This window comes from Chelmon rostratus, chromosome 15 (assembly GCF_017976325.1).
Source record: "Chelmon rostratus isolate fCheRos1 chromosome 15, fCheRos1.pri, whole genome shotgun sequence".
In the NCBI taxonomy this organism is placed as follows: domain Eukaryota; kingdom Metazoa; phylum Chordata; class Actinopteri; order Chaetodontiformes; family Chaetodontidae; genus Chelmon; species Chelmon rostratus.
The window spans coordinates 8,730,246-8,797,693 of NC_055672.1; the positions used below are offsets into that span (position 1 = coordinate 8,730,246).

The 67,448-nt window shown below is 42.4% G+C and overlaps 2 protein-coding genes across 2 annotated transcripts; one reads left to right on the forward strand and one right to left on the reverse strand.

Annotated features, from left to right (window-relative positions):
* Positions 1–2,464: 2,464 nt before the first annotated feature.
* On the forward strand, positions 2,465–9,558 carry pdcd10b (programmed cell death 10b). The gene is made up of 8 exons (XM_041953743.1): positions 2,465–2,585; positions 4,028–4,254; positions 5,018–5,071; positions 6,757–6,874; positions 7,064–7,190; positions 7,958–8,036; positions 8,133–8,215; positions 8,715–9,558. Exons 2-8 carry the CDS (start codon positions 4,165–4,167, stop codon positions 8,794–8,796), a joined length of 633 nt encoding a protein of 210 aa, XP_041809677.1. The 5' UTR covers positions 2,465–2,585; positions 4,028–4,164; the 3' UTR covers positions 8,797–9,558.
* A 15,028-nt stretch (positions 9,559–24,586) lies between these two features.
* LOC121618519 lies at positions 24,587–38,095 on the reverse strand. The gene is made up of 5 exons (XM_041954021.1): positions 37,678–38,095; positions 26,074–26,701; positions 25,200–25,530; positions 24,888–25,066; positions 24,587–24,812 (listed from the first exon to the last, which is right to left on the reverse strand). Exons 1-5 carry the CDS (start codon positions 38,093–38,095, stop codon positions 24,587–24,589), a joined length of 1,782 nt encoding a protein of 593 aa, XP_041809955.1.
* Between the last annotated feature and the right edge of the window lie 29,353 nt (positions 38,096–67,448).

Below are 67,448 nucleotides of genomic sequence, written 5' to 3' on the forward strand. Positions count from 1 at the left end.
GCTTCTCCTCCAATGTCACGCAAATGTCATATAGCTACAGTTGCTGAGGCTCTGTACTCCAGCACATTCAGTCCCCCCATCTTACAAGCATGCAGCATGGCAATCATCCTCAACATACAGACAAAGCAATCAATGAGGGCCAAACAGTGTTCTGGATGGAAACAATCAGTCACCTGACCTCAGTCCTAATGAGCGTGTGTTTCTCTAGATAAAGACCAGAGTGAATGCAAAAAGCTCCCGAAACAAGCAAAACATGAGGATGACTGCAGCACAGGCCTGGCAGAGGAAGATACTGAGTGTCTGCTGATGTCTAAGGGTCATGGACTTCAGTCATCAATAGCCCAAGCTTATCACACTTGACTTTATTTAGGTTCATTTTAATTCACGTTGTTATTTTGGTCAGCCAATATGGGTGTGAACACCATCAAATTCTATCTGAAAGGTATAGAGCCAACACAACAAAAAGCATGTACTTACAGACAGCACTGGACATAATGTGTAAAAAAAAAAAAAACATACAATGCCTGCTGCAGCATTTCAGCCTTAATACGGAAGCCTAATTTGACCAAACATCCAGCTATTTATTGACGCTATGTAAATGTATGAGCTGATATGTCTATGTGTGTGGTTTTGTAGCTGGAGTGTTGCAGCTGTTGGTCACTGGCTACTGAATTAAATATAGTTATATATGATATAATATCTTTGCAATATACAGTATGTCTAGTATGTACTGTTGCTCCCTTTTAAGACCTGAGCGAAAACCAGGAAATGCTTGAACTCTCACATGGATAACTAACATCAACATTCACTGTATGTACAAAAGGAAGCTGATTGGCTAATGTGTGTGAACAGTGCAGGTGGTGAGATCAGGTGACTGGGAAGGAGCGAAAAACTCAATGGGGGCGACTAGTGGACAGGTGAGGTATGACAGTCTCTGAATTCAGAACATGCAGTGCTTTAAACTGAGGAATTTATATTTCCTGGGACTGTTTGGTTACTATTAAGCACAAAATAGAGCCTGATGTGAGGGTTAATAACAGGGGAAGTGGATGAACTGAGGTCGATGGAGCAGCACAGTGGCTTACTACTGTACAGTACAGGATGGATAACATTATCACCCATAAGTATGTTCATGTGAAAGGTGACAACACATTAGGTACAATAATTACAACAATTAGAAGAATAATTTCCCATATTTTGTAGGATGTCAGAGCATCAGAGTGAAAATATATATAATTTTATAATTTGTTTATACCTCAGTGCTTTGCTTTGCTTAGTGCCAGTTTATCACAGTGTTGTTGGAGCAGGGAAATAATCTTGGACACTCATGATGATATCAGCATGAACCTTATGACACACTGGTTTAGATTAAATGAATCCTTTATTTGTGTTCCTACTCCTTGAGAGCGCTTTTCCAGGTGAGCTCCAGTTTGTTGTCAGACATACTGCCTGAGGGCTTCATCCAGCTGGAGCCTGCGCTCCTCTGAGCCATCAGAGTGACACTAACCAGACAACTGAACTGACAGCAGGGAAGATTACCTCTACATTCCTCCGATAAAAGATAGAAAATTAGACTCTTGACCTCTGACATGCGTAAACTGTAATAGGAAGATGGACATGAGGCAATACGGGAAAAAGACAGAATATTACTCTTCATCATCTTTATGGAAAATTGGTGAAAATGTAAAATATATTTGGGTAAAAACTCCTCTTCCTTTGGCTTAACATGAGCTACATTTAATCAGGTAGCAATCATTTCCATAGTCTATTAATCTTTTGAGTTTTCTCAGCAGTTTTTGCCCAAAAGTCACCTCAGGTGAACTTAACATCATCTTTACTCAAACTGGCTGACACCCAAATAAACCAAACATATAAAAGGTTCTGAAAGCTGATTAGTGACTTTAAAGGGGTATATTTGAAGCACTTGCATGAAGTTGGGGGAATTGTGACAGTCTCTGATACAGGCCAACATACCAAAGCACTTGACTTTACAATTCCCAAAATGCTTCCCATAATAAGTTTATCTATCTTGAATGACTTTGGCTCACAGGCATCCACATTTACTTGCCTGTCAGACAACTCCAAATTATTGTGTGGCAATATCAGAGTTATCATAAAATTCTGAGTTTTCCAGTTCTGATTTTGAGTTGGATAATGATGTGAATGGTATTTACAAATCAGAAAACTGGTAATTATAATAACAGCCTTAGACCCTTCTTGCCTTCTGTAATGACATGTTTTTCTAACTCCAGCCACCATACTATCCAATCCAAGCTAAAATGATAAAATGATATATATATATATATATATATATATATATATATATATATATATATATATATATATATATATATATATATATATATATATATATATATATCACAGAAACACAACTATTTTATATCACGTAACAGTCGCTATATCCACCCGCCCTCTGATTGGAGGGACTGTGTTTACGTAGCAACGGTCCGGAAGATGTCGCTCAGGCCAGTCCTAAAAAACTTCCGCCTTAAGTTGTAAAGAAAACATAGCAGCTAAAAGGCAATCGACGGCGAAACCAACCCATTTAAGAAGTCAAACCAAAGGTAGATACAAGTACACATTTGACACGCATGTACCGACTTAGACATATGTCATTCAGCAGTTTGTTGACGTGTTTTAGCTCGTAAGCAAATACAAATATCCAATTTAGTGTAGCTAGCACATTAGCTACGATGTTAACTGCTAGCAGTTTGCTACCATCGATTTGGTCGGCCATAGGCCTCAATTGGCTATCTCTGCGGTTAGATCGCTATAAATGTGTCGCAATACCCAGTCAAGAACCCAGTTCTAGCGCTTGATTTTGATAATCTATTACCTTAGATAAAACAGTAAACCTCAGTTAAGTGTACATCAGCTGTTTCGTTAGCCATGTCCAGTTAGCTGACTAGCTCTTACCTGGGGCTGACTGCATCCAGTTCGCTAGTCAGTTTAGCCTTCAGTTAGCCAGCCATCGCGTCACTGTGGCTGACAAACAGTAAACTTCCTATACATCTTTTATTTTAGACCGGTTATGAATGTCAAATGTAATTGATCAAGCTAGCCGAATACCCAAATGTTTATCGTAACATTGATGATAGCCAAGACCTGAGCTGCACTGCCAAACACTACTCTGTCAGTACTGTATTATACCAAAACAGATAAGTAGGAACGGGGTCTTGCTTGTAATGACTGCTCATTGTTTCCTTGATATTTACATTATTAGACATTTAATGTAAGTTGCTGTTTGGTCATATTGGCCTTGCTGTCACAAGCCAGGTAACGTATAACAGTGCCACTCCCCTCCTCCAAGGTAGACAAGCCAACAAGTCATGTCTTCCTGCTCCTTCTTGAAATACCTCTTAGAATATATGGTAGCTTAGATATACAGCGTCGGGATATTGTTATCACTGAATGTGTTGGCTGTTGGATAAGTAACAAGGATATGCCAAAGATGTTTTTGCGGTAATACAGGTTTGGTATCATGATTTGTCCATCAGCTAGAGTTGACAAGTTTACATTTTTACTGTTAAATGTTCTCTTCAGTACATGCAGATATATTTTTTTCCCAATACCAATTCCAGTGCCTAACCTCAAGGTATCTGCCACTACCAAGTACCAAACGGATTTCACATCTCACTGCGAGTAGCTCATTGGAATCACTTTTATTTCAGGCAACATGAGGTCAGGTCCTCTACTCAGCAGCCACCCATGACTGAATGAATGTTACTGATTTGTATAATGTCATTGCAGAAGAAGCTGTATTAGATGTGGATCGCTCATATTGCAGTACCCGATCCACTTCATTAACTCAGGATCTGTGCCAGCACTGATAGGGGGGATTAGATCTCTGCATCCATACTAGTTACCAAATATAAGAAAACCGTATTAAGATATATCATGTTACCTAAATAATCAAAAGTCTTGCCATGTAGTTAAAAAATTTAATAGGCCAAGCCAAACTAAATGTTATCAATAACCTGTTGTCTTTGTTTCTTTTTTCCTCTAGGCTCTTGTCACTCTGGAGCTTGTGTTGTTTTCAGAGTGTGTGTGAGTGTGAGTGTGAGTGGGTGAGTGTATGTGTGAGTGTGTGTGAGCTGCAGTTTCCTCCTCACCTTTTCACCAAGAGCTGCTCCTCCCTGGAGGATGACAATGGAGGAGATGAAGAATGAAGCGGAGACAAACTCCATGGTATCCATGACACTGTACGCCGTGATGTACCCAGTTTTCAATGAGGTAAAACTTCACCTTTATTAAACTATTTGTCTACTATATGAGTGTTTGTCAGAGTGGTTGAACTATTAAATCATCTTCTTTAATGACAAAAAGATGTTATGTTCTGCCCATTGAGTCTGCTATGTTATGTATTGAAAAAAGGGGAAACAAGGCCACTTCATAGCATATATTATGCACCATTGAGGAGTGCACAAGGCCAGTTAATCTTTAATTTAGGTTGCCAGTCACCTGATGCTCACAGAGGATAAAACCAACAACATTAATATATTGTAAGATCGATTCCCGCTACAGTTTTAATGTAACCTAATGTATTTGACAGATTATCAATGCTGCTGGGGTGTATAAGGAGACAGATTTGTTATAACAGGGGCAAAATGTTATACTATGATTTATATCTGTATTAGACTGATAACAATGTATTTATGTGACAACTAAAAGTGCACCTAGAGTATAAGTCCTGAAACACACACTGTATAATGTTATAATGTTAAAATCAGACAAACAAAACAATTTCCATGCTAATTTTCAATGACAATGATAAGCACTATGATCTGGCATTCCTTTGAATTCCCGGCATGCCACTGACTTTATAAGGTACCTTAAACATACATCTGGTTTTGTTAAACTCGTGCCTGTTTTGACAGCGCTTTTAGGTTCAATTTAGCACACTTTTGAAACCCCTTCAAGTTTTAGGTTAGATATCACAGCAATAGCACCAACATGTCCAGATTGAGTTGGAATAATGTGTGTTTCTTTTCATTAGCTCGGGAGGATCAACCTATCAGCAGCTCAGACGCTCAGAGCAGCCTTCATAAAGGTAGGACAATGCACGCATAAGATGACCTGAAACATCTGTATAATGTTGAAGTTATCAGTGTTTGCAGTTTAGTTGTGCTGCTACATTGAAGGACAGTTTATTACATGCAGGGATTTATTTTCATACCTCTGGCCACTAGTTCTGTCTGTTGCTATAACATTCACCAAAGTAAGTGCTAAGATTTTGGAATGCTGCAAGGGTCCCTAAAATGGGTCCAGTGAATTAGGGCTGCAACTAACCATTATTTTAATTGTTAATTAATTTTGCAGATATTTTTCAGTTCAGTTGATTTAACTATGAAATGGTGCAGATAGCAAAAAAGACCAAGTATAATTTCCCAGAGCCCAATCTCATCAAATGTCTTGTTTTGTCGCACCAACGGTCCAAAACCCAATTTACTAAAATACATGAGAGACAAAAGCAGCAGTGAGGGATTACTAGTGGTGTTATGGATGCACTCACTTTCACTTTTACCTTGAAATAAAGGGGGATTAGATAATCTGGCAGTACTGCCGTCTTGTTTACATCCTGTAGGTTTGTCTGACCACCTTTTTGACCAATTGGACCCGTTTTTAGTAACAGTGTTGTCATATCCAATACAACTGACTACTGGAGCTAAAAAAAAATAAAAGCTGTCCCAAGTTGTAAAAGATGTAGTTTTTCTTGCTCCATGCTCTTAAATTTCCTCTAACTAATGAGAGCCTTGCTGTTGTTTCTTGTAGTGTTTCTTTTTTTAACAGCTCCTTTGCAATGCTTTGGTGGATTCGCCAGTAAAAAATGTGAAAAAATGTACAGATGCTGATTAAGTGTGGACATTGTCCTTTTTCTTACAGAGTACTAATGTTAAAGCAGAGTCGTATCACTGTATCTAATGGGATACATTATTTGGATAGTAAATGATCTGATCTTGCCTTTGCGTTTACACCTGGTATTTTTGATGCATTCTCGTTATCCTCTTTGAGGTCAGAATCATGTCCTCCAGAGCAAAACCTGCATGTGCACATTTGAAGGACAGCAAATCAGCAGCTGACTCCCTTAAAAAAAAAATCACAGTTGTGATGTTACCTTGTGCATTTCACCGCAACTCAAATGATATATATTCATGCTTTTACTTTATATTGTATTATATATATTTTTTATCATACCTTTGTTATACTGTTAGGTTCATTTTACATGGTGCTCATGATGCTTGAGTTTCTTTAGCTACATGATTGATATTCAGACGAATTAACTCGGCTGCTATTAAGATAACATCAAAGGTGCTGAAATTCAGGCTGGTGATGTGATTTGAGATTATGATGTGAGACCTGATTGTAGTCATCAGATGAGTCTTTTTTTAATGTCTTGATTCTCTTTTTTTTTTATCTATATACTGCTGTGATTGCACTGGCATGATAAAAGCACAGTGACCATAGAGTACCTCTGCTGCTGATGAGTCGCAGTGTTCACTGTGCGCACAGATGAAATATTAATGAAGGAGAAGCAGCTTTTTTGTTATCCAAACCAAAGGGAGATGTGATCGCCTTACAGCTGTTTTACTGTGACATTTGTGGGTCTTTTGTTCACTTGTCTCACTGATTGATATCTGCATTGCCCCCGCTGCTTGCTGGCTGGTGTAATTCAAGGCTGAATTGCTTACTTGTCTTCCTCACCTTGCTCGCCTAATTCGACTCCTCTTTTGTCAGGCGGAGAGGGAGAACCCTGGCCTGACTCAAGACATCATAATGAAGATCTTGGAGAAAAAGAACGTCCAAATCAACTTCACTGAATCCCTACTGCGCATGGCAGCTGATGATGTGGAAGGTGAGTATCTGAGAGAAAGAAGCATTGAGATATCGTGTTGGAAATGCTCTTTTGTCACTGTGAGATGCAGGTTTGTAGGTGACACAGCTGTTCACCCATGCTGTCTCCAGTCTCTTGGTATATACCACTGTTCTATTCTGCCCATTTCTATAAATCATCCAGTTTCTTGGAATCTGCCTTTTCCTCCAGAGTTCATGATTGACCGGCCTGAGCAGGAGTTCCAGGACCTAAATGAGAAGGCCAGAGCTCTGAAACACATTCTCAGCAAAATCCCTGATGAGATCAATGACAGAGTACGCTTCCTACAGACTATCAAGTGAGTGCTAGCACACACATACACACACCATACTGTTTTAAAACACAAGCGTGCACTGGGATTAGAAATAAATACAGCAATTTACACATCACCAACAAATGCCAGTAATTTACACATTACAGTCAATTGCTAACCTGTCCATAGGGTGCAGTGGTCAGGCCTTCCATAATTTTAACCTCTCTACTGTTGTACTGTAAAATGCATTCTGTGAAGTAATTCATAGCGAGGCTCTAAAATCAGAATTTAGCACTGTGTAATGTTTAGCTCTGACCTACACAGACTCAGGTGGTGCAAAACAATGAAAATATCTGTTGCCCAACGACAGGCCCGATGTTGTTCATAACTGCTACACCTCGACTCGCCCATGTGCTATCGAACTGTAATTTCTATTGACCACATGTGTTTGACCAATGTGGTGGAGCTCCGACTCCTCCATTGTTCTGTCTTTTTTTTGTTGTCTGTCTGCACTGGAAGTGGCGATGTGTCTTGTTGTATTTATTTTCTCCATATGTATCTTATATCTTTGCTAACTTGATTTGCTAATATTATGACCCTGATGATGGTCCTAGACTAAAACCTAAAGCATCACAGAAGGGATTACAGTTCATCTTGAGGAATGAATGTCTGTACCAAACTTTACGGCAATTATCCAACAGCTTTAGAGAAATTTTACTCAAATTGGTGAAGAAATAACATGGTGTTCTCTGTACGGTAGCTGTAACAGACACAACTCAATCCTCACTTGTGTTGTTGTTGGTTTCCTACAGAGACATAGCCAGCGCCATAAAAGAGCTCCTGGACACAGTCAACAATGTCATTAAGAAATATCAGTACCAGAATCGCAGAGTAAGTAACGGACACACAAACACACTCCTGTGTACGTTTCTCCCTTTGTCCTTGTTTTTTTAAAACTGTGTTTCTTTTTATTCTCTGTTTGCGAAGGCCCTGGAGCACCAGAAAAAGGAGTTTGTCAAATACTCCAAAAGTTTCAGCGACACCCTCAAAACATACTTCAAAGACGGAAAGTAAGTGTAACCATAACGTATGATAACCATATGATGCTTCAGCTTCTCTAATCATCTTCTCCTGCATATTTACATTGTATCATCCTCCACTGTACCAAAACCTGTGAGGTTTAAGGAGAGGAAAGCACTCTGTTGGAATGTCTTCGTTTAATGAAGATGCAAACGATTGTGTTTGAATTTCAGAAAAATCACTATTCACAATAGAAGATTTGAGAGGGACAGCAGCATTAGTTATTTCCATGTATCGTGTATGAAGTTTGAAAAAGTACGAGTATAGTACAAATGCTAGTTTCTTGTGGAAACCTCATCAGCTAACCCTTCAAGCTCCGTTCTGAAGATCCACTGCAGGGGGGGATTGGGATTTGGTCTGAATGTCTTTGCAGAACCAGCTCGCCCACGTTCAGCCTCTGTTTCCTCCCAACAGTTAAATATTTGTTTAAACAGCGTCTACGAGCTTCTCCAGCCTGTTTTCTCAAGTTGTCATTTTTTGTGTTCCTAGGGCGATAAATGTCTTCATCAGTGCAAACCGGCTCATCCACCAAACCAACCTCATACTGCAGACCTTCAAAACCGTGGCCTAGCCCTCAGAGACCACAGAGCCCCCCCCTCGGTCCCGTGGGGAGCAACTGCTAGAATGGTGGAAGCTTGAGGAACGCCTGACCCATATATGTAAATTAGAAAGAGTTGATTTTAGGGTTGGGGGTCGATTCCATTGAAGTCGATATTCTAGATTCCAGTTCAAGAGACTGAAAAGTGCCATTTGTTTTTTTCAATGAGGATTTTCCAGTCTTGAAATGGAACTGAATGGGCCCAAAGTCCTGGTTGATTGATTTTATTTGGACAGTTTTAATTTATAACCCCGGTCTTGTTGGGAGTAGGTGAGGCGAGGTGTTTATTAAAGACTAATTGCCATTTTTCTAATATATTCATGTTGATCATTTTACTTTTAGCTTTTCAATCATGGCTACACATCTCAGACCGCACTCAGTAGGGGTGTGTCTCAGTTGTCTATACTGGTTTTCTCTTCTCGGGTCCTATTTGTGTCATTTTGCCATGATCTGTACGCACAGGATCTAGCTGCGAGGAGGGGAAGCGGTGTAGGACATTTGAGAGGCAGACTCAGATTTCGTTTCTCTTTATTATCAGAAGACAGAAAGCCAAATGACTTCCAGCACAGTGTGCGCCTTACCAAGTCCTGTAACATTCCCTCCTCTCAGTGTAATGAAGTGGAGCCTGTCCCTGCTGTTGGGGGATGTAGAGAGACAATTGAAAGTTCTGTATTTAACTGATATCTGGTTGCAAATGTTCAATAAATAGTTTCCAAATGATTATGCTTTTTTAAATGTGTCCGAGTCCAGTATGTGTGGCTTGACTTGTTTATTTTCGGATTGGAGTATTTGTCGTTTGTCATCAGGCTTTCTCCTCGTAAAGGAAGTACTTCCTGGTTATGACAGTGACTGTCTAACAAAACATTAAAAGAAGTGCACTCTTAAATGAGTTGCCAGGATTTACAAGTTGTGACTAATGCTTAATTAAAAGTACCAATTTAGCGTTGCGCTTCTGTAACACTGTCGGACACGTTTTTAAAAAAAAAAAAAATCCTCCTTCTAATCACCGGGAAGAAAAAAAATTCTGTCTGTTGCTCTACTCTTTCATCTACCTGGATCAGGAAATACATTTGCAATTTGAGAAAAAAGGTTAAAAATCTTCAATTTTTGTGTTCAGAAGTTTATTATTTTGGAAATGACTTCAGAACAGTGCTACATGTTGTAAACCTTCTGGGTTTCCAGTTTTTAATCTCTTGGATGTAATACATGAAGATTAATACTTGAAAGGCACAAACTGGGGACAGAAGTGAATATGATGTTGAAATGAAATGTTTTACTTTATGGGCACAGTTTAACTGAGACTGGAACATCTTACGTGAGCCAGAATGCGAAGGAGAATGTTTGCTGTACCTGGAGAATTTCTCTGCTACGTGCACAAATAGAAACAAATTTGATCCTCCTCCTGCTTGTCCAGCTGAGAAGCTGCTATTGAAAATAACCAGAAAAAAATAACCTTGTAAAATATCTCTCAGCAGTTCACCAAAGCTCGAGCAGCCTTTGTCGAGTTTTATTATGTAAATAATGCATATTATCACCAGTGTCCCTGCCCTTTTGATGAGCGTGCACATCCTTATCGACAGATGCTTCCTGACTGTACCGGGTCATTTCCTTGATACTGCTCTTGTCAGCTGAAATACTGCTGTTTAGTTCCACAGGGCACTGGAACAATAACGTTTCCAGCGTTGCCTGGAAACAATGTAGCAGCAAACCACGTAAATGCCGAGGGACACAAAGAATAGCTCTGTCAAGGAGGGGTCTTCATCCCCTTTTCCTGCTGCTTAGTAACTGGACTCAGTTTGTGCTGCAAAAACTAGTTTTTGTGTGTGTGTGTGTGTGTGTGTTTGAATAGAAGAGTGTACAGATCCTTTACTCAAGTAGAAACAATACAGTGCAAAAATACACTAGCACAAATAAAAGTGTGTACATAGTATTTGCAAAATGTACGTACAGGATCAGAAAGTAGAAGTACTCGATGCAGAAGAATGGTCTCTGTGAGTGTTATACTGTGGCTGATACTTATTCATTAATGTCTGAGCAGCATTTTACTGTTGCCAAGGTGGTCAGAAATTTACCCATACACACACACACGTACGCCTCTGCATGCATGCATGTTATGTCTTAATTGGTAAAGTCGAGCTGTAGAGCTGTCAAATAATTGGAGTATAAAGGGATTAGTAATGTGATAGTTAAAAGACCTCAAAACTATTCAGCTGTCTGACTCACTGACGTCTTGGCAGGTAATCAAAACTGAGCTGCGGCAATGCTGCAAACGTTGAAGGGTTTTGCTAACCTGGTCCTGAAAAAACAGTCAACCAAAGGCCTCCACTGTCTGGAAAGGAAACATTTCAGAAAATGAAGAATAGTGGATTGTTCAGGGTGTTCCTGGAAGGACTCCTCTTCCTCCTCTAATGTCAGATAATACAGAAATGAGAGAGAGGCCTGTGTCCTCTTTCATTGTGTTGTTTGATCCAATATGCACAGTTATTGTTCTGTGATTGAGATCAATGTTTAATGAAACGCTTTTTTCTTATTAACAGCCATGAAAAGAAAACAGAGGCTGAATGGTTGTACTTCACAGGCAAATAATTTTTTTTGTGTGTGTGTTTGCATAATGTTCCTACTAATGTTTGAAGATGTTCACTCTGAACGAGGAAATTATTTCACTGAGCTGGAAACATGAGCTCCTCATTATGGCATAATGAACCAGCTATACATAAAACACTGAGAAAAAGTCACATTATTTTTTAAATATCCTGAAATGTTTACAAGAGGCAAACACATTAATAGAAATATGCCTGGAGGTGATTATAAGTCAGACCAGTCCAGGTGCTCACATGAACAAGCTATTATATCAGTGCTGTCATTAACCCTTGTTTCCTTGTTTTCAGAGAAAAAGCTCTAATAAAAGCCCTGTGCTCTACCTGCTCAGCACAAACCGACCGGCAAGCACAGTAAGCAACTAGCTGGTGAACATAATGAAGCATTTAGCAGCTAAAGAGCCAGATATTTCCCTCAGGAGTCGGTGGAGACCAAAAACAGAGCTAATTCATCAGGCTCACAGGCTCACCGTGTCAACTCGATGGTGCTCTGCCATTAGCTTAGCTTTAGTTTAACATCACCCCCTTTCAGAATTGCAGTAATCTTATGAACTGTAGTTCAACAGATCTGCGCTGTCAGTGCATGTGAAGTTCAGCTTTTAGTCACAGTGAAACAGAAGTTTGAGAATCCTTCGCTTCAGTTGTGTGACTCAAGAATAGAGCCGCGAGGTTGGAGGAGTTATTTCGGATGCCACTGGCAGATGTTACATGACTCACAGTTGAAGCACTTGGATGTTGGTGAAACTCTCCCGGTTAAATCGTCGATACAAAATATTAAGCACTCTCTTAGAAAACATCTTGTTCTTTGATAAAAGATACACGACTGTGCACACAAAGACCTCAAGGTTGGCTCCGACTGCTGAGGTGCAGGCTCGGCAAGAAACATCCAATAAGTGAGCTTTAAATTCTGATAACCGTTTGCGGAAGCTAAAGGTCACAGTATCGACAAAACTGGAAATACAATCTGCAGTTTAAATCAATTCACCTGTGAGGTCTTGCTGCTGAATTCATCAGCTACGATGCTGTGTCTTATTCTCAACAGTAGCAAAGTGTTTTAAATTCACACCTCTGACTGGCCTCTCCTCAGTGCCAACAGTGGCTGAAAGTCATAATAATATGTTGTACGTGGTCTCTTCGCTGTCACCAACTGAGGTACCACACCTGTGACTGAGCCTGTGGTCCACTGAGGAAAGTTTTGCAATATTTATACATTTCCATTATTACGAACTGGGTGTCCTGGTGCATTAAATAGCTCCAAATACAAACCGAGCATTTCCTTCTGCTGCAACCTCACATTAAAAGCCTTTAACTGGCAAAACATGAACTGGCTTTGATTATGACGTACTTACAGGAAAAGCAGTGTGTTTGTCAGTGAGCTTTGCACTTGCTGTCATTGTTCATCAAAAAACAAGAGAACCATCATTTTCTACATTTTTGACCACTTTGACGTTGCAGGGAGTAATGGAACAAGCAGCAGCAGCCACTGTGAGCTGTTTGAGGAAGGGCTGCAGGCGACGGGCTGCACACCTCCAACTTCTCAGCGAGGTATCAAACTCCTTACACAGAGCCCTGCTGTCTGCAGACTCATGACGTGTTCAGCATAAGATCCGATCGCCGTTACTCACAGGACGGTTGGAAAAGGCTGCTTCTACATCCACCCAGTAAACCAGGACTAAAATCTTCAAGACTGCAACTTTAACGTTAAGGATGTAGTTTAAAGACAAGATTGAAACTGGAGTACAGAAAAGAGAAAAGCACTCCCACAAGCATCATCCCCTCCCACTTCAGAGCTCTATCTGCCGTCAGGGTTTAGTTCTGGGAGGAATTTTTAAATCAGATCCGTTAAATGTGATTGGATCGCTCAAAAGCGGGCTTGATTCAGCAAAGGCAGCGTGATGCAGAGTTTTAAAGAGACGTGCAGCTCAGGAGCTGCAGAGAACTGCTGGCCTCCACACACACCTCTCTCAACTGCCTTGTTAGCCTGGGAGGAGGTGGATCAGGGCAGAACGGATAAATTAGACCTCAAACACAGTATTTGGAAATGCAATCAAAGTTCTTGCCAGCAGCTTTAATATCCCGGCTGATGAGGGTGTACATTCATCGTTGGGTTCAACCTGTTCAGCATCTTAGCGGCCGCTGGTGACTCAAAAAACTGGAGAGAACAGGAGGAAAACCATGCCGCAGAGCCATGGATGTTTTACACTTCTCTCTACTTTATGTTTGATGAAATTAAGCAGTAAAACAATGTCTGAAAAAACATTATTTTATAAAATAGCATGAATCTAATTCAATTCTTGTTGTTTCCACATTAACCATTCAGCACACTAGAGCACAAATTACATCTACAACACACACTTAGTTGCCAGTTTATGAGCTAATACAACAGCAGCTCAATAAAACTTTCAAGATGGGTACAAACAAAGTTTTTCTTGTTGATTCAACTTTATGGCCATTTTGGAGGCTGTTGGTGTTGCTGTTGAATTGTATTGAATTATACTTACAGGTGTTTCTAGTATTTCACACAGATAGGGTGGGAGGGACATCAGAAACAGCTCTCACCGTAATGAATACAATGCAGTCAATAGGAATTATTGCACAGCTGTTGCATTATGCTGCCTTTGATTTAGCTGACTGTGCCTCATGAACTGGCAGCTGAGTGACAGCAAGAGAAAAACTGCCGCTTTTACTGCTGTCGATGTTTCAGGCTGAGCTCATTTGAAGTGCTTTATATACTGTCGGGTCGTTAAATCTAAAGCCACACATCATATTCCATAAGATCATCACATGTTCGTAGCGTCGTGTCTGTAAAAAGTTTCATGAGCTCAGAAAAACAGTCTGTTTTCAGCTTTGCGATGATGTATTTTCCAGCTAATCCAAGAGGCTTTAAAAAAATAAAAAGTTTAAGAATTAAAATTAGTTTAGAAATTAGTTTAAGAAGAGGAAGAAATTTCTCCATCCATAAAGGAAAACTTCATCCTTCAGTTTATGACAATCATTTAAAATCATTTGGAGATACATGGTTGTCACGGAACAGGAAGGGTATTAAAAATTGTAATCTGAAAAGTAACTAGTAACTAAAGCTGTCAGATGTAGTGGAGTAAATAGTATTTGCCTCTGAGATGAAGTGGAGTAGAGGTATGAAGCTATATAAAATGAAAATGGAAAATGGTACTCGAGTAAAGTAAAAGTATCTCAAATTGTAGCTTTAGCTTCTAGCACATTACTTCAATGTACTGCCTTACATTTTACGTCTGTCTGTTGTGGGTGACGTCACCATTTACCATATTTTACAGCATTCGGGTCCTGAGAGAGTAATTGTTCAGTCTGACACAGTCGACCTAACTCGACTGAACCGTCATCAGGTTCTGGTGTATTTCTGGCAGGGTCCTCTCTGTAGATGTGCTCCAGATATTAACTCCTGGCTCCCCGTTCCTCCGAGGCAGCTGAAACCTCCCACTTGGCTCGAAATATTTCTCGGAGAAGATAAAGTTCTCGATGATGAACACCCCTGTCTACCGACTGTGGCACAGCGTGGCACATGAAAAGAGTACATATGTTAACGCTATCTGATGCTTAGACTAAAAACGACATTCAGAGGGTTGCAGAAGTCTCCACACAGTGGTGCTTTGAGCTAAATGCTAACATGCTGATGCTGAGCTGGCATAGTGTCTATTATGTTCACCATCTGTAGCATCTTAGCATGCTAACTTTGATTGTGATCATCTTATCTTGAGTTACTCTCGTCCTGCTAAATAAGCAAACAGGATGTGTCATGTAGCCGATAACGATTTCCTGGAGAGAATGACACTGAATCTGTGGCAAATGTTGCGCAACACACAACCATCTGTACAATACAGGTGAAACACTTGTTAAACAGCCAAGCACACCTGCACAGCTGTTGTCACTAGGTGGGCTCAGTTTGAAGGTGGGCAGAGAGATGCCGCTGGGTATTATGTAAATTCACCAGGCTCCGTGCACCAATAGGAGCGATAAAGGTGTCATTTGTCACACTGTGGCAGGCGCAACAGGGATAACAGGAGAGTGAGGAAGACGTGAGTCGAACACAGGCCGCACACCCCCACAGGCGAAAAGCTCTAATCACCTGAAAAAAGTGAAATCACCTGTGTGAGTCAGCGTGCAGGGCCTTTAAAGTCAAACGTACCACAATGACAGTGTGACATAATCTCCCTCAACAGCTGCATTGTGTTTGAGAGAGACTGTGATAGCGGGGTCTGAGCAGGGAACGCCTCTATATGTCAGGTTAATCAACATTTTTAGCATTTAACCGAGGCTGGACTGAAGTGACAGTGTTTTCTACATGCAGCTGTTTTTGATTGATGGTGCATTCAAGTGTCTTTTTGGGGGAATTTTAACCGTAACTGACATGCATCAGTGATGAAGCCAATGACCGTCAACTTTTAAAGGTAGAATAAGATTTGTTGAAGTACAAGTATGTCCTTCTGTGGTAAATGTCATGCACACATCCTAAATGGACACTTTTCCACAGCGGGGGGCAGAGGCTCCCCCTCACTTTTCAAACACTTTCATCCACTTCTATAGTTTGTGATGCATTCATTAAAATCTCTCTGGACAGAGACCTCTGAGTGTTCGGCCGCCAAACTCCAGATGAGGGAGAGGAGCTGATGAACAGTGGCTGTGGCTGCTGGATGTGCACCACCAAGGCTGGGTGTGCCAGTGCCTCGTTGCCTGGGAGGGATGCAGTGCTGAGGAGTGTATCTGAATCCCTTGGTGTTTCGTCTTAGATCCTCTCTCATCAGCTACAGCCCTGTCCTCAGTTATTTCCCTTGTGTTCCCCTTTCCCCCCCGAGTCTCCCGTCCTCCCCTCTGTCTCTCTCTCACTCTCCCAGCTCCCTGATTTGCTGCTCCACCTTCACATCCACTCCATCACACCTGCAATCCATCCACTCATCAGCTCGGCTCATCCTCCACTCATCGGCCGATCGTCGTTCCAGATAAGTGGTACCTCACATCTCGGCTCCTTGAATCGTCTCGCGTGTTGGCTCGCCTTTAACTTTGTTTCTCCGTGCCCCGGGAACGCCGCCTTCCTGCTCACTCATCGCTCAGCCACGCTCATAATCAGCCTTCCCCTGTGCTCAGCCACCACGCTTCACCAGCCACCAGCTTCCATCCTCTGCCTTCATCTGCCAGATTTTCCCCTCATCCACCCTCATCCCCTTAAAACCAGCCAATAAGCCTTTTCTCATTCATTCACACTCAAAAGTCTGGGTCCTGCGCTTGGGTCCCCCCTTTTGTTGATCATCACATCCTCCTGAGACAGAACACCAGTCACAAATCAAATTTCACCGAACGCCGCCTTCACATTTATTACCTGTAAGTGTCCAAAAACGTAGACAGTCAGAACTAATATTTGAAGCCTTTTCACAACTGCTTACGCACAGACACTGATCCCTCGAAGAAAATACATTTTATATCAACATTACGGCTGCAGTGAGCACTATTTGTCTTCTCACAGGCTTCGCAGTCTTTGAACCCCGAATCCTTTCACAAAGCAGAATCTTTGATGAAAAATCAATCAGTGTGAGCTTGAGTATGAAGATGCTGTTTGCACGCAGGGAAAAGGCCACATGAAAACTTCTATTCTTAGGCCATGTGTGGAGATTACGATAGCACGCTTTGCAGTACCTATATGGACCTATATAAATACTAGTTATTAAAGAAATGAGCCTTGTCATTATAATGAGGCATTCAGCGAGTACGCTTTCCTTGGAACACTTGTAGTATTTGTGATAGAAGGCATTATAGCAATTTAGGATATAAATATAACAGTAGGCGACTATAAACTGATACTGTTAATTTCCAGCAAGAGACTTTAAAGACACATTTGCAGGGAATTAAAACCCAAGGGCCACAGTTAAGTAGCCAATCCAAATAAACACACTATTCAATATGAATGTTATTATAGCAATAACACAAAAAACCTAACACACAACCAGTGTTATAATATGATTTCCTAACGGTGCTTTAATCGAGCTCAGTGGAGAGATGCTGGGAAGTATTAGACCTATGAGCTGATTCATATTCAGCTTTAGATGAAGAAAATGTTCAACATGGACCTCATTCAGCTGAATGTTCTCCTGGTCTAGAACAGCTGAAGACACTCAAACCAGATGAGGAGGGGACAGCGTTCTAGTCCCTGTGTTTCTCCTGCAGGTATCACTTACCCTGTCTCTCTCTCTGTCTACTTCAACTCTCTCTGTCTCCTATATCTGTCTCTCTCTCTGTCTCCTGTATCTGTCTCTCTCTCTGTCTACTTCATCTGTCTCTGTCTCTCTCCCTGTCTCCTGTGTCTATATCTATCTCTCTTTCTGTCTCTTTTATCTGTCTCTCTCTGTCTCCTGTATCTGTCTCTCTCTCTCTGTCTCCTGTGTGTGTATCTGTCTCTCTCTCTGTCTCCTGTATCTGTCTCTCTCTGTCTCCTGTGTCTGGGTCTTTATCTGTCTCTCTCTCTATCTCCTATGCCTGTATCTGTATTCGCCTCTCTTTCTCTGTCTCCTGTGTCTGTATCTGTCTCTGTCTCCTGTATCCATCTCTCTCTCTCTGTCTCCTGTGTGTGTATCTGTCTCTCTCTCTGTCTCCTGTATCTGTCTCTCTCTGTCTCCTGTATATGTCTCTCCCTTCCTGTTTTCATGATGTGTTGTAACTACTGGGTAGGACAGGAGCTCTCCAGGGTAGGGTATTATAGAATATTTTAAGGTTTTAAATCACACACACACACACACACACACACACACACACACACACACACACACACACACACACACAGCCTGTCATAACGACTGACCCAGTCAATCAAGTATTAATACTGCATGTCATACAATGCAATGCACCATTAAAGGCATTATAAGGTCATTAGTCATTTCTGGTTGGCCAGAGGCAGACCCGGACAAACAGGAAAGGTGAAAGTCTTTTATTTAAAGCAGGAAAGAGATGGTGGGAAGGAGGCTGGCTGCCCTTTGAGCTGAGGTGGATGGAAACGCAGGTGTAGGCATTGCAGTGGGAATCCCAATTATGTGAGCTGGCCAGGTGGGCAGGTAGGCAGGGAATCCTGGAGAGAGGGAGAACAGGTGTGAGGAAAAAATTTGGCAGTCAGGCAAACCAAGTAACAGTAACTGGCGTTTAGACAAGAAGCACGTGACATGCTAAAAAAAACAGACTGTAAGCAGCACAAATAGGAGACGAAGCGGTGTAGTTTTAATGCGTTAATAATGTCTGCGCTCCCATTTCATGGGAATAGCTGCACGGGAGATATGTTTCATAAAGAAATGAAAATGATGTTGAAAGTATTTATTATGACTATTTTTAATGTGATTTGAAAATTGTGAAACTGCAAGAACAGCATATACCCATCTTAAATGACAGATCCTGATCAGTAGTGGTAGTTAAAGTATAGTGATATTATGACAGCAGTTGTCATTAGAAACAGTCAGTCAAAGCGTACCAACAGATGTCACCACAGAGCAAACATTAGCCATCAGTCTCTGTTGCTGTATTATTGTCCTGTACTTTATCACATGTTTGATTAACACAAAAAAGGTGCATCTTTTGCATTTGTCTGTATGGCATCAGTGAGCCGGCTGTAAGCCTGTAAGCCTGGTGAAAGTCATAAAAAACTGTGGGAAAAGGCCTCCCAAATGTCAGGATAAAACAAAGCTAACAGGAGGGGAACCCTTGAATGCAAAAAAAGTGAGAATTCAATACGCTAAATACGTGAGTAGATTACAGACGTTTAATGGTACAAAGAACACGAAAAGGCTTTGTAGCTTTTCCTCAGGTCAGAGGTTTATGCTGATGTGTCAAATTGAGTAAAAGCAGCGAAAACAAGTGGCGCATAATTACGCTAACAGTGGGAAACTTTTAATATTGGTAAAAAGTACTCAACCTTTATTACTGGTGAGCCACATAATAATCAGCAGGTAGCCTACTGAATAATTATATAATTACTGCAGTTATTTTTGTTGGCATTCAGCTGCTCACCTACTGTGAAAGTCATCTGTCACCAGAACCTGCAGAGTGATGTTGCAGTACATGCTTCATCCTTGTTTACTTCACATTAGTCATTCAGAAACGTGCAGGGATGCACTGATTCTAGGCTCAATTAATAAGATGCATGCCTTACTGTGTGGAAGAGACTGGGATTATTCTTTTTTTGTAATTAATACGTATATAATATTTCACCATGCTACCTCTAATATGTCTGTTTTAACCAGATTGAGAACAGCCAAGCTAGTTGCTTAAAAGCACAGCAGTGGTTTGAACTAAATGCTAACATCAGCATCAACATGCTAACATTCGTTAATTAGCATTATGCATTATCCCTGATGAAGGGCGTGATGATGGTGTTGGAGGAGAAGTCAGGGCCACAGTCAGGAGGACAAATGGTGTCGGAGCCAAGAACATCTGGACAACATTGGGTGACAATTTATCGTGTAGATGTTGAGATATTTCACAATGTAAATGGAAACTTTGACCTGCTGGTGGCGCTAAAGGAAAAGCCAGATGATCACCAGCTTTATAAGCATTTATCCTCTGGGCATCATGTCTGTACCAAATTCATGGCAACCCATCCAGTAGTTGTTGAGATAATTCAGCTTGGACCAAAGTGGTGGACCAACACGGATTAACGAACAATAAGTGCATTCAAACCAAGAAGGAGCAAGAGCCCATCCAAACACGGGCGTGCATCTCTTTTTCAATAAATGCATGCTCACTGCAACAAGTGTGTAGAGACCACGGGGTCTTCAGAGTGCTGGGATTGCCAAAGTTCAGAGATGGAGGAGCACAGTGGTTGGACTGGTGTTGTAGGCTTTGATCCCTTCACTGCCCTGTAGACCAGCACCAGAGTTTTCAACTAGATGTGAGGCGCAGTAGCACTATATTTGTTAACCGCTAACAAAATAACGAGCAATAAAATGTGATTTTTGCAGTAGCAATAAAGCTGAAATCCCAGCAGGTCACAGACTCTGATCGGTCACACAATATGGTGCAACACTGATCTTCTCATCGAACCCTCAGCAAGAAAGCAAATAAGGGAATTTCCCAAAATTTCAAACTACGACTTTAAGTTTATCAAGTTTGTCTTTGTCAGTACGATGCATGACACAGTAATTAAGAGCTGGTGAAAGCAGCAGCGACAGACAGCAGCGGTAAGAGAAAATGTGGAAGTGTCCTTGTTAACAATATAAGCTGCTGTCAATACCAAGAATAAAAACACACTGCCACAGCTTTGCTGGCCAAATCTGACAGTTTACCAACCTGAAACAAGAGGTCGAGCACTCCTTTCCATCTCACAGTTCATCCAGAAATAGTTTAAGTCTAGAGGAACGTTTCTGAACTGGTTTCAGAAGGAAGCTTGGTTGTGTGTTTGTCATGTGGGCGATGTACTAGAGTGAGTTTTCACAGCAGATCAGAAAAAGAGCCTCGTAGCAGTTCAGGCCACCATCTCATCATGTAGGTCCACAGCCTCCCTCTCACCACAGGCGGTCCATGTAAACGTTCGGTGCTCATTCAGTCTGCATACATCAGCACTAAGCTCTGCGCCCTCGCTGCTTCCAAAAAAAAAAAAAAAAAAATGTAACCTCCACCTCAGCATCCTCCCATCTTAGTATTTAACCCTTTAATAGTCAGCTCAACAATTTGGTAGACTTCCATATCTTAAAAAGTGGTGGTTTCATTAAAGGGCTAATCGTACACGAACAGTTTTTCAAAATAAAGGTGCTACTCTGGAAATTAATTTTTACAGTTTGTTGTTTTTGACAGAGTGAACCCACCAGCTGGGAATCACTGTTCTAGACCAGCACCAGCAGAACCACACCGCCAAGCTAAAACATGTATTGTTGCAATAAACTGTTAAAAACTTGTTGTCCTGATTGACATATGTAATTCTGTATGATTATTGCAGGCACACATTCTGAGCTTGAGGTGTGTTCGTGGTTCATTTTGAATATAGAAGGAGCAGCCACAGGAGATGCAGTTGCATCCTGTTACAGTCATCTATACAGTACAATGCTCCTACAATTCTTCATATCGTTAGTATTTAAACTGATAATAAGCTCAGTTCTTAATGCTGCAGGATTTTGAAATGTTGCAGGTGGAGTGTGAGATCCTCTTTATTTCCTGCCTAGATGTTGTGTCTGGGTACGGGTCGGCCGTGAAGGATCTGACAGACGTCCGGAAGAACTTTGAATATCTGTCCAAACATCTTGAGGACTTCATGCACACCCACACACGCTCAACCTCTCATTTGCTGGGCAAAACATGACTGCTCCACATCACTGTGTGTGAGCCTTCAGGAAAAGCAAACAACATCAGCCTGCCTTGGTTGAACTATCATCTTGTAGGGGTGGTATATGTTTTTGTTGAGCTCCTCCCTGCAGATGTGCTGCAGAATATTAAAGCCAGGCAATCCCCTCTATCGAGACAGGGAGCCCTTTTTAGTTTCCACAAAGGGTTTCTTGAAAAACATGCGGTTCTCAATGAGGAACGCTCCCATCTGCAGAATGTGAGGTTCGATGGGTGCTACATAGAAGTTAGAAAGACAAAAGAGTAGGCAAATACTAATTATAATACATAAGTTTGGTTAAAATTTTCAGCTTTTCTGAAATATCCTACATTTGGATGGAGCAGGAGAAGTTTCAGGCTATTGTGTTTGTACGCCATTATAATTTCATCTATGTCGCTCAACGGGACGTAGCAGGATTGGTCCATGGATCTGTAAATGCATTCATTAAATGTGTCAGCTGGCCAAAGCAGTGCACGTCCCCAGCACTCTGTGAGAAGAGCCAGCCATGTGATTGATTCAGATGCTAGTTGATGGACAATTGGCCCATATCCACGAAGCCCTCCTGGCTGTAGCTCTGCAACAGCTGGTCAAGGTCTGGCCTGCAGCTGGTGTTATAGCAAAACTGGGGCAAGATGAGGCAAAGGTTAAAATACTTCACATTTCATTCATTTTGCAACCACCAACTGTATCACAGTGCAGGAGGACGGATGCATCTACTCATGGATGACAAGCATATGACAGCACGGGATGTAAAATAAGCTAAAACTAGTTTGGCTGAGCTGTAACATTAGCTAGCAGTATCAGTTTGCTAGCTTGTGGAGATTGGTTTACAGCTAAGTCAGACTACGACTAGGGCAATACAGTAGATGCACACTTCCCTATGTGCAGTGATACAGCTGGTAGGCATAGTCTGGTCCTACATAACTGCTCACTACAAGGTCTGCGGATTACCTTGAATAACCTGGTCACGATTTCCGGAACGAGACATTGCTGCTGAGTTTTGGACACATGCACAAATTATGCATTAGGGTTCTGAAGGACCCTGAAAGCCATTCAGCTGTCTCGTTAGTGTCTGGGCAGGTTATTAAAAGTGAATTGCGGTATGAAAGCAGCTTTGTAAATGTTAGCAGATCCTCTATTCCTTTGAGGCATTTAAACACCACTTTGTCCTGTGCAAAATCAGTTGATTAATGGTCCCACCTGCTGCAAGAAAAACACAGCTCAGACAGCAAAGTTTTGCATATAGTGACGATTAATGATCTAATCGATCTATGAATATGTGAACCTCTGCCAAACTTTTCTAGTGAGTCTACCTGTTATACACTTTCCCCAGATGGCAACGGTGAGTGCTCATTGCATAAATACATAAAGTAGATACACTTCTCTAGGTTTTGCCTGTCCCCTATAGTTCTACCCAGCATATCCTGTCAATACACAACTGAGAGAACATGCATACCATTAACAATTCGATGTATCACAGAAAAGCATTTCCTTGTTCATAGAAACAAGGCTTACTCAATGTATACGTATAGCTCATTTTATTGCAACAATATCAGAGATAGATGCACTAAATAGCAGCCAGACATAGATCCCAGAGGGCCTTGGTGGTGGAGTGTTGGAGGAGCAAAGCAGCATTGACTGCAATGAAAGCAGAGAGGCAAAACGAGTTAAAGTGGTTCAGCGTTCAGCCCAAAGCCGTTGAAAAAGAGAGTTGCAACAGTTCCAAAGATTTGCATCTTAAATTGGAAAAGGAGGAAGCAATGCATGTCGTGGGGCGACCAACAATTCCAAACACTGAGTAGTTCCAGCACTGAGTGGCATTCATTTTAGTGCTTCCCCGGCATGCTCGCTGAAAGGACTGCATTTCTTTGACATTATTAAACATTAGCCGACCTCTCACGAAAAGCAGCCGGTGGAAGAATGCAATGGCTCATGCTTGACACTTCTATCTCCTTCCTGGCCTGCTTTCTGCCATCTTTCTCTCTGCAGGAGGTCGAATGAGTTTCACTGAAGAGGGGAAAATGTAACTACAGTCTCTCCCTGGACATAAATAATAAAATGTTTTGCTGAATGTAATTGGTTGCCATGTATATTTTGCAATATTGACGTAGCTTCTTCTTTGGCTTGAATTGAGCAGTTGCTGGCATTCATTGAACAGTCCCCCTTCCCACCAAAATCAAACACAGAAAAACATGCTATTATCAATGCACATTACCCGTTAACATTTAATATGCAGATATAGTCACTGCTGCTGTCTGTCCTCCTGGAGACCATTCAAACAGGTTGACAGCACTGATTCATGTGGAACTGTTGAGAGCAACATGAATCACATGACTGTGCGGCGGCAAGATCAAAGTGTGTCACAACTGTCTTTCGGCGGCTTTGGTTCGGCCGAGGAGATCACGCTGTCATTAGTTTTAATTGAGTCATAAATTAGTGGGTGGACAAATTTAAATTTTGACCCAATGACAGCTTGAGATCAGTCAGGAGGATCATCAAAGTGATTATGAGGGATATGAATGTCTGAAACCAAATTTCATGCCAATTCATCCAGTAGTCGTTCAAACATTTCACTCAAAACCACAATCAATCAGGTAGATGTTTAGATATTTCACAGAATAAGTGAAAAGTTTGACCTGGCTTTCGAAGAAAAGTCAAAGGATCACTAAAATCATCAGACTGCATCCTCAAGGGAACTTGAATATAGTGAATTTTGATGGCAATCCATGTAATAGTTTAATCTACTTCAGTCTGGCTGCTAGCAAGGCTAAAAAATACTGTAGATATAACTGATAAATACTTACATGCAATTATAAATGTCTCTGTCCCTTTTCGTGTTCATCCATCAGCTAATTGGCCGCAGCAGCCCCACTCTCCTCAGCATGTGGTTCACGTTCGGGATGAGCTTGTGTCTGAAGTCCCACAGTCGGGTGTCCACCTGGATCCTCTCCAGCGGCTGAACCGTGGGGGTGCTCAGTGGAGAGTGGATAATGTGGCACAACTCCGGTGGAATCTTGAACTGCTCTCCAAACTTCTCAAGCACTTGATGCACTGAAGTGTGCTCCACCATTCTGTGAAGCACAGACGTTCGCACATACAGTCAATCATTGATCATTCATTAAGCCACCGTATGAAAAAGTGTTTACCTTGGCTGAACAATCAGCTTGTATGGATGGTACTCTGCCGTTTGGTCGGGCTCCCACTTATAGATGTGCTCCAGAATATTAAAGCCTGGCACCCCTCTCCATTTAGGCAGGGGACCCGTTTTACTTTCCTCAAAGGGTTTCTTGGGATAAATGTGGTTTTCAACGAGGAACACCCCGACCTGCAGAATATGGATTCAAGTTTGATGGATAAAGTTTGTGTTAGAAATAAAGCAAGAACATACAGGAAATGTCCAAATATTATCATTACGGTTGATTGAATAGTGTCTTTCTTAAATGCACCAAGTTCCCTACTTTTGGATGCTGCTGTTGGAGCGTGTCCATGAGAGGTTTTAGGCTGTTGTGTTGGTATGGCATCATAATCTCATCGATGTCATGCAACAGGACGTAGCGGGATCGGTCCATGGATCTGTAAATGCACTCATTAAGTGTGGCTAACTGGCCAAAGTAGTGCACGTCCCCTCCGTACTTCGAGAACAGCCAGCCACGAGACGCATTCAGATGCTGGTTGATGGGCCAAGGAACCGTCTCCACAAAGCCCTCCTGGCTGTAGCTCTGCAACAGGCGGTTGAGGTCTGGGCCACAGCTGGTGTTATAGATCACCACTCTGTCTACACCGAGCAACCTGTGGCAAGGGGAGGCATGAAGTTTAAAACAATGCAAAACAAGACTAAAAAAAGTTGCTTTGTGCGAGCCTAATATTTACTGTGCAGACATGAGAGCGCCATCGATCTTCTCATTTAAATGTCAGCAGATAAATGCTGAACTTTACCTGTAAGGGATGAAGTTATTATAAACTATCCTGAGGGAAAACTGTATGGTGGCACAAGAGGAAAAGTCTGGGAATCACCAAAGTCATCCAGATTCATCCTCTGGGGACCATGAAAGTTTGTACAAAAAACTGTCTAATAGCTGTTGAGATATTTCAGTCTGCACCACGATGGTGGTAGCAGCAGCCCACTAGCATGGATAAATAGCAAAGACTTGCATACATAATCGTGACACAGTGAGAACAATAACAGCAACACCTGCAGAGCATAATTCAGTCCAGAAGCCCAGCCACAAAAAGCACCTTTGTGAACCTTGTACTGCTCATTTGAGGCCACACTTTGTGGTGGCGTTGCTGTTATGGCGTCCACCCTCTGTATGTGTTGTGTAAAGTGCTGACCTGTACATCTCCAGGGTCTGTGCATACTGAAGTGCGTTGTTGAATTCAAACAGGTTAGAGATGCAGACTGTAAAGTCAAACTGCATCTTTTTCCCGTCCTTCTCGCCGGTCTTCTGGTTTCTTATGGGGAGCCAAATCTGCGCCGATGCCTTCGCACTATCTGGCTGAGTCAGAAGACTGACATGGGTCGCGCTGCAGTTCTGAGGAATCTGACACATGATGCTCGCGGTGGCAAAGGGAAAACCAAAGTTGTCCGCAAGTTCTTTAACTTTTGCTTGAGTTGTTGTGGCTGATAACTGGCCTGCACAGCAGAAAAGACAGTGAAGCGGCTGGATGGAGTCTCTTCTTAATATGCTAATGATCCGGATATCAAAATCTTTCACCCTCTGGTCCACGTAGGCTGACACCAGCAGGTGCTTGGTATTCTTGAGGGGGGTGATGGTCTGGTCAGATATCTGCTGGGGACAAGAGTTTGAGACCTGACGCAGGTTTCTGATTGGCTGTGGGACGGTCCTGTATTTCCCAGGCAATATCACAATCACTACCGTTAAGATAAAGATACCAATAGAGAGGAAGACAAACTTCCTTCTGAGTTTCTTCCACTTGTCCATTGAGCCAAAGAGGAATTCTGCAGAACAGAAATTACAGTCACCATTACATATTAGACGTTTGAGAAACTAAGCTTGAAAATATACGTCATTATGCCATTATTGCAATATTACTGCCAAACTCATCCTGTTAGACAAATGACACTGAAACATTGTTTTAGTCCTTGACCACATGTATAAAGATATCTTTAAAAACTGATATTTTCCCCTTCTGTCCACACAAGCTTTGTTTTACAAAATATTTCCGTCACTCGAGAACACAAAAATTACTCCAAACACTCAGAGAAGCATGCCGGGCCGGCAGGTGGCAATAAAGTCTACATCAACGTCATCAATGGCACATGTAGTGAGCTTATTTTTCTTTGGCAAAAGTAACTAAAAAACAAACAATAGTAGCTAATTATTTATTTGTAGTCATTTCAACACCATTCTTGCACACGGGCTAGCTGGGCTAACCAAACTTAAACTAACCAGTAGTCGGCCATTGTTGCACGCCCATTACCCAAAGCAACAATGGGCGTGCACGAATTGAGGTCATTGATGTCTCCCAAATGCACACAGCGTGAATCACGGACTACCACACCAACTGGCCACAGCATGTGAGGATACAGGACTGTGAGTCCCACATGGTTGTCTGCAGCACGGGGGCCGCGCAGGGGACAGTCCTGTCTCCCTTCCTCTTCACCCTCCACACTGCGTTTCTTTACCTATTTATCGCTTTTTTTGCTGATGCTTCCTGCTTTTGCGCCATCCCCTTTGCTACTGTAACACTGCAAAATTTCTCCGCTGTGGGATTAATAAAGGATTATCTTATCTTAACTTTGCAACACCCGCTGCGAATGCAATGTAAATTTCCTTGAATATGCTCACAACACTCAGATTTATATTCCTATCTTGCCCAGTGATCCATATTATCTCTGTAAGCTGGCACATTCATCTTCATTAACATTCATCTGTTAATCTCAGCACATGGGTCCGCACACAAATAGGCTGCATCCCTGACGCTTAGACAGGAAACACTTCAGGCGTGATGGGATCTCATAGTTTACCTATCACTCATTGTTTGACAGTAGCCAATAACGTAATACAAGATTCAACCAAGAGATCATTTCACACCTCCTGTAGGTCAGAGTGTGACAGTTTGCTGATGCAGATATGTGTTGCTTTACCATTATGTTCACACTACAGGCAAAATAAATGCATGGAATATTATGGAAGGCTCTCTTTGGACTGATGGGTTGGACAATTTAGCTGCAAAAGAAAACAAAACGTGTTTTTTCAATGCGGGGAGCACCAATTACAACACAGCAGCCTTAATTATTTTTGTGTTATTTGGCCTGTGGTAAGGTTTCAGGTTGTATACTGTCGCTGCACGGCCATGTGCCTCTTTCTTGCCCATTTTTCCTCCTGAGACACCGCGTGGAAATAGCAAACAATGCAGGCGAGGTTATGCGTGGCGAGTCACTGCCGCTGTGTGGGATTTTAAACAGGCGCGAACTTCGCTTCGCTCGGCGCTCTGTCAGTATGTCGCCGCTGACGTTCGGCCAAACAAAGCTCAGGTTAGGTCACTCTGGGACGAAGTGAAGTTGCTCAAACTGAGCAATAACAAACGAAAATAAAGAGGCTCACCTCATTATGCATGAAACAAGCGGACAAGTCGGACTCCAGCATCAGCTGCAGGTGTGTCTGTCATCTGAGCAGGTGGACTGAGATCACCTGCTTTATAATAGCCAATCAGAATGAGCTACGAATCTGAAACGTGATTTCAATTTCAGCTTTCTCTCATATTTTTTTTGTCAGATAGTGGTGGTGTAATTTGATTTCTTAGTCTTAGATTACACTATATGTGTACAATAATAAGAATAAGAAGAATAAGAAGAATAAGAATATACTAAAATCACAGTTTGGCCCTTTGAAAAAACAAAAACAACCGTATCTGATAAACGGCAAATACAAAAAGAAACAGCCATTTTGTTTTATAAGCATTTAATTTCTTGTATTTCTCAGTCCGCCACAGACCTTATATACAGTTCAAATGTTGACACATACAGCTATCAGCTCCTTGAGAAACAACACCTCTCATGACACTAACTGCAATTAATCTTGCCTGCATATTCCTTTAGCACTTTCTCTTTTGTGTGTGATTTCTCATTGTCATCCTCATCTTTACATGTTGCGGCATATCCAGCTTATGTAGGTGGTGACAGTCGGTATTAGTCGTTGTGTTAATGGAAGTGTTTTTCTGACTGTAGTTCTGCAGCAGCAGTAATCTCACTGGCAGTCAAACTTTTTTTTTTTTTAAAGTAAACGTTGTTTTCCACCAGCAGATGTCACCAAAGAGCAAACATGAACCCTGACAGTCTGTTGCTGCGTCAGTCTGGCCCTGGCTGCAGTGTATTTGCTGTGTTCTCATCATGACAGATGGCACTTAAAAAAAGCCATCTTTGATATGAAAGATAAAAATATAAATAATCCCACAAAATACTATATATATACATATATATATGTATCTTGGGCTGCTACTGAGCACACTGTATACTGTAATTAGGTTGGGAAAACCTTGAATCCTTACAAGATAAAGTGTTTATTCTTTTGATCGCATTTCCACGCATACAGAGTTTTCTTACAAGGCTGGAAGGACACAGCCATGCCTGAATTTTTACAATTTACAGAACATGTGACTTTTATATAGAATCATGAATGCTCTTTGCATATATTTATATCTATATTGCATGCATTTATTTTTTCACATACTTGTGGACACAATAATCCTGTCTATTCTGTTCAGCTTTGTTGTCCATTTAGAGCAACAAAATATGGGGCCAAATGTGTACACATACGTGGCCAATACATCTGATTCAGATTCAGATTTGGGTTCATTATTTGCCTAGAGATTAAGCAGTACTCCTGTGCTCGAATGCTACCTGGCCCCTGGTTTCCTGTGCGTTGGGTTGTGAAAATTTGTTTAAACGCAATTTTTTTTATGAATGCGTCCACTGTGAGCACAATATGAATTTTTAAAAATCAGGTCTTAAAACTAGATTTTGAAACAAGATACCTCCACAAGACAAGGCCACAACATTAGGCAATAATGTCACCTTATCTTATTGTAATTTAATTTGCAATTAATCACCAATGACCAAAAAACGAAACTCTACTTTGGTACAATGGTGCTTTGAGCGAAATGCTAAAATCAGCATGCTAAAATGCTCACAATTATAATTCTAACAAGCTGATGTTTGGCAGGTGTAATGTTCACCATCTTAGTTGAGAGTGTCAGCATGATAACATTCGCTAATTTGCACAACCGCAACGAGCAGCTGAGGCTGAGTATCATTATTCATGCAGGTATTTGGTCCCAAACCAAAGTACTGAACAAATGAAAATTTTGACCTGATGAAACAATTGACGCACAGTGAACACCTGGTTTTCGGACCCTAACACCACTTCGTCATCAAAATATGTGAGTATATGCAGGTTTTTTTAAATGCTGGTAACCCTAACCGTAAAAATAGGCAACTCACCCCTTTCCCATTGCCAGCAGACGAGTTTGCCTTTCTGCTTTTTTTCTCTCCTGTGTCACGATCAACATCACAAACATGCCAGAAAACATGGAGCAGGAGGAGGCCAGTGGAATTGCCATGGTGGTTATTTTTATTTTTTATATCTGTCATGGGATGATGATGATGAGGTTGACAGAGTGTAACGAGTTAACAGGTGATATCTGGCAATATTGACGCGGCAACGTCCAGAACTTCAACACGCAGGAAAGGGGCTCAAAATGAACGTGTCCATGCGGGTGCCATGTTCCCATCGCTGCCTACTGGAGCTGGACTCGATAAATACCTACTGCGGAGTCATCTGACCCAGGAATGAATGCTGATCGTACCACTGAAGACAAAAGACAGGTGTTTGTGGGGTTTTGCCCAGTGTGAAAGAGGCTCAAGTGTATTTGGCTGGTTGGTAATCCAGCAACAGCAGCATCAACACTGGTAACAGACCTGACTACGCAGACATTATTAATTTTACACGAGCAACAGCCACAAACAAAGAATTAGCAGGCTTTTTTAGGCTTTAAAGCTGCAAGCCCGCGCAAACCTATGCAAAACCTTTGCACCTGTGCTGCCTGGTATCCCTCTGCTAAACCCCTCCCACCAAACCCACAACTTCAAACCAGAGCAGAAGGAGTCTGTTACCCTGTTAAACCTCATGCCTTGTAGGGTCTCCTCTCCACGGCCAAAGCCCCTCTTCTCAGAGACGCCCCTCCAGCGCTTCGTGGCCCCAGGGCAGAGGGCCCCAGGCTTCAGAGGCAACGGTAATGTTATCTAACAGTGGGATGAGGGGCTAGTACACACACACACACACACACACACACACACACACACACACACCAGTGTCCCCTCTCAATAAGTGATCCCCCACTGTTTGTCATCATGCCTCTTTGCCACTTGTCAATACGAGCGCCACTGCATTGAACGTAATGAGCCTGCAGGATCCTGTGGAGATATATTATTACATAGATATTGGAAATTTATCACAAGTTGCAGGATTTTCTGCCACTGAATCAGGCTTTCACCACCTGAAGGGACACGCATGCGCATCTGCGTGTGTAGAACAGCCAATAGGGGTGCCCCAATCCCTGAGATGACCTGTGATTGGCTCAAGTCTCCCGTCATGGGCTAGATTTTCTAAAGCCTGAAAACAGAGTGAAGCGGAGGCGCAGAAGTCTAGTTTCCTCTCAGACCTCGTGGATTGCAAAATGCTGAAAGGTTATTATGGAATTTTTGGTCAATGATGCAAAAAATGAAATAAAAAAATAAAATACTGCCTACCCCAGCTTTAATGGTATCTCTACAATCCCTGTTAGGAGCAGAAGAAGATCTCTGGAGCAGGTGCTTTTCACTGGTGTCGTTAAGCTCCTAAACGATTCAGCACTTTCAGAAGCACAAATCAAACCGGCATTGAGACGCAGGCCCCTGCTCATCCACCAAACCGACCGCATACTGCAGATCTTTAAAAGCCCGGCGTGGCCCTCAGAGACCACAGAGCCTCCCGACCTCCCAGCTGTGGCAGTGCCTGACCCATATATGCAAATCAGAAAGAGTTGATTTTAGGATTGGGGTTGAATCAAGAATCTAGATTCCAGCGCCATTTGATTTTTAAATGAGGACTTTTTGGTTGGAATCCAGAACCAAAGTGGTGCAAAATGCACTTGAATGATTTTATGTAAACCGTTTTAATTTTGGAGTAGCCGAGGTGAAGTGTTTATTAAAGACAAACTGACTTTTTTCTATTACGGTTATCATTTTGCTTTCAGCTTTTCAGTCATGGCTACACAGGGCACTTATCTGGTTTTCTTATCTCACACAACCTTTATTCCTTTTGCTGTAATTGAGCTTTTGTCTGTTGTTAAGCATTAGGCTGCAGGTTAAATAACTTCGCGGAGAGGAAACAGTGTTGGACGTTTGAGAAGCAGACCCTGATATTGTTTTTCTTTGTTATCAGAAGACAGAAAGCCAAATGACTCCCAGCACAGTGTGTGCCTTAGCAAGTCCTGTTACATTCCCTCCTCTCTTAGTGTAATGAAGTGGAGCCTGTCCCTGCTGTTGGGGGTTGTATTGAAATACTTTGTAAATAATGTGTCCCAGTTCTGTGTGTGGGGTAACTTAGTGAAGGACTTGATTATTGGGTGGGTGGGTGGGTGGGGGGGGGGGGGGTGATTTCCAATTTTTATGTTAACCGAGGACACGATTCTTTACAATGAGCCCTTTGTGCAAGAAAAGGACAAGGAGTGGAATGGCTTTTCCGGGCCATGCCCCTGTGCCCCCACCACCACTTGTGCCAGAGCTGTAAATCTGCAATAACAGATTATTTGGCCACCTGGGGGCAGCAGAGGCCAGCTGTAAGTGCAGCGTCGACATATTTATCACCTCAAACAGTTGATATGGCGAACTTGTTAGCTAAGTTTCCTATTTACACAACCAGAAGACACATAGCAACATTAGCACCTCTTTGGAGTTGCGTTTTCGGCCATCTGTCTAAGCGATACGTGGTTTGTATGATGATGTACATGTGATAACCATGTTTAATATACTTTTGCATTCTTTAATACTTTCATATAAACTATCATATCTTTAATAAGTTTCTGTAACTTTGCTACTATACATTTCCCACCTATATGTTAGTGTGTAGGAAGGGACCAGAGGCTTCCACTTGGAGCTGGAGGGAAGCCAAAAGATTAACATTGGCTGTCTCTGAGACTATGTTTTACCATTTATGGACAGCAAGGGTATCTTACTCCTGTTCAGTTTATATATGGTCTGTATATGCGTTGCCAGCTTGGTGCATTGAATGTATTCATGATGTGTAAGATGGGATTCACCAAAGGACACATGCAGAAATTATGAATTAAGGAACACAAAAGCCTTCCAGGTGTCTTATGAATGCTTTATTAAAAATCAATTGCAGTATGAAAGCAGTTTTGCAAATATGTTTAGTGCATTACAACCTCGAGCCCTTTGTGGCAACTCAACACCACTTTGCCCTGGACAAAAACAGGTGACCAATGTCTCCGACTGCCGTGTGAAGAGCAAAAATTAGCACACATTGGATGATTAATGATCGAAAGCCAGCCATGGAAATTTGACCTTCTGCTAAATCTCATTTTGCCAGGCTTTAGGTGTAGCTTCTGCTAGCAGCAGGCTAAGGTTACTCGTGGTAACACGAGAATTAGCCAGCTACTACATGTCCAATGTAGAGAACATGCACATCCCCATAATAATTTGACTTATCATTGAAAAGTCTTTCATTGTTCCTACATGTGTAAAAACAACTTACTCAGGGTTTATTATATTGCAGGAATACCAAAACATATTACTCTTTTAAAAATATACTGTAGAGTAAGAAACTGTAAAAGCCATTAAAGGCCAATCATGGCTTCCATTTGACCATCATCAGAACTGCACAGAAACGCAGCAAAAGCAAAACAAAATCCTAGCCATCCTCCTTTTAGGTACACCATACGTAGAGAGTTCAATCAGGAAAGATGCCACAAGGCTTAAAAACTTTGGTGTTGACCTTGTCAATTATATCAGTTTACAGGGATAGAGCCCTATAAATCGCTGGAGGGACGTTACCCCAAGAGAGCCATAGACAGGGCCCTGACACTGGTGGTGGTGTGCTGGAGGGTGAAGCAAAATAAACCACAATGATGGCAGAGAAACTGTTTATTAGTGCTCCATAGATCCGTTTTAAGCTACTCATAAGAAATGCTTGGGATGTCAAGATGATTGCGTTTATCCGTTCTAACTGCTAATAATGCAGTTATAAATGTTGGTTATGCATTCATGAATGAATGGTTTTCCACTTTCTAATAAGCCCTGGACCCTGCAATTATACTTGCTCATAAAAACCTCTTTTCCTGAAGGTGAGAGGTCAAACCTTCGTCATGAACTAAAGAGCCGAAAAGATGAAGAGGACAAAACATCAAAGAGACTCAACAAATCAAACCCAACACAGCTGTTCTTTTTAATAGCTTCTAACTTATCTATAAGGCACCGCTAAGTGAAAGGTTTAATTGTGTTATTCTTTTAGCATTTTAATAGTCCTGCATAGGCTCAGAGAAAAATCTGCAGATGTCAAAAAGTCATTACTGAATGTCGTCTTATCTCAGACACACTAGGAGGAGGATGACCTACAGGGCTTTCAGCAACAAAAGTCGCATTAGTAAACTTATTTCACCTATTAGTGTTACTTCATCATGGCTATGTGGCAGAGAAAAATCCTGGTGGGCCGCCACATTGGTGCCTACATCACCCAAAATGCAACTCCAACGAGAACAGTTCAGTTGGAGATTCGGGTTTATTATGCTAATAACGACTAATCTACCCTCAAGTGGGAATGAGGAGTGGGCTGCAGAGGTCTGGTAAAGTCTGACTCAAGTGACATCACTTGAGGCGATTTAACATATTTCGCACAGCTCCCTCTTGAGCCACAAAAGGCTTCAAACAACTCTTTCACATACGCAGCAGCACTCCCGAGACCTGTAAACACACTTGGATGTGTGGAATCGGTGGTGTTACCCTTTCAGAGCCATAAAGAGCATTCTGCTATACTTCTGCTGTGTACAGCACAGCCACTGTTTCCCTCTCACCCATAACAAACTTAATTAATGCTACACAAATAGCCCATCATAGCAAATGACGCTATATTAATCAAGTACAATTCAAGAGCTCCCTATAGCAGCATGTCATACAAACTAACCAACCATTAAAGTAATTAAGATGCTCATTTAAGGAAGTCATAGTTCCTGTATGAATATTATTATAAGTTAAGTAATGGTTTTAATATCCTCTTTTTTTTTTCTGCTCCCTGCTGGCAACCCAACAAAGGTATACACACACAGTGGAAACACACTAAGACCCACTGTGTAACCCAGGTACACTTAGAAAAGTACTCCCCGAGATGCCATCATCCCACTGCCTTGTGCTTTCCATCTTCATCATCACTGTCACCACCATCTTCTTCTCTACTCACTGGACTTGCACTGTCTTCAGCATCTTTATTGCTTCTGGAGGCCAGGATGGTATATCAAGCAGACAGTTTATTTTGCGAGGGGTTGTAGTAGCAGATGTTAGTAGGAGCTTGAGAGCACTCATAAAACAGAGCTGAAACACAACAAAAACTATATTTATACTGAGTTGCTTGTTCCAAAGATATTACTTTCTTTGTTAACGCAATTCTCTGTAAATTATAAAGTCATTAGAAGTCATATGATTCTTTTGCTCATGTTCTATTCATTCTAAACTATAGCACATAATGTTGTAGTGTGCAGGGTTTGAAACTAATTGTCAAAACTTTGAGAACTGTGGAAACCATACTGGACATACTGTCAAATTTGGCTTTAAATCTATAAATTTTCAGCTATTTGGAAGTTTCTATCTGTTTCAGTTTGTTATTGCTCCTCTGTTGTGGGCAGCAGTTTGGTTTCATCCTTGTAAGACATAAAAGGTGAATACAATATGTATGATATGTAAAGTTGTTACATTTAGCAGCCCAGTTGCAAGAATAAAATGTTGTTCATGCATGTTGGTGGAGGGGACGGTGGGGACGGTGGTGGTCTGACAGGAAGGTGAAATGACTCCCAGGCAGCAGACCATCGTTCAAGCCATGTTTCCAGTGACAAAACCAGATATTTTTAAATGAGAGCTCGGGACGTTTTCCAGCCATGTTTGTGGCAACCAAAACCGGGTACAATGAATGAGACGCCAGGACATGGCTATTTTAAGACAAAACAATATCTGTTCCTAATCCTTAACCAACTGTTTTTTTGCCCAAAGCTAACCAGATATTAACCACCTCCTTGTTACAACATAGAACTGAAATTTGAAAGGAAAAGAAACAAAGTCTGAACGTAAAGAAGCATAAAGTTTCAAACACATCTGCGGTTTTGTGGAAACGTACGGTGCCAACATTTATTCTGGTGGTTGGGTTGTTACGTAAAGAGGTGTATGTCTGAAAGGAGCTTAAGCAATCTGTCTGCATTGTGTTTGTTGTACTGTCAACAGACAGGCTGGGCTGCGACAGATGGGTCTTTACTCCAGCCGTCTTTGGTTGGCTGTCATGTTTACATTCAGTGTTTCTCACCAAACTGTCTTCTGTGTGTCCTTGAGATCGAACAAAATGTGCTGACTGCATTTCCTTTCTCAAAAATTTGTTGAATAATCTAAATCGCGCAATTTTTACATTCACGTTTGCTAGCTTGCAGTTGTCTTCTTCACTGCCTCCTACGGGTGCATTGCAACACTTCTTTGTGCAATACTGCCGCCAATGGTCAGTCAGTGGAACTGCTCCGTAGCGCTACTAGTAGTCAAAAACACCACAGGGTACCTTTAAAATAGAGAATATCAGTGACCATACCAGATAATGATTTTGCTCCCTCTGCACTGTTGGATCTGATGCTGCTCTATGATCTCTTTCTCCAGCTGTGTCATGTTTGTATTGTATTGCAGAGTACGTTGAACTTGACATTGATTTATGCTGACAAGTATATTTTACGCTACGTCTTTAATGCATCCGGGACATCACAGGGCAGACGCCTCTCAGGTCATTCTAGTCCATCTGATACCATTCAGTGATCTTGTTTTTCCTCACAACCACCTACTATATGCACACAGACACGCAGATTGTCCTGCTGTCTTTATCACAGCTGAACACAAACACTCATTCACTAATCATCCCACATATTTTCAAAAATGTTCTCACACTTTATGGACGAATACCAAAGTCTGATCATTGATTTTCATGGGAGTGCTGCCTTCAGACCATTGGTGGTGTTTTGAGCTGCAGGCCACAAAGACAGAATGATGTGTGATGCAAAGGAGGCTTTAGAGAGCCTGCTTTGCATTTGATCGACCTCTTACTCTTTCATCAGCAGCGATGAGAACTTCTCCTCAGCCACGATTAGAGGGGCATGTAGAGAGATGTAAATTTAGACAAGATCATAGAGAAAGCTGCAAGGCTTAGGCAGCCAGAAGTTAGACAGATAAATCAGGTCAAACAGAACAGGGGACAGAAGCCGCAGGAAGCATTTGTGGAGAGTTTCGATTCAAACTGAAAGATCCATCCTTTTGAAGAGGTGGCACACATCCTTGACCAGATGCGACTGTGTTCATTTTAACCTTTATTTACATGCTCAGAGAGAGTTTCATTGAACATGCATGTTGTTTTTCCCTCAATTCCACAAAACAGAGTATACAAAAAGCAAAATATGCACAACTCATCAAAAATATTGCATGGTCAATTAGCTTAGCAGTTGATTTTCAAGACAAATGCATTTTGTAGGACTGAGAAAAAATGTACTAATTTGACAGATATGGTCCTCAGATCTCACTGTCAGGGATTTTCAGAGAGTCAGTAAAAAGCAGTTCCAGCAGAAAGTGTACGGTGTATGTGTGCATGGGGTGGTGTGTGTCTTCCTCAGGCTCGGGTCCTCTACCAGACGCCAGGGAGTTTGAGGGTTCTGTGCAGTATTTAGTGTTTCTGGGACTGCACTCTCTGCTGGAGCCACTCTTCCAGTCTGGGGCCACAGCTGCTAATACTCCTGTTACCACTGGGACCACTTTGGCCCTCACCTTCCACATCTGGTCCAGTTGTGCCTTCAGCGCCTGGTGCTTCTCAAGATTTTTGTGCTCCTTCTCTCTGATGGTACTGTCAGATGGGATTCCCACATCTATCACAACTGCCCTTCTCTGCTCCTTGTCAACCACCACGATGTCTGGCTGGCTAGACAGCAGCTGCTTGTCAGTCCAGAACCTGAAGTCCCACAGGAACTTAGCTCTGTTGTTCTCAGCCATTTTTGGTGGTGTGGCCTCATGGGATTTGGGGACTTCTAATCCACAGATGTTCCTGTACATTATCCCAGACACTTGGTGTCAAATGCAAGCTATCCCAGCTTGCATTTGACACCCTGCTGCTATGTGCTGGGCTGTCTCAGGGGTATCTTTTCATAGCCTGCACCTTAGGTCCTGTCTGCTGCGGTAGACACCTGCCGCTATGGATCTGGTGCTTAGGGCCTGTTCTTGGGCTCTGTTCTGTCCTTTTTCTAGCTACTGGTAGAATTTCTTGGTATCAGCCACTTCCACTATACATCCCATGGAGAGGCTTGGTCTTCCACAGTATCTCTTCTATCAGTATTCTCTGCCTCCTCATCACCCTCTGTCTTCTGCTGCCCGAGGCTCTCTCTTAGCACTTCATTCCAGGGTGCCATCTTCCGGATGTATTCACAGATACTCCTTGTTTCATCCTGGATCGTGGCTCTGACACTACACTAATCCTCGCCCACCTTCTTTTCGTTGCTCGTAGAGTCTGGGGTTGCTTTAGTGGCAGCTGGATGGCGCATTGGTGGTGTCATCGCCTCCAGTAAGGGTCCCCAGGCTTAGACCCCCAAAGCTACATGCAAGCCTTCCTCAGAACTTGAGTGAGAGAAATATAGCTAAAGTCATTCTCACTTGGAGAGGCAACAGATGTCAGCTGTGTCAGATGTTGCGGGACCAGGACATGTTGATGGGAAGTGGGCGACTGGAACAAGACATGTGGACAAGAATTCATTCATTCACTACCAATTTGCATAGTTCTTTCCAGAAAAACGTTGAAGAAAGAACATTCAGACCTGTAAAATAAAAAACTGTGATTTTCTTTGTTGCTTTGAGCAATACAAACAAAAAAAAATACATTAATCTCCACTGCTTTGGGATGTTTTGGACATAAAACAAAAATCTCTGCATGGCTAGGGCCAGTGAGAAATATGTTTTTTTGTAAATTAGGTTAACTGACCCTTTAACTTGCAAATTTCAAGCACAAACACATTTTAAGTTGCAGCGGGTATTGCTCGTAGTACCGTGACAGATAGCAGTTGGATTTGCACAAGTCCAATTTTGTCTCTGGTATATTGCTGCTTTTACAAACATTCACACCTGGGAGTAGAACCCCTGTCTGCTCCTGTCGACTGCTGAGCGGGTCCACTGGAGCATGTGAGTGCTAACTGCCTTTCTCATTCATTTTTCCAGAGCACACTTTCCATGAGCTGACCCCAGGAGCTGAACCAGATTTTTCAGTCTCAAGCTTTTACCTTTTAATCTATCAGAGCAGTGAAAATATTTATGGGATTAGTGACGTTCTCAGCTAAGTCAGATCATGATTTCTTTGCTGAAGGATAGAGATAGGATAAAGACACTAATGCAATTCCTCTCCAGATTTTTTACATGCTCACGTGAGAGGTACAGTGAAGTGGTCGCCCACTTTCCCTGAGACAGGAAATTGACAGATCTGGGTTTCAACCAGAGATCTTGTTGTGAGAGTGGTGCAGTAAAATCTGACTTAAAAAAAAAACAAACAGGATTAGCTGCAGCCACACATAATCCCATTTTATTGCAGATACCTCTGTGTGTGTAATCCATGTATGTTTTTGTGTGTGTTTCTTGTACATGTGGATGTGAATGCTTCCAGGGTGTGTTCATGTGCACGTTCAGGTTTGAAGGCGTCGTGTCGATGGAGGGATTCAGAAGCTCCTTTTTTTTTAGAATGAATAAATTATTGTGTTGGCAAGCATCTGTGTCTGTATGTACTTTCTCTTGTACATGTGTGTGTATGCGTGTTTACGTGAAACACACTCCTGCACTGTAAATCAGCTCCCTAAGGTATCACCACCTCTCAGCTCTCTACAGATATAGCCTCATTTTCAGCTGCTGTGCACAGACGTTTGCATGTAAGTAAAGAGACGCACCACAAGTGGGTGTGTGCAAGCATGTTAGCACCACATGTAGGTGTATGCACACACCAGCAGCACTCAGAGAAAGACCAACAAACACAGTTGAATAATGTGTCTAGTGGGGGGAAATGTGTAAGTGAATGACTATATCATTGCCTGTTGTTATATGTGCTAATTGACTAGATGTTTCTGAGCCATTAGACTGTGTATTTCCATTGGCCAAGGGGCAATTAGCTTATCAGGCGAGAGCACTCACTCTGGAAACTGCACAAACGCACACACACATACACACAAACATAGATACTTGACAGTTTGATCAATGGATGTCTTACTGACCATAATGACTTGGTACGGCCCCCTTTCAATGCAGCACAGCTTGAGTCCGAGTACAATAACCTTTTATCACAATCACACACACACACACACATGCACACACACACATTCACACACAAACAGTGAATAAAAGGCACATCAATCATAATCATAGCCACCTTTAGAGACAATGCAGCCGAGAAGAGAAGCGAAATGGCATATCCCTAATTACTGTCTCACTGTTGTTTACGCCCAGTTATCACACATAAACACACATATACTGTATGAGTGCATGTCCACACACACTCGCAGACACACGCACGGCGGTACTGAGGGAGGATGATGAAGTTTCTTCAAAGAGAACTGGGTCTCATGGACCCAGAAGATCTCTTAGTGCCACAAATCTTTTTTTTTCCATCCCTCCTCTCCGCATCCACATACTCTATATACAACCTGCACCCCTCACACATATAACTCAACAGATGCATGGATTGGTTTTGCTTCTCCCTTTCCCCTCCAAGTTTAAGTGATCTATCGATCCGATAGATCTCTCCCGGTGACCCCCCTGCTGGGTCGGGGGAGCCAGCGGTCCCCAGAGATTGGAATAGCAGGACTGTCTCCCATCGATTAAAATGAGTCATCAACGCACCGTAAGATTGCATTTATTTTTCTGTGTGGCATGTCAGTGTGTCTGTGTTAGCAGTGTGTGTGTGTGTTTAGTCTGTAGGGGGGGGCGTCTCATTGATTGTGCAATATTTTTCTGTACGTGTATGTGTGTGTGTGTTCTGGTTTAGCTATGCTTGTGAGGGCCGACCTACAGTAACGGCTCAGTGTCCTTGTGAGGACATTTTGGCTGGCCCTCACTGCTGATTGTAGAATTAGTCTGGCATTTTGGGAAATAGGTTTATTCACTTTCTCTCCCAGAGTTAGATGAGAAGATCGATACAACTCTCATTTCAGCATGTTAAGTACAGAGCTAGAGCCAGGAGGTGATTAGCTTAGCATAAAGACTAGAAGGAGGGTGAAACAGCTAGCTTAGCTTGCTCCACAAATAACACATGTCTACCAACACCTCTAAAGCTCATCGATCAAGATGTTTTATCTGTTTATTTAATATTAACCGAAAACCGGAATGTAAAAATGACAATTTGTGGTTTTAGGCTTAAATTTTGCTGTTTCTATTTCTTAGCATTAGCTTGGCCTTGTTGTGCTGATTTCAGACAAACAGTAGAAGAATTATTACAGCTCCTAATTTCACCCCAGATATTTCTGTATAGCAAAGAATCGAAATGCAATGTTAGTTAGTGAACATTAGAGCTATTGGTGGGTTTTGAACTGTGGAGAGAGCCACGTTAGCTGTTTCTCCCTGCTTCTAGCCTGTATGCTAACCTAATTTAATCACCTCTCAGTTTATACTTAATGGACAGACATGAGTGCCAAGAAAAGGAAAAAGGATATTTCCCAAAATTTCTATTTCTTTAACGCTGCAGTCACAGTTTTTTGGGCACTTGGGGTCCAAACTCCGCAACAAGTTTAAAAGGCCATAATTTCACATATTATGGTCTTATCATATTGCAAACATTGAAGCAATTACCGGTTCACACATTCAATATGTTGCCTCACAGCAAGACGGTCCTGGTGTTGAACCCAACTTGGGACGTTTTGCGTGGAGTTTGCATGTTCTCCTACTCTACTAGTTTCCTCCAGATGCTCCGGGTGCTTCCTCCCACATCAAAAGACATGCATGTAAGCTGTTACACAGTGCTGTGAATCCACACTGCTACTAAATAGTTAAAATAGGTCAAGTATGGAAGAGCAGCTTCCCATGCAAACATGCAACTTGATTTAATTATGCATTCCTAAATGGGAAAGCTGCCTGCTTGTCAGTGTGTTCAGAAACAACCATGAGTGCTTCTTAATGTGAGTGTTTCCTGATCTTCTGGTTAGGTTAAGGCAGCTAAAAGTACTTGTTGCAAGGTTAAATGCATGGTTAAGGTTAAGAAACTGTCATGTTTTAAAAGAAACCAATGTTTGCTATTGCTTTGCTATTTCCCGAGGACAGTAATTACCCTTGCGACCACAGGGCATAGTTTTGGGAAATGGTTGAACAAACACCAGCCTTAATTGCATTATACAGCTTCCTGGCTAAACACTTGCAATGACTTTTTTCCCATTGCTTTTTGAATTTATTATTTTCTCACTTCAGTCGGTGTTACTGAATGGTAGAAGGCATCTACAAGTCAAAAGCATGGCCATATCCGTCATACCTGATTGCTGGGCTCATGGTCCTAACACTCAAGAATTGTATGTATTTGGGCTCGCCCAAGTGCTGGTTCTCACTTTAAACTGTACCCAAGTTTGCAGCCTAAAATATATCTGGCAGCCACACATAAGCCATTTGGAATATGGTATTGCATTACCAGAAAACAGCCAAGTGCGCTAAAACTCAGCAGCAATCCGGCCGATCTAGCAGTTTGCATTGAGTGTTCCCTTATTTTTTCCCTCCATGTCCTGAATTTCTAATGTCTCAGCTGCAGCGGGTGGTGGGTTTAGTTCAAAGGCTTCTATTAAGAGTACAGTCAGTCTGTTTTTGCAACATTAAGTACCAGTTTTTTAAGATGATGGCATAGTGATTTGTTCCTGTTGGTTCATGTTCTGAAAGTGTGATTTTGTACAAACTTCACATTCACAAAATGCAGATAAAATCATGGCCGAGAAGCTGCGCGACATCCAACAAGGCTGTCGGATTAGGACTAGAGTTAAATTCGGATTGAAGGTTGTGTTTAAGACATTTAAGTCCGGCAAATGAGTGGTGAGTAAATACAGTGTCCTCGCAGGTGTAGCTTAACCAACACATGTGGTAAGTGGGAAAATGCTCATGCAGAGTGGATCTTTTTTCTTTGGCCTGTGGGGACTCTGGCTACACTCGGCATCGATTTTCTCAGAGGAAGTCAGCGGCTGTAAGTGGAAGCTTTCTATTGGATTTATTTACCCTCTTTTCTTTTCCTTCTCTCTCCACATCTCTTGCTATTTTTCTTCTGCCTTTCGTTCAAAGCATCCTTCCCCCTTTTCCCCCTTCTGCTGTCTCTTGTCTCTCCTTTCCTTCACCTCCTTCCCTCCCTCTCTTTGTTCTGCTCTGTCGTTTTCTGTCTTTCTGTGTCTCATTTCCATTCTGTCGCTGTCACCTCCCTCTCTCCCTGTCTGTTTTCTCCCTCTCCCGTGTCTCGTGTTTTTTGTCCTCTGCAGCCGGCGCCGCTACGCAAACAGGACAGTAAATTTGCATGGCAACGCAGAGTTCGCCATCGCATTCTGCACTGCAAGTAGATACTGCTGAAACGGGAGCGACCTGTTCCCCCCTCGCACTGACGTCTCCTCCACCGCCTCTTCCTCCCTTCTTCACTCCCCTCTTCATCTCAAGAGCTGCCGTCGACAGGCTGCAGTAGGATAATTGAGAGTTCTATAGATCGCATGGGGAACATCGATTCCCTCCACTGCTCTATTCTCTTCTTGCTTTCAACTACACCTCCTCTTGCCTCCCCCCTCACCTGTTTTTGCATCTCTCCCTCTCTCCCTCTCTGCCTGTCACTCTCGCTCTGTTGGCCTGCCTCTCGTTCCTCCTCTGATCACAAGTTGTAACTGCTGTGATTCGCTGCATAGATAATTCAACCACCTCCTGATCTATCTGTCTGGTAATCTGTCTGTGTGACGCTCTTTCTGTCTGTCTGTCTGCCGCACAGCGCATCGTTCTCTATTGTGGCCGAGAGGAGAGACGGGTGGTGAAACAGCCTCAGAGGCTGAGAAAAGAAATGAAGAAACAGAGGCTAAATAAAAAGCAAAGGTGCAGCTCCACAAATATTGGGTCCTGCTCCCTTTTGCGCTTAACAGTTGTCTTCAGGATTTAAAATCGTCTTCAACCTGCCTCCTCCACCTTATTTTCACCAGCTTGTCAAAAAATTGTTGAGGCATTGTTGTTTTTACCTGGATTCACCTGGGATTTTTAAAGCAAGGCATTCTACCTATGCACGCATTCAAGTAATAATATAATCCTCACCCATCTCTCCATCCAGTCATGGTAATCCTCAACCTTTTGGTGCAAAGAAACGTCAGTTTTTCTGCTCCCTTTCTGCAATTAAAACAGCACAACAGTGATTCAAGCGCATGAAAGCCTTTATGTGTGGTTCTAAACAAGCAGCGGCAGTTCAGCTGGGGTAAAAACTGGGTAGTTTTCATGAGCAACAATAGCAACCACAGCTAAAAAGACAAACTAGAAAGCTCCATCTGCAGCAACATAAACTTTAGCAACGCAAAATCCAAGGAGAAAGGCTTTTCTCCCTGTTTGAATGACAAGTGCTCTCTGCAGAGCAAAGTGTTTTAACTCCAGAGCAACGAGGCCCCACAAACAGAGACGTAATAGAGCAAAACCAGCTTGTCACAGATTACCACTTTAACATTTCAGGGCCAACACTTCTAGAGACTAAACATTTCATATGTTTTATACTTTCCATACATATTTCTCCAGCCCTAGATAACAGTGCAGCATAATAATAAAAAAAAGTCCTCTAGCCAGAGCAGAGGGTTGTGTTTTCCTTGCTGTTGCAAGGCTGGGTTGTTTGCACATTGATCTGCCTTTCACTACTCTGCTTCTGTCCTGATATGGATTCTTTGGCTCGGCCTTGACTAGCTCGCTTACACTCAGTCATCTTGATCTGCTGCCGACGCCGAGCAGCAAACACAAACAGCCGACCCTCAGCTCGTTTCTCCCTCTTTCCGGTTTCTGAACGCCACGCTCGCTCATTGTTTCCCCTTAAGGCAATTACTGCAGTGAGTTGTTATCGCGGCCGTCACCGGAGATGTGTTATTTGGATGCCCGCTTCAGGTACAGTATGTAACATAAAATGCCTTCATACATTTCCTGTGTGAAAAGTCCAGTGTTGGTGGCTCATGCTGTAGGTTATATATATTTTCCTGTCTCTTTGGCTCGTGAATCCTTCTCAGAAACCTGCTGGGTGATTTCAAAAATGCATGGTCACCCAGCCAAAAGGAATATAGTTTTTCTTAGTCTGTGAGAAGTTGACATTGTCAAGATAAAGGGCTTTCACCCAGAGCTGGACAGGGGCCCTAGAACATGTCAAGGATTATAGATATTGTGTCAGAGCAGCTTTTGAGCTGCTGTCATGGGGCCCCTGGTTACGAGCTAGGTCCCTGCCTACAGCAGCAGCCACATGTCTCTCATTTGTGGATCCAGTCTGCATTATATGGTGCCCCAAAATGTTCAATATTAAATAAATAATAAGAAATACATTTTTAAAACGCAAGCCATTACTATGAAATGCTATTTCAGCATTTTTATCTCAAAATGTCCTATTTCAAAACTTTATGTCACAACGGCATTGTTCGTGACAGTGCTACGAAATCCTGCCCCTCTCAGTTTTCAGCCAATCACGTGTGTCCCAGCCTCTCCTACTGGGATCAGTGCCTGCCAGCCACAACTATGCTGCTCTCTAACTAATTATCTCCTGTTGAGGAATCAGAGGAATCAATGAGAGAGACTGTCCTTTCACTCTCCACAGAGTTTAGCATATTTCTCCAGTGATGGATGAAGTATTCAGGTCCTTTACTCAAGTATTAAAACCACACTGTGAAAATACTCCACTGCAAGTAAAAGTCCTGCATTTAAAACCTTACGTAAGTAGAAATCTAAAAGTATTATCGGCAAAATTGTGCAGTAAAATGCTCCTTGTCAGTGTTTCACTGTTATGTGATGTTTTTTGATTTATATCACAGCATTAATAGGTAAGTTGCATTTTACTGCTTACATGTTTAAGGTTGAGCTCATCTCAAAACCTCATATCCTTTTGGGTAGTTTAATCTACAGCAATGCATCATTTTCTATAAGATCATCACATGCTTGTAGTGTCACTGTCCTGTCAGAACCAAGTCAACTTTTCACAAGCTCAGAGAAACGGCCTGTTTTCAGCTTTGTGATGATGCATTTTCCAGCTGATCCAAGAGGGTTTAAATATTTTGTTCATATTAAGAAGAGGGAGAATTTTCTCAACCCGTAAAGGAACATTTAATCCTTGAGTTTATCACAAACATTCGAAATCAGCACATTTGGAGATACATGATTTTCACTGGACAGGACAGGTATGAAAAATGGTAATCTGACAAGTAGCTAGTAACTAAAGCTGTCAGAGAACTATAGTGGAGTAAAAAGTACTTTACTTGGAGTCGAGTAGAGGTATAAAGTTGCATAATATCTAAATACTCAAGTAAAGGACAAATACCTCTAATTTGTACTTAAAAAGACAGTTCAATCCAAAATCAAGAATATATTTCTTCCTTTTACCTGTAGTGTTATTTATCCATCTACACTGATTTGGTGTGAGCTGCCGAGCTCTGGAGATATCGGCTGTGGAGGTGTCTGCCTTCTCTCTACTTGTCTCCCTATCAGAGCACAATCACCAACCGTAGGCCCATCACTGTGCAGAAGAAGCATGAATCCTCTCCTCTAATGCTGGTCTGACATTGCTAGCTTGTGGAGATTAGTTCATAGATAGCTGAGTGCCATATAGTTCCATTATATTCAAGAGAAGGCAGACATTTCCACAGGCGATATCTCCAGAGCTCAGCAACTCACACCAAAACAATACACTACAGGTAGAAGGAAAAATAATTACTGTGTTTATATTTAAACCTCGGATTTAGGAGGATCTACTGGCAGAAACGAACTATAATATTCATAATTGTGTTTTAATTTGTGCATAATCACCTGAAAATAAGAATTGTTGTGATTTCTTAGAATGAGCCCTTCGGAAATCGTGCACACTGTTGCTTTAAAGATCCCCTCCAGACAAAAACAGAAAATTACCTAATTAAAGATGCCCCCTGTGCATTTTGTCGTGTGAACTGTTTATTCTGACTAGTTGTGATGTCACGAAATCACACCTTTATGTGCGTGTCTTAAACTCAGATTTAACGTGAGCGTGGAAAACATTCATCCGTCAGCAGAAGAATGTGAAAACCGATTTCTGGTGTCAAACTCTGCACATACATCATTCTGCACAGTGAAGGTCAAACATCCAGAATATGAAACTATAAGCAAAATTTATGAGTGGAGGGGGGCTTATATATTATAATACTGAACACTTCGGAGCTCCATGGTAACAGCATTGTCAAGTTCTGCACAAAGCTTTTCTTTGTATGCTTTCTAAGTTACTCTAATATGCCTTGCAAAGCTGTTTCTTTTAAAGGACCAGTGTGTCAGGAAGCCTCCTTCCTCCTCCTTTTCCCTGCATTCCCTGTGTTTCCCTCTCCCTGGGTTTGTCCTTGTGTGTGTGTGTGTGTGTGTGTCTGGACAGGCCGTTCCCTGCAATCTCGGCTCACCTGCGCCTGCTCCCGGCGCCAATCAGCCGCCACAGCTGCAGCCAATGCACACTCATCAACCACGGGATAAAAACCCAGATCTCCTCACCGGTTGTCACCAGATTGTTGTACTCACTAGCCTGGTAACAAGTTTTTGTCACCGAAACGATTCCCTTTGTGCCTCAGGATCATCTCCTCGTGTCTCTGCCCAGCTCCCGTCCACCACCTGAGGAAACTCACTTCACCCACCTGCCCGCTCCTCGTTGGATCGCCTTTGATAACATAACATCATTCACACTTTTGTGACAACAAATCCCTTTACCTTGATGGCGTTCTGCATTTGGAGTTCAATAAATTGTGTCAAATCTGAACACGGCTGCAGATTGCAAACAGCTGAAATACCCCCTGAAACACCCCTCCCTTTCCAAACCTGCAGGGTTTGATTTGTCTGTTCTGGGCTACTGTAGAAACATGGCAGACTCCCTGGAAGAGGACCTGCTCCCTCTGTAGATATAAAGGGCTCACTCTGAGCTAACAAAAACACAAGTCTTATTTTCAGGTGATTATATGCAAATGAAAGCATACTTATGAGTACCATATTCCATTTCTGCCAATAGATCCCCCTAAATCCTCCACACTGGACCTTTAAAGTAGACACGTATCTCATTTTTGTGGGAGCCTGACAATCTTAAAATATATTCCTCACTTACATAATCCCTCTTTATCTTTTCATGACAGCAGTAGGCACAAGCCTCTGGTTTTAAAAATAATTTTCAGTCGAGGTGTTGTTTATCTTTTTGCACCATGCTGTTACAAGTCATCCTCACTTAGCTTAGCTTTGTAGTCGTACAGTCTGACCTGTTGCAGGAGCGCCACCGCAGTCTGATCATCCGTTTCAACTTGAAACGAGGCTGCAGCTGAAGGCGGTCTAGTTTTTGCCGTTTCCATCTACAGCAGGAATACGGAGCAAAATTTCTCTTTGAAATCAGTCAGAATTTTAACTCTCTCGTCTTCCCAGGGTATGTGCTGACAAAGGGAATTTACAGTATTGAACAATGGCAATTAACAAAAGGCAGCGAGGAAGGGGGGCAGGCTGGAGAGGGAATGTCGAAGGAGAGATGAGAGACCCTTTACTTCCTCATCAGTAAATCCTTGCTGATGGGCACAGAGGATTCTCTCTCCTAAGCTTTTTTTTCCTCTCCATCTCTGTTTTAATGAGCACACACACACACACACTTCCACACACCCCCACATGCACACACACATATCTGGATTCCACTCCCTGTGTTTGTGCCTTTCTTTCTCTTCTGACACACACACACCCTAAAGAGCAGAGATTGCCTCATTCTATCATCATTGGCCTTATTTTGAGTGAAGCGTGTACGGGCATGCACTGCAGAAAAGCCTAAGTCAGGAGGAGAGCAGCGTCTGGTTTCTATCAACAAAGCATTACATTACATTCGAAACCACCTCCTCTGTTTGGTGTTAATCTAATGGCCCATTACCCCACCTGTCATGATGAGAAAATATGGAGGAAAAAAATTCTACCTGACACCCGTCTCCCACGCCTGAGTGGGGATGAGCATCTCCCTGTCATTGATGTGTGTTTGCACGGGTGTGTGTGTGCGTTTATGCATGTATATGTGTGTCTATGTGGTGTGCGCATGTGTGTTTCTGTATCGGTGTGTGCATACAGAAGGGGATTGTTGATTCCTTGGCAAGCAGAACTATCTAAACAGTCTAAACAATGGCACTTTAAAAATCCCCCTGATGCACACACACACACACACACACACACACACATGCTCACACTGTTTGTGATCTGGCGTGTGATCTGTGAGAACAAACCCCAGAGTGGACACAGTGACGGGGGTGATAGCTCTTGTTTATCTGCTGCTAGAGCTGAATGTTTACCACACTAACAAATAGGTGTGTGCGCGCATGCGTGTGTGTGTGTGCCAGTGCGTGTGTGCACATCTGGATGCACGTGCACGCACATGCCTTTTGTGGGACCAACCCAAGGCTTTTGGTTGCCTGGCAACCAGATAGAGAAACTTGTACCTACAGAAAAAGGATTTGGATTTCGTTGAAAACACCCAAAATAACCAAACCTGCGCAAGCACACCCACCTCCACGTTAACACACACACACACACACACACACTGTACAAAGCACACCCACTTAGCACTGCGATGAAAAACCGGGATTAACTGCATTGTGACCTTTGTTTTGATCATCTGTATAACGTGCGGGTTAGCATCCTCAGCTAGATCCAAAATAACCAAAGCTGTGCAAATACACACAAACACACACACACACACACACACAATACACACATGTAAACCAAGACACCTCGGTTAAGTCTGCAGAGTGGGAACTGTATCTTTTTTTCATGGATTAAGCGTGTGTGGCCGTGCACACCAGCAAGTGTTTCCTTTTTGTGTGTCTGAATCCTCCTAAGTGAGTTACAGTGTTTTCAGTGTCTTACACCCTCTGGTACACTGCCGAGCTGCTCAGAGACCCATCTGAAAAACAAAAAACAAAAACAGAAGCAACAAAATACAAAGGCTCATTTCTGCAGCCCTCCTCGCAATCTCCTCTCGCTGCGTCTGTCGCTTCGCCCGCCACCTCTTGATCCCCCGACTTCCATCGAGAAAATAAATGCAATCCATTATCATTATAGACAAGAAGAGATACAAGGACAGAGAGAATGAAATGCCTCGCATCGCTTCTTTTGACACATTCATCACATTTGTGATGAGCAGGATCGGCAGGCGGCGCGCCTCACTTCAGCGGCTGAAACAAGACCGGGTAAGACTTTGGGACCAGAGAGGCTTGAAGTGACGCCCACGCTAATGTTCTAATCTTATTCCTGGGCCTATATTTGGATCCCACCCATGTAAATTTAGCTTCACGGATGCCTCGACACACCCAAGGCGCTCCGGTTTCTATCTCACATTTGAATAAGTCTGTTTTTCATGAGCAAATCTATTCCACGATTACACAGCGAATAATTACCTACAGCTGAATATGGAGGATGAAATCATTATTCACCGTCAGATTATTAATCACTACTCCAGACCTGATCTGGCTCCTCAGCTGTGAAATTATAGTTCTACTTTAGCAAACAACAATAATGGACTGTACTGAGCTGAACAGGGTGAGAAAGAGTGAGTGAAAGAGAAAGAGAGGGAGAGAGAGAGAAGGAGAGGGAGGGGCTGAAAGAGAAGCTGAGACAGACTGAGGAGGAGGAGGAGGAGGCTGAGAGAAATATCAACCTGAGAGGAAGAGAAACTCAGGTGGAAAACGACAGATAGGCAGAACGGGTGAGAGGAAGACAGAGGAAGAGGAAGAGCACAGGGAAAATGAGTTTGCTGAACGGTGTGCTGGAATCCAGAGTAATAATTACAGCACCAGGTCCTTCCATTGTGCGTCCTGGGGAAGCCGAATCCAGCCACAGCCAATTTCAATTCATCTTTATTGAAGCTATTGTCAGCATCCTGGCTGGCAGAGAGAGAAAGAGAAGGAGAGAGAGAGAGAGAGAGAGATGGGAGATAGGACAGAGGGAAATGCTCAGGGACAGAAAGACATGATGCATGAAAGGACGCAAGTCATTTCTTGACTGTTCGATAAACCCTGCCCCGTTGCTTCACGTGTAAAACTTCCTGTTCTCAGCAAATGTGCAGTTTCCAGCGTTAACGGTGGCAGATTTAATGCCTGAAAGCTGCAGCAATTAACCAAACAACGGCAGGCGTCTCGTTTATCGAGCGATTTCGTTGGCTGACGTGGCAAAACTGTTGAGCAACGACAGCTAGCAGGGGTAGGCTAATGCTAACACTTAAACGATGCGATTCTGTTTCCAGCTGGCGCTTTAAAATGAGAATCCTTGAGAAGGATCACGCTAACGTCCGTCTGCACCTCACCGGTTAACGATCCACGTAGGAGGCAGGAGGTGCAGCGCTGACAAACTGGCCGGCAAACAGGTGCACACGAGCATATCCAGCCCTTCCGGAGCAACATAATCATTCATCTCGAGTCATTTTTGTGTCCACCTGATGAATGTAAGTCCAATGTTCAGTCTCTTTTAGCTGCTTTCAGTCCCTGCAAACTCCTGAGGGAAATGTCTGGCTCTTCAGCACCTAAATGCACCATGATGCTCACCAGCCCATCGTAAGCTGTGTGTAGCTGCTGTTTGGTGCTGAGAAGGTAGTTTACAGTTGATTTTTAGCAAAAACAATGCTAAAAGAGGATAAGAGGGAACCAAAACAGCAAAGTTGTGGGCTAGACAGCTAAATAATGAGCTGAAACTGAGGTGATCAATCTCTTTCACATTTTTACATTATTTTTACATTGTGATTTGATGCATTGTTCATAAAAGTCCATACTGATTATAACTGCTTTAATGTTCACATTTTCTCGACTGTGTCACTTTTAAATGAGAGAAGGATTTTGAGGATGAAGAATAACCAATGGTTTGGCAAATGTAACACTGCCTAATGCAAGTTTGACCGGAGCTGTTGGAGTATAAAATGAAGCAGCATAAACTCAGGGTGGATGTTCCAGTCCTGAACAGGTATTTTTCCAGTATAATCTGAAGCCCACCAAAAAAGTTTAGAACAAGCCCCTTGGCTTTGGAAATAAAATTACTACTATAAGCAGTAAGGCAGCTGGACATGCTAACTTTTGAATCTTACATTAGAGCAGAAAAGTGGCAGTTTTATTCACTCCTTACACTTTTACTCGTCTTTTTGGATTTGAAAGGCACCACCCTCCAAACCCTTCAAGTGCACAGTATTGCTCTTTTCTGCAGCTCCATGCACATCAGTTTAACATATGGGGATCTCCAAAGTTTGACAGGCCTGCTGTGCCTAACTGTTGCTAAGCTGCTAATTGGACAGTGGGTGAATTTCTGTCCACCTGTGTTTATGTGTAGTTTGAGCATAATAAACCTGCCTGGGATCCCCAAATTAACGCACGACACAAACATAAATGCCGAATCTCCATCACGTCCTCCACATCGCCTTCATTCGTTTCAGGTTTAATTGGCCGTCATTTAATCACGTCATCTCACTGCGTCGTCTTCTTCTGCAATACAGTAATGGCACTGGACTGGAGAATGAGGACCACCACCTCTTTATCTTGATGAACCGCCTCCTAATATTTGCACAAGGGGAAGGAAACGTGTATTCATTTGCATTTTCTTTGGCTGATTTTCTGGAAATTTGGTTCAAATTTCTGCTACATTTGGTGTGTGTGCATGGCGGCTTAAGACAGACTGTATGTGAGTCCGCACGCTTCTGCTTATATTTGTTCATAGCCTGTTACTGCCCATGTGTATCTGTACAGTGCATATCTCCGTCTGCATCCGTGTCTCTGCGTGTTTGTATTGTTGTTGTTCTTCCTGCTGCAGGGAGACAAGTCTTTAATTCCAGGAGGCTTGCTGGGAGCTATGACGAGTGATGCGTCCCAGAGCAATAATATTCAGCGGGTAGAATTTTACAACATCCCCTCTCTGTTGGTATTGAAGCCCTTGGAACATTGCTCTGCTCATTTTCATACATATTGCCTCTTCTGTCTTCTTTGGATGCACCTCTACCAAGATCCATCATGGAAAGAAAGTGTTTTCTTTAAGACGTATCTTGCCGTAGTCAACACTGCTGAAATGCCCCTTTGAAGCGATTTTTCACAGCGGCAGAATGTTTTCAGTGCTTTTTTAAACACACACACCTCCAGAGGAACTCAGGAGCAGTCAACCTACAACACTGGCAGCCTTGGGAATCGGCTGTAACCACCAGCGTTCAGCCTTTTTTTCCCCTTCCCTGCGCTCAATATAGATTGTTGCAAGAAACACACAACTAAAAACTTGACTCTTTGTTAGAAATGACCGTATAGTGAAGAATAAAATGCCATTTCTTAAGTGTAAATAGCTACATATATATATTACAGGCAAACATAATATTACTTCAAAGTAAGCAAATTAGTTAGCTGTTCATCACCTCCTGTGGAGACGTACATGCTAATGTGCAAATGGAAACAACTGGCACGTACTCACACAAACATAATTGCTGGAATGGGAGCACATTCTATTATCATCAAAATTAAAAGTCGCACTTACTCTAACACCTTTGCTTCAGTAGAATAAACAACAAAAGTTATTTATTCCAAAAAAGTTGGGACGCTATGCAAAGCATAAATAAATCAGAATGTGATAATCTGCTAATCTTTTGCGACATATACTCTATTGAAAACAGTACAAAAGCAACTTTTTATCTCATCAGCTTCATTGATTTTTGTAAATATCTGCTTATTCTGAATTTGATGCAAGCAACAGTTGAGCAACAAAAGACTGGGAAAGTTGTGGAACGCTCCAGAAACAGCTGTTTGGAACATTCCACAGGTAAACAGGTTGATTGGTAACAGGTGATAGTATCATGATTGGATATGAAAGGAGCATCCTGGAAAGGCTCAGCCGTTTACAAGTGATGATGGAGCGAGGTTCACCACTTAGTGAACACATGATTGTATAAAGGAGATTACTACATGGGCTCAGGAACACAGCATCCCAATTTTTCCCGGGAATTGGGGTTGCACATATAAGGTCAGAAGAAGTGTTTTGGAAAAGGATGTCCTCCGAAAGCAAAACTGTCCCTTTAAAGCTCATGCTATAGAGATTAAGAGCCAAAAGGTTGCCGACCCTATTTCTTAGCGTAATCCACTGTAAAGCCTCAAAGTTAAGTATTGTACAAAACATCATATAGGGATCCTTGTGTGAAGGATTAGAAAGTGTCATCAGATAACCAACCCACACAAACCATGAGCTGAACCACAGGAGAAGACAACATCCCAGGCATCGACTCTTAACCCCTCGAGCCAAATCTGCAGCCGCAGATAACAGCGTTGCCTCCTCACTCTGCAGAGGGCGAAGGGAGTTTTCTGGTATGAATGTGACCACTGAAGGTGACCCTAGAGAGACAGATCCTTATCCTTGAACGCTCACCCCACTGTTGGTTGACATCCATCTGCTGGCATGGCGCCCGGCGCTTCACTTGCTGGCATGTGGAGTGGACATCACCGGCCTGACCTGCCATGACACTGCAGTAATACTGTTTCAATGGGAAATAACATAAGGTGGGTGGAAGTCCTTGTCCAGCTAAACACCACCTTGCAGTCTGCTTGACACGTTGGCAGTTTCCAGTGTGTTTTATTTAGACGCAGCAGTTTGTGCAGTACAGAGGAAAAGGTATCACACTGTTGGGAGTGCACTAAAATTAGACTGAAACAAAAAGAAGAAAAAGTACTTGAGATCAGAACTCTAACAACTTGAGACAGGAGGAAATTAACAGGAGCTGCTTTGTCTCTGGAAGTTGGTAAACTAACAAACATGGTCGTCTTCAGAAAAGGTTTTTATATACTTGTAAATTGGGAATTTTCAGGTTTACTCCTGGTAACAATGAAGTGAAATGTTCGATAACATGACCGCATGTATAACATAACCAATAGAGAATTATCACCTGGATCTGCAGCTACTCTTGAAGTTATGGAGCACAGAAAGTTTTAACTCATTGTTTAGCTGTCTGGCCCACAACTTGTTCACGTTCGCACTCAGCACTGTCATAGCATCGTTTTTGGCAGCTGTGCACAAACTGCTCAGCTCCAGAAGGCAGACAGATACAGTTAGCGACTAGCTGGAGTGTACTGCCTACAGTAGATGGAGGTCAGAACGGCCTCAGTCACTTTAAGTGTACAATACTGAAAATACAGAATATTTTCTCTGCCTTACCTTGCTATCAGACAGCTATCCATCTATGCTCTCTGGAAAGCAACCAGACTCCTTAGACACAGGGGCGGGTCCAGAGATTTTTCTGGTGGGGGGCACAGGGGGTGACAACAATAAATCTGGGGGGGCCGCCCAAAAGTAACAAAAATGAAGGCTGCTAACTTCAATATTACATTGCTTATGTTTTCATCTTGCTTTTCTTGGCCACATTAAATCTGCTAGGTATACTTTTACCAAGTGGCTAACACACAGAACACTATGTGGGGAGGGGGGGGGCATTACATTTATTTACATTTTTTTGTGTGTCATCTTCATTTACTATTCACCAGTAACACATATACTAATAAGTACCCATCTCAACAAATCCTCAAAGTGTTCCCTATGACACCCAAATTATTCAAACAGACCTTGTGGTTCCAGATATACTCATTTTATTAATTATATGCAATTTTCAACCAGAGGAAAAAAGGCTCAGCAAAGAACAGGTTGCTCCATGTTGTAGTTACTCTTCCCCACTGACACTCAAATTCTCACAGTGAAATGGACAACAAAAATATTCAAAATCACTAGTGCTCGGCTCTTTACACTGTGTATTTTAAACACTTATGTGTTCTGTATCACAATCAGAGTACGTACCACTCAATGTATCACTCATTTGAAGGTGCTGACAATTCAAAATAACTGTATTTTGCGATTGCCGTGTTTGCTGCTGAACAACCTTACAAACACGAGGCCCTGAACGCTCTGGTCCTACCCTGTCCGTGCTGGGTGCGAGGGAAGGTCTTCAGGACAGGTTGTGCAGGACCTGCAGCTCTGGTCTGAGAAATGTCTGAAAATATTAAAAATAAATCCAAAATAAGTCTGTGGAAATTAATACTAATGATCAACACTGACAATTAAAGACAGAAATATGCTTTTGTTATTGTTCCTATGGCAAATGTTATATATATATAAAAATATATGCAAAGATTCTGGATTTTTAAAATGAGGATTTTATTAAACTTTATAAAAGTTGAGTTGGATCATTAAGCAACAACAACTTGAAAGTAACATTTTGATTGTCTTTAAAATAGATAAAGGGACGACTGCATTTCAGCAGAAATTAATACAAAAGAGTAATTCAGATGTTGCTGGTGATAGGTTAATATAATTTTTAATAAATATTCTACCTTGTAGACCTTTAGGCGTAGCAAAGGGCGGATGAACTGGGGGCTTCCCGTTGCTGCTGGAGCTGCTGCAACTGCTGTAGCTGCAGCTGTCATCTGACTCAGTACGGTCAGACTCATCACCATTGTCTGTCCTCTCCCTTTGTGCATCTGAAAGTATTGATTGACAAAGTCAGCACTTAATTAACTCATTTTTTTAATTGAACATACATTATAAAGTGTACATGATTATTTTTTAAATAATATATAGCATGAATATATGAACTGTTTAACAACTACACAATTTTAAGTGCGTGCTGGTTTAGTACCATGATTAAAAGGAGGTAGCCTATTTAAATTCCTTAATTCACTAAATAACTGTAATTGTGCAGAGAGCACACATTACACATTTTAAAGCATTTCCCTAATTCCTGCATTTTCACCTGGAAGTCCATGAGCGCTGTTCTGGCCCTGGGAACTTTGGTCAATGTTAGCTTGGCTGCATTCACCCTGAGTCTCACACTCCTCCTGGTCACTGTCCCTAAATTTCTTCTTAGTGAAGAAGATGGAGATATCTCCCTGCCTCCGTTTCATACTATAGTCTACATTGAAAAACGTGTCCACAAACACAACGAAAGGCAACATGTTATTTGTACCGTCACATCACTGTGGCAACGTGATACTCTGTTGTTGACTATTAATTCATGTAGCAAAACGCTCAACTCACGAAGGATGCTAACGCTACTGAAACAGTGGAGAGCTAACTAAAGTAAAACACAGTGAACAATTTCCCATGCAAATTCAACCAAATTAGGCCCAAGTGGAACAGAAGTTGGCAAAACATTGTTTTTAAGAACCTGTAGTGTTCTGTTCTTACCTTAGCCCGGTGCACCTTTGAGCATCACGTCGAAAAAAAAGTCCGTGACTGGTGAAGTTACAGGAGTTCATGTGCGGACCCGAGGAGCCACTTCCTTCTTTTTCCAAAATAAAAGCCTTCATGAGTTTTTAACATAGTCTAATCAAACAAGATTTCAGCTTTGCTTCCGTCTTATCATGCAGCGTCGGTAACTTTACACAAAACAATGATTGACATTATGATGAGTCAATGGCTGTTGGGGGGGCACACGGGGTGGCCAATCAGACTGCAGGGGGGGCGGGTGCCCCCCCGTGCCACCATGGAAGCCCCGCCTCTGCTTAGACAAAAACGGTAATTTTACCTCGGGGACACGGGAGATGCTGGTCTTATGTTGCCACAAGGGGTTGGTTGGGCTCCATTATACTGTTTAGTTCAGATCCAAATTAACATTATAAAACACCAAAGTCGCAAAACAACCCAAACAAACTAACCGATGGAGGCAGCAGTAGACCAGCAACCCCTGTGTCCTGCAAGGTAAAATTACTGGTTTTGTGAAGGGAGTCTGGTGGCTTTGAAGAGAGCGCAAAAACAGCTTCAGTTCTACATTGGAAATGGCTGACTGACAGCAAGGTAAGACAGTGAAAATATTCCAAAGTGTACACTTTATGGTTTGCACTCTATAGTGTACACTTGATGAAGTAACTCATTCAACCCCACTTCAAAAAAATCCATTCTTTGTTATATTATCGCTGATATACACCTCCTCAAATATATAACTACATGTATGCATCTGGGATACGATGGCCACACAGATAGGGATTGTTGAAAGTGATGAAGCAAGCCGAAGAAAGACCCAGTCGTCTTGTCCATTTCATTCACACAAATCCCTGAAAGCCGTCCCCACTGCAAACCTATAGCTGACCTTGATCACCGCTCTGTGTCCAGGTGAGTGTGTCCACAGTGTTTGTACAGGAATAATCTCCTATTCAGTGATGAGACAAAGAGAAACAGAAGTTACCTGGATGGGATTCCGGTGCTGTAAGTGCTTGCATAGCCAACAGTTTCTCTATTTGACAAAATAATAAAAGACTGTAACCACAATCAGTGCAGGTAATGTAATTTAAGCAGGACGCGACCTGATCACGGGCTGTACAATATATTACAAATCAGTCCAGTGTTGCTGTGGAGTTAGCTTGAATCATACTGTAGCCTTTAAGACATAATTTAAGATACATCTCATATGCATAACTAGGCTAAAAGATGTGAAAACCAGAATATCACATATTAAAAATGTGGTTACAATGTAATATGTACATAATGGCCAGACAAGTCAAGCTGGAACAGTGTATTAAGGGCAGAAAATTGCATAATTTACTTAAACTGTAGCCCAAGACGAGGCATAATTTAAGCTACATCGTTTACATGACCAAGCTCACACACAATATCTGGTCTTAGATCCTGCCATCAATACAGTATTGATACAGCGTATCTCCCAGCACCCGTATGAGGCGATGAGGCAGAAGAGAGAGAAGAATTACAAACTGTGCTGCTGAGATAAAAATGGGACTTCTAAAAACATTTCACCCTCTGTTAGTTCTGACTCCTGACTCCCTGCTTCCTACGCTCTCCAAAATACACCTTCCCTCCAATCACGTCACTTAAAATTGACAAATGGACAAAATTATATTTTTGGAGCGGCAGACGTTGAAATAGCTCGATAGCGGAGACCAAAAAGAAGTCGGCGAAGCCTTGAAGAGTCACGCTTTAGGTGAAAACACAACATTCTGGATGATCTTTCCAGTTCGAATATATCACTGCAAATGGCATGCAGCAGACAGAGGCACAGAACAGGTGTGAAGAGAAGGCAGTGGAGGTAGAGATGGAGAGAGGATAACACGCAGCAAAGGTCAGGAAACAGATTCAAACCCACAAAATTATAGGGGCACAAGGCCTGCTCCTGTTGAGCCATTTTGATCCACCAAATTGACCTTGCATCAGTTTTGGTCTACAGGGAGCTATTTGTAAGTTGGCAGCCATCGAGGCTGAAAAATGTCTCGCAGTTCCCCGACAATCAGCCCCGCAGAGCTCCGACCAGAAGCAGAGCAGCACGATGGGCTCGTCCGGCTGTGCCGCCGCCACCGGGCTGTCAGGCTGTTTGGTAATCACTGAACTGTTGCGAACATTAGGAAGCTTTGTCAAGTGGCCTGTGAACACGGGAGAGTAGTGCAACTCCGGAAATGAAGATGATTTATAATACGAGAGAAAAGCGGTGTCACTAATCCCACCAGAGCAGGAAACACGATGAGGATTGTCAGCAGAAACACTAAAAGTACAGGATGAGATCATATTAGTGCTGAAAAGACAAAGAAATCAGACAGCAATTTTGCCTGAACTACAGGGAGGCTACAAAAAGAGAGATTTATTCGAAGCTCTTGCATGCTTCGTTTTTACTGCTGGTCATTAATACTGAGGAAAATAAACTGTAACATTTAAGTAGCTGTCATGAACACACTCAAATCAAGTCTAAGCACCTGCAGTTCTGGACAATGAAGCATGTAAGGCACACACAAAAAACACTGATTAATCTGCAACTAATCAGAAAGGTACAACAAAACAGAGAAGTGAAACAAAGTGGGAATATTACCAAGCAGTCTAAATCTCCACTTTTCATTCCTTTTGTGTGTTGTCAAAACTGTAATTAGGTTTTTATTGTAAAACCTGACAGCGCATTAAAATTCGATATTCTCAAGCTGACAAAATGCTTCATTATGCTGTCTTTATATTGACAAATTTGGTTGATGAGCTAGAACTTAAAATAAGAAAAGAACATTTCTCGGCACAAAAAAGCACAATTACGTCTGCAGCGCCGGTTCGCGCTGCTGAATGACATGTTCTCCGCCGGCCTTTGTCTTCAAATGTTACTCGCAGATGACATTCACACGTAGGTAGCTCCGGCAACGTCGAGCTCGGCCTGTTCGCCGTGTGCGAACTGAAGACAGGAGCATCGTGCCTGGCAGAGAGAGTCTGCATCTGTATTTAAATGTGACATCTTCAGGCTACCGCATGTTTTGTTACTTTGGGTTATTTAAAGTAATCCCCACCATTAGTTATCAGGGGCTGCATCTCCTCATTTTATGAGCTGTTTGCAGGAAAAGGCAAAACCACTTAAAGTCAACTTGCATCCACTCGATATCTAATTACGTCTATTGTATTTCCGTGCAAAGAAAACCATGAATTTTAAACCAGCCGTGGCAGGAGGCATCTTCAGCCGCATATCCATGACATGACATGACATTTACGTATTAGACAGAAAAGATAGAAAAAGACACACATAGACAGAAACACTGGAGGACTTTTGCTGCAGTGCTGAGCATGACATGAGATAATTTAATGTGATGGGGGGGCCAGTGGCAAACCCGCTACGTTATACTAAATTGTGTTGTCCTTATATGCAGCGTGATGCTAAGGTTACAGCTCTGTTCATTAACTCCTACACATCGCAGCAATGCTTTGAGCGAAATGCTGACATCAGCATGCTAGCACGCTCGCTGTGGTGACACGCTGATGCTTAACAGGTGTAATGTTTCGCATGTTCACCGTCTCACCCGAGATAGGCGAGGCGTATTCGCTCCTTCCTCTGCACATCTGCAGTCGCCACCGGTCACGTTTCAGAAGCAGAGCGTTTTGCCTGCAGGGCTTTGTTGACTTGCCCGGCTAATGCTTGTTAATTTGTCCTTGATTTTTGTGCTTCTGTCACGAGTAAGTAGGCTTCGTAGTTAAATGGTTTCTATTTTTTCTGTTTTAATTGCAATTGTTGATGTACAATTGGGAGTCTGACAGGGTGTTTAATTTTGAAAATTTCCGATTCTCTACACCGTTCCTGTGTCTGACTTCCTGTCTATGTCGCGCATTGAATGCTACATGAAGAGTCAGGTGATGACCAGCGTTATTACAATTTATCCTGGGGAGAACATGCAATGTCTGTAGTACAACATTTGACAGCAATCCACCAAATATTTGAGACATTTCACAACAAATGTCACGTGTGAGCCTCATGGTGGTGCTAGAGGAAGAAACAGTCAGGAATCGGTATGATTTATCCTCTGGGGGGCATGAATGCTTGTGCAAAATTTCACGGCGATCCCTCCAGTAGCCGTTGAGATATTTCAGCCCAACGTGATGGTCTGGCTGATACAGCAACATCCCAGTCACACAACTAGTGGCAAAAACTTTTTCTCTGTGTATTCCTGTTGTGGAAAGTGCCCCCATTACATGTAACAGCAGTTTTACAAAATGGAAAATGAGTGCAGCTAACATGGGTAATCAATACATCACTTAAATGAAGTGGCTCGATACCGCCCGCTCATACAGTGCATCTAGAAATGACTGGAAGTCACACGGTTGGTTTTCTGGGCTCGGCAGAGGGAGCTAACTGCTGGTACTGTGAAGGTCTTAAAATGTATTGTTGTCAACTCCACGTGAAATATGAGTGTTTGTCAAGGGAATTATCAGCAGGCCCCGGCCGCTCTGTTTGCTTTGATTGATCGCAATCGTTTAAAGGCCTGAAGATGGGAGCCCTTCTGACACGCCATTAAGTCATTAAGTCATCAGGACTTTAATTAGGATATTCCATCGTAATTTCGTAAACTTGGCAAATGTAACTCATTAAGATACTCCTTTTTTTAACTAAAAACTATCCTGACACTTTGTCCTGGTGTGCTGCAGTACCGGCGTGTAGACCAGATAAATGATGCGCCTTGTTAACAGCTGATCAGCGACACACACACACTTTCTCTTTCAGCCTTCTCACTCGCTCTGAATTTGAACCACATGCTATATTTTATGTCAGCTGAATGTCCGACTACCTCGTCGTGGTCGGGCAGATCCGATCAGGATGCATCCTTATCCGGATAATGTGTGCAGATACTGATCACATTTTAATCCCAGGTGTAAATGGGGCCTTTGTGATCCTGTTAGCATGCTGACATTAGCATTTAGCTCAAAGTACTGTGCCTGCTAACATATCTGTAGACTCTTGGTCTTGTTTTATCGTAACCAGAATCAGTGTCGGCTTTATTGGCCAAGTATGTGTGCACATACAAGGAATCTGACCCCAGTTTAAACATTGCACTCAATCACTGCGCTTGCATAGGAAAAAAGGACATACAGCTCAATATGGACAAAAACACTGAATAATGTGACTTAATTATTGAACACTGCTAGCTTGAACAGGTCTGTCTTGAGAACAGACTTCCTGGATAAGAATCAGAATCAGAATTGCCAAGTTGGTTTTCACACATAGGGAATTTACCTTGATGTTTTGGTGCATAACAAACAGAGCAATACACACACACACACACACACACACAGATATATATGTATATATATATATACACACAGAAAGAAAAAATAAAAGGCAAGCACTGCAACTCAAGATGCATAAATAGAGAGCTTGAATAGAAAATAAATAAATAAAAAATAAAAAATCCATAATGGAAATAAGTGTTTGACTTTCTTGTATCATCCTTGACATTTTTGTCGCTGTGTGTGATTTAATGTCCCCCACCTGAAAATGTCAACTAAACTTAAGTAAAAACCTTCGTTCCACTATTATGCAAATTCTAATGTTCCACTGGTGCTATTAAATTAGAGCTGGTAATGCAGGGACGGCAGCTCCTGCGAGCTTGTCATAAACAAACTCGTCCTCAGCCGTCCTGCAGTCAGCGATGCACTCGCTCTGAGTTTACAGTAGTAATAATGACAGCACATTTTATTGAGACGACGCTTATAACCACAAAGGCGCGAGGGCAATAAATGATAAATATTCAACCCCTCATGTGGGGATGCTTCTATATGATATTGTTGTCTTTTGTGATTAGGCCAAACGTGAACAACTAAATCTGTTTTTAATTACAGGTTGCTCAGGATTATTCACTTCTACAGTGATATCGTTAAAATACAATTATTAAACATCACCTGAATTGACGGACTGTGAAGATCTGTCAAACTGTTAATATTTATCGCTATTAATATTTGTGAATATAAAAATTGCAAACTGTGTCAAATCCGCCCTCAGGCTCGGAGAGGAAAATCATTTTATCCGCAGACCTCTGACGGCTGCTCGATTTTTTTTTTCTTTTTTTTTGATATCCTATACAGAGTTTTTATTTGCCTGGAGTTATCAAACTCATCGGACACACAGAGGAGAATACCTCCTGTCTGAAAATATAAACATTGAAAGAGCACAAGTGGAGACACGTCTCTGTTGTCTATTCCCTTTTATCTTCCCGCAGCTGAAATCGCTGCCCGGGTTTCTGGGCCCCACTTCGAGCAGCCCTGAGCGAGGAGTGAAATAACTACCAACTTCTCGCCCCTGTTTTCTGTTTTGGTCGAGTGACAGCCCACCTCCTGGCACTCCAGCTGGCTGCTCAGCTATTGTGCAGGAGTAATGGCCACGAGGCTCCTGTTAGCGGCGCGATATACCCCGAGTATCTGCGGCCTCCCCGCGCCGCTTTAAATCACGGCCTCTGATACTGGAGATGTATCGTGGAATATAGTGACAGCCTGACACTGAGGCAGGCAGACAGTGACGGGGAGAGGCAGATGGACACAAACACACTCATACACTCACATACATGTAGTCACACACACACACACACACACACACACTGTGCCCATACTGCTGCGACTGAGAGTGAAAGCGTGACTGTGACAGTTCTGCTGTGGGGTTATCAGTGGCCAGCAGAGCATGCCCAGACACACACATACACAAACACACATATACAACCCCTACACACACACACACATACACACACACAATCCAGAGGGCTCTCCAGTCACTGTTGTGTACAGTCAGAGTCTGATGGGAGCAGGCTTTGCCTTTTCCTCGCCTGCCCTCCTCACCCTTTTCTATTAACCAGCTTGTACCTCTTTGCTCCCTTCTTTCTCCCCTCATCCACACATCTACCTCTTATTCCCCCCCGCGCCGCCTTCACTTCCCCCTCTACCTCCTCTACCTGTCCTTCCCTCCTGATCCACATTATCCTCTTAAGTGAAACACCCCCTATATTGCTGAGGTCACACACACAGACAGACGAGCGCCATGAGCACATGCACGAGCGTAGGTGCCCGCACCGATGCTAGTGAGGCGAATATGGGTGTCATCATCTGAGAGATCATACCGCATGAGCAGGATTGTCTGTCTGGCTCCCTCCCTTAGATTTTTCTCTCGCTCTCTGCAATAACAGTTTCACACTCCCTTCCCCTCTCCACTGGGAGACAAACATTAAAGAGCTTTCTCATAATGAGGGAAACTACAGAGAAAAGACCTAAACTACACACACACACACACATGCATGCACACACACGTGCATGGCAGCACGCACATGCACACGCACGTAGAAACGTGTACACATGTCCCATAGTTACGTAAAGGTTACGTAAAAGGCATGAATATTAAAAGGAATGCTTGTGCTTCGCTGTCATTAAAAGTGTGCGTACAGTTGTGTGTATGGGGGATTGTGTGTGTGTGTGTGTGTGTACATGCGCATACATTCATGTGTCTGACCGTCATTAAAATACCTAATATTTTATGAAGGAGCCGGACGGAGGAGATCCTAGTGTTATTGAATTAGAGCTGGTAATGCAGGGATGGGAACTCCTGTGAGCCCGTTATAGACGAGCTCATCCTCAACCGTCCTGCAGGCAGCGATGCACTCACACTGAGTGCGCAATAATAATAACAATCAATTTTATTTAAATTACACTTAAAACCATAAAGGCATGAGGGCAAGAAATGATTAAATATTTAACCCCTTATGCGGCAATGAGGCTATGAGATTTTCTTGTCTTTTGTCACTGATTTGGCAGTCGTGTGCACCGTTCACACCTGGGCTTCATGCATTAACACCTGGGGCTGAATGTATAAACCACGTGCACACATGAAGAGTGTACGTACGCCACTTTCAGCACAGCTTTCTGAATGTATGTATATAAAACGGTGAGATACCAGTATGCATATTTCACACCATGCGTACCGTATAAGCGGCCTGTTGAGTCCGATTAGCATGATGTTATGAGTTGGCAAAGCAAGGATAATAAAAGTGTGAATTTGGGATTTTATTTCGCTACACTGCATTTGGATGTAATCTGTAGTTTAAAACATTCAGTATGATTACACAGTGACGTGTGAGTGGTTTAAAACCTTTATTTTTTGGCCCTAATTTGTTCTTGAGTAAATGTGTTTGTCACTATGCGTCATAGGAATCAGAATGCTGATGTTCTTTGTATTGAATGAAATAAATAAATATGTGATCTTTATATGAATATGATCAGATTATTTTATGGGGAGAAAGAATAACCGACGCCTTCAGGTGTGACCAATTAGCAGGTCGTTAAAACGCCACCTGGCTGCACACAATCACCGTGCGCAGTAATGTGACGCTTGAAATCGGACCATTTGCTTTACTTACTTCCACCTCGTTTCATTTTCTTGGTAATGCCGCAGCTTAGGTTCCAAAGCGCTGCGTGTTTTCTTCTGTCTGCTTGGTCAACCATTATTTCAAGTTTACACTCGGAAAAATCGCGCCTCCTCTTAGATGTTTCTGCCGTTGTTCCTCATAACTAAACGTTGCTCTTTATATGCAAACCAGGCAACTGAGGCCGTGTTTGAGGCCATTTATGGTGAATTGTGGGGCTGGCCAGAAGGCTTGTGCACATGCAATTTCAGTATGATTGACATGCATGAGAAAAAAACATGTAGGAACAAACTACGTAGGGCTTTATAAGTCTGACAAAGACTGCGGATGCATGTTTCCTCTTTTATTTGTACACAGATTTCTGCACCTAAATATACAGTTTTATACATTTGGCCCCTGATATTAATGACCATTCAGTCAATCTTAGGGGGAAGCAATGCCGTCAACAGACGTCATTCATGTTTCTCATTTTGCAGGAGTAGACTTGCTAGCTACCGCTGCTACTTGCTCCTGCTTGTGTGGAGCGATTGGTGACAGAAAGTCGTTTCCTGATGCTGATTTGGTCTGCCCGGGCCAGTATCAGACCAATGTTGCCTGCTCTGTGTTTGGCGCTAAGCGGCTGGCTGCTGGCGAGCCAGTCATACTGACAGTGTGCTGTGCAGACGATCATTGTTCAAACCCTCCCCAGAATTTTATTTTGAAATCTGTGAGGGGGATCCCAAAGTTTTGAAAGAAGCCCAACCTGTCAGGCTGCAGTTTGGGGAAATGTGCATAAAATGATGCGCAAGAAAATATTTCCATTTTATTAAATGGAACAGCCATAAAAAATAACTCGGATGTGAATATATTGAGGAGTTGGAACAACTTAATACAGAATACGGTGTATGTGATATTGCCAGCCAGTGTGGAATAATGTGATTTTAACGACCATGAAGGAGAAACAAAAGGGGAAAACTGAATGTTTTTAGAAGGAAAGAGGCATACAGGCCTTTTTAAGCACACTTTTATGGCATGAATCAATGCTACACTGTTGTAAAAAGTTTTCTAATGAGGTGCGTTACATAAAATATAAGGTTATATTCTATGAATTTCATTTAATCCATTCCAAATATTTATGATATTTATGAATTTTTACTACACATTGTAATGAGGATCAGCCTAAGCTGCGAGCAACTCACGCCCTCAATAAAACATGAACTCCTAGTACTCTGAAAGGTATGATAATATAATATTTACAGTTATTACAATGGTGCTTGTTCTCTTTAGCAATGCAGAGTGCAGTCGAGGGACGGCTTCTCTTTGCCTTTTGGGAGCAACGCCACCTCGTAACATATAATACAAGCAGACGCTTTGGCTGTAATATAAACAGACGCTTTTTTCATCCGGTAGGTGTTAGTCCCACAGCTCATAGTGCTCGCTCCAACCAGACTCCTCTAACTGCTGACACTGACCAAGGGAATATTTAAAAAAAAAACGGAGGGTTAATGAGGTTCAGGTGCCGCTCCTCGTCTCTTTCCACCTCCCAGCTACAGCGCCAGCCCGCCCCCGCCTGCTGCATCAACCCCGAC

Bases quoted from the DNA above. Each gene is read 5' to 3' on its own strand.
- pdcd10b (XM_041953743.1), top strand. From the start codon at position 4,165: ATGACAATGGAGGAGATGAAGAATGAAGCGGAGACAAACTCCATGGTA. The intron at 8,037-8,132 runs GTAAGTAACGGA...CTGTTTGCGAAG, and splicing joins ATCAGTACCAGAATCGCAGA to GCCCTGGAGCACCAGAAAAA. The intron at 8,216-8,714 runs GTAAGTGTAACC...TTGTGTTCCTAG, and splicing joins ACATACTTCAAAGACGGAAA to GGCGATAAATGTCTTCATCA.
- LOC121618519 (XM_041954021.1), bottom strand. From the start codon at position 38,095: ATGTACAGGAACATCTGTGGATTAGAAGTCCCCAAATCCCATGAGGCC. The intron at 25,531-26,073 runs GTCAGCACTTTA...CCCTTGCCACAG, and splicing joins CAGACCCTGGAGATGTACAG to GTTGCTCGGTGTAGACAGAG. The intron at 24,813-24,887 runs GTAAACACTTTT...TGTGCTTCACAG, and splicing joins AAGCTGATTGTTCAGCCAAG to AATGGTGGAGCACACTTCAG.